At 47.1% G+C, this 72089-nt stretch overlaps 1 protein-coding gene across 2 annotated transcripts; it reads left to right on the top strand.

The window, feature by feature from the left end:
- Positions 1-14967: 14967 nt before the first annotated feature.
- On the top strand, positions 14968-59084 carry LOC146208545 (uncharacterized). Of its 2 annotated transcripts, XM_084594700.1 has the most exons (15): positions 14968-15127; positions 26358-26501; positions 28135-28349; positions 30022-30205; positions 31094-31192; positions 31382-31492; positions 33602-33889; positions 33971-34063; positions 35345-38671; positions 51107-55396; positions 56015-56223; positions 56653-56836; positions 57869-57964; positions 58312-58422; positions 58888-59084. In XM_084594700.1, the coding sequence occupies exons 1-15, from the start codon at positions 15049-15051 to the stop codon at positions 58974-58976; spliced, it is 9519 nt and encodes a 3172-aa protein (XP_084450826.1). In that variant the 5' UTR covers positions 14968-15048; the 3' UTR covers positions 58977-59084. The 2 variants fall into 2 exon arrangements, with proteins under 2 accessions (XP_084450826.1, XP_084450834.1); XM_084594708.1 differs by lacking the exon at positions 33971-34063.
- The last annotated feature ends 13005 nt before the right edge of the window (positions 59085-72089 follow it).

Below are 72089 nucleotides of genomic sequence, written 5' to 3'. Positions count from 1 at the left end.
AGCAAAGAAGGCGACATTCCCCGGCCACCCGCATGCTCTTGATTTTCGAGGCTGTGAGGTTTCAAGCGGGGTGTTTAAGAGTCCTGTTGTGTTGGAATACCGCAGCCGTATATGTGACTGCAGAGCTGGTAAAGACGCTCATCTATGCAAATCTCGTATGGATTCATTTGTGTGTGCTAAATGACCTGAGAATAAAGATGTTAAGAACAAAAACCTTGTACTGAATGTGACTAAGAAAACTCATTATCAAAGAGTTAAGCAACTCTAGTGGAGTTCAGCTAACATATTCATTCACAGGACTAAACCATTTCTGAGCATTAGTACGCATCCATGGGTAAATACCCAGTATTTTCACGGATAAACTGCAAGGGTTATTTTAAGTATCAATCCATGCTCAAGTTCTCATGCATAATAGAAGGACAGTGATAACAGTAACCAGCACCCAAGCTTTTATAAAGGTTACGCGTAACGTGTGCACTAGATACATGGAAGCGTAGAAGATTCAGTTATCCATGCTGCTGTGGTGGACTTGATGAACGCACTCTGCCCATGCAGAGTATCTATATTTAGATTTTACATCTTGTTTTTTTTTTTTAATCGAAACGATGAGCAATACAATGAGAGAGAGAGAGAGAGAGAGAGTAAACTTTAATTGTTTAATGGAATAGCGTGGGTGGTTTCCTCAGTCCAGGATATCATTGGCCTGGGCTGTCTCCCGGGCCCTGGTGAGCAGGTGAAATCTTGGACATCCTTCACATGATATGGAACTGCAAAGAGCAATTAGAGAAATATAAAGTTCGACCGCTCAGCCAAGCAGAGTGGGAGGCAGAGCTGGCCCACAGGGCTCTCTCTGAGCAGCGCAGCAATACAATGAAGCCGCTTTCGCTCGTAGGTATATGCAATCAGCATGTGCAGAGTATATTCTCTACTGTCAATCTTCTGCTCATTAAAATATATTATTAAAATGTTTGATCATTGAAGTTAGTGCGCATGTTTATATTGGAACCTTAGAAGTGGTTGTACGCATATAGTGTCGAACCGTTTGGTCGAACTCTTATAGTATGGTAACGTTCCGAGATATTACCCTCGATATTAACACCAGAATGCGCAGCGTTCGATACCCGAGATGATCTGCTCGCAACTCCTTCGTGGTGTGAGACAACTGCTGCGTGTGGAGTTTCTCTGTCTTCTTCTTCTTCTTCTCTTCCATCTCTCACTGAAGGGAAAAATGGAACAGTTTATCTTCTTCACTAGCCGCTGTGCTAAATTTGGTTGAGAAACCACCAAACTCAACAGTTGCATCGCACCAAAAGCAGTTTCGCGCCAATCGACCCAGCCGTGCATGAGTAATTTCGAGACTTGGAAATCTGAAGTGTAGGACAGGCACTCGGCTCCGAAATCTTCAGCGGCTGACTCTCAAGGAAGACGATGGGGACAACTGCAGACAGGCGGGGATACTGACTGTCTGCGGTTGTCCCCGTCGTCTTCCTTGAGCGTCAGCCGCTGAAGATTCCGGAGCCGAGTGCCTGGCCCGACTACTGCCCGGAGTTCCCGGGTTCGAACCCGACCTCGGCGGCTGCGTTTCGATGGAGGCGAAACGAAGTGGCGTCCGTGTGCTGTGCGATGTCAGCGCACGTTAAAGATCCCCAGGTGGTCGAAATTACTCCGTAGCCCTCCACTACGGCTCCCCTTTCTCTCTTTCCACTTTCACTCCCACCTTCATCCCTTCTCTTACGGCGCGGTTCAGGTGTCCACAGAGTAAGTGTGACAGATACTGTGCCTTTCCCTTTCTGTGAACCAATTATTATTATTTACAACCGCAGAACACTCGCTCTGACGCTCCTGCGTGTGCTGGAAAAAAGCTACGACTGATCGCCGGACGTTCTGCTCATTGTTCGAGGCGTAGCGCCCTCTAGAAAGTCTTTTATTACAGAAAGTGAATTTCTCGAAACACTGGAGGGCGAGTAAAATATCACCAAATGAAATTTCCTAGAGTGTCGATTGCTTCTAAGTCTCCAACATAAACATGCACGCTGTCACTGAATACTCTCTTAATTGATATTGGTTAAGAAACTGGCGGCAGTTGTCCTTTCACTCTGCGCCCACCTGGTCGCGTAAGCGATGTGCTAAAGCAGCTATATGTAGTTCTTATTTTTGTTAATTAAAAAATTACGGAGGTTTATCCCTACCCTTTCCTTTCTCCCTATCACTCACCTCTTTGATTTCCTCTACCTTCTCCTCGCTATCCCTTTATTTCCGCCGCCCCAGTTCAGGTGCTTCAGATATAAGATAGCAGATACCGGGGCTGGCAAACACCTTTTCTTTCCTTTTGTACATACAAAAAATAACCACTACAACAACAACATCCCTGTTAAACCTATAGTTATTCGAGCGTGTGCGCCCGTTGGGCTTGGTTACACGGTCGTACTGGCGTTTCTTCTCAATGCGAGCTTCTGCCTCGAGTGGATCGTTGTCTCGGTCTCTGCCTCGAGCAATCACGCCTTTTCTTCTCAGCTGCTTCTCGCCGAGCTGTATAGGCTAGATGATCAGACTCAGCCTGAAGCCTGCGCTGAAGTGTTCATGCGCTCGAAACCGGCACGTACCTCTTCCATAGCGAGACTGAGCAACCAATAGCTAGCGAAGCAGCTGTTGAACCCCCACCTAGTCACGTGGTATCACAGCACAGAGCCTCCGTATCCACGGTCGGGACGATCGCTCGGTGACCCCGGGTAACGAACGCTATAGACGAGGACGATGAATTGCAAAAGAACTGTGAGTTGAGCTAGTTGATGCATCATTTTTTTTTTTAAATACACAGCGCAACAAACGGCGCAACAGACGGGAACAGCGCTGTTCCCGTCTGCTGAGGAAGATGAAGTACTAGTGGACAGTTTATGGAGTGGGCAGGAGCGCTCGCGCTAGCACCGCTCCGGCGGCTCAAGGTCAAACGTGCAAGTGAATAAACATGGATGTGGAAGTGCGAAGAATGGATCTACGTTCTAAAATCTCGAAAGTTGAACACCAGTATATTTACATCCTTTCGGTAACCGATATTAAAACTGTGGTGAAGCCAGAGCTGTGCTCGTGTTCCCGCCTTTGTTTCCGTGTTCTCGCGCTGTATGCTTTCTCTTTAAGAGTTACTTACTATTGCGAGCAAGTTTCTACACTGTGTCCCATTCTGCTTTCATTCGTGCAGTTGAGATTCACCGTGACATTTTTGTCCTGAATAACTGAAGTCGTATACGCGCCGAAGGGCTTATTTAAACAGAAAGCTGGTTGTGTTCGTCAGTATTTAAGGAAACAGCCATCAAAAGTAGTACCTGAAACGGACATGCAGCTCCGATCTGCGCTTCACTGGCGCATTCCACATGCTCCTCCTCCTTCTTTTTTGTTCGCATAAATCGTACAACTGAAAGCACGCAAGCTCGGAAAATGTCCCACAGCACAAGGGAGAATCCCAGTAATCAAACACTATACTTTATGGCGCAGTTCCAAGATGTGATGAAAGCTGCATGTGAGAGCTAATAGACGTTTGCGCATAAACTGGCAAAATGCACTCAGATCGCGCCTTGCGGTCATTACTCATAAGAAGTGAGAGTTATTTTATCGCACGACCTGATCAGCACACGCTCATACATACCACCCGTATACAGCTAGGCAGCTTCGTCGCGGGGCTGTATTCGTGATGTTCTGCTCTTTATTCGTTTTTTCTTTCTTTTTTTTTATTAGCATGCCGTTTTACGGGGTCGTACATTTCCTTTTTTGTGGTATCGACGCAGCTATCCTTATGAAAAAAAAAAAAAAAAGAGAGAGAAAAACCGTACGACTAAAAAACTCTCTTGGGGTTCTCACCCTTCCATGATGATTGTATAAAAGCGGCCTTCCATTTGAACTGTCGTTTCATCTCACGCGTTTCCGAATTCTTTAGCATAGATGTGCTGTTTGGCTTGGATCTACCGATATAGCCTTTTTTTTTATGTTTTTTGTTTTTTATGTTGTTGTGTTTTATGAAGGTTCAGTTGGCGAGAAGATAGCACATATACTCCCTGGATGTGAACTTGATGCCGAGAGACAACCATTGCGTCGTGTACCGGGAGGTCTTTATCACTTTCTTGTCAACCCTTTTCCTACAATTCCCGCCGCCGCGGCGGCTCAGTTGTAACTGCTCGCGACTATACTCAGTCGGGAGACCCAAGTTAAATTGAAGGCACGGCGGCCACGTTTTTATGAGTGCGTAAAACAAATCTCCGGTGTGCTGTACGATGTCAGTGCACGTAAATGACCCCAGATTGTCGAAATGATCCGGAGCTCTCCACTACGGCATCTCTCATTTCCTAAGTCGCACTAAAATCTTAAGCCCCTTGAAACAACTGCGCTATAGTGATATCACTGTATCAAAGCATATCTCCACGCCGTCAACATTTTTTTTTTTTTCGCCAGGCAGAGATGCTGAGGTATAGTTTCGACAAGCTACGCAGCTCACAATGAAAAAAAAGAACTTAATAGTAAAATTAGGTTACTTAGTAATGTGTTCTTGCAGCACAGCTGTTTTGATACTTCTGTATTATGTTCGTTTGAAAATTTCGTCCATACGTGGCTCCAACCAGAACCTGGTCGCGTCCGCTCTGCGTATCTGCCCGAGAGGTTTTCACGGCAGTATCTTAACGGTGCAATTAGCCGAACAGCCTTAAAGACATCGTGCTCCACAAAACTGGGCGTCGACGTTGTAGCTAAAAATCACGAGATCGCCTCTGGAAGGTGACAGCTGACAGGTGGTACGGGCGGGCACTGATAGGTCGGTGGTTCTTGTGACGTCATGATACCATATGATGTGGCTGAGTTGGCAAGACATGACAACTATAGTGGCTCCTTTGAGATGGAAATCAAATCCAGGACCATTCGATTCCGAGGCAAGCACGCGGTCCTACGACCACGCAGACACGTTCGTGCGGCTTGGTTTTAAGCGGGACTTCATATCTGTATGTCGGTACGGTCTTTCAAACAATGTAGTAGCGCACGCATGGTATTTTAATCAGCATATGCAAGATTATATGCGTCCATATTAAGATATTAGTGATTACACGAGTAACAAACTGCTTGTGCGTGAACAAGAATCCGGGAGAGGAGGCTCGACAGGAGCCCTTAATGTTATGACACTGTCGAATCATACAAATAAACGCGGTCGAGCCCCGGTCAAGCCGGCCGCTTTTCTATAGAAGTCAAAAACAAGGCGCTCGCATGCTATGTGACGTCAATGGACGTTAAAGAGCCCCAGTTGGTCAAAGTTTCCGGAGCCCTCCACTATGGCGTCATTCATAGCTTGAGTTGTTTGCTATAAACCGAACCGAACTATACTATTAAATGCGGAGCTTAAGTGCTTCGGAAGGCAAACGGCTCTGACGGCAACTCAGTAACCGTGTAACCAGTAATTGATGCAACAATGCATAACGAAGCTGGAACGAGTATTCGTTTGGTCTGTGGAGTTTAACGTGCCAAATCGACTCAGGCTATGAGAGACGCCGTAGTGAAGGATTCCGGAAATTTCGACCACCTGGGGTTCTTTAACGTGAACTGACATCGCACAGCACTCGGGCGTCTAGCTTTTCGCCGCCATCGAAAAAAGCGGTCGCCGATGCCTGGATTCGATCCCGCATCCTTGGGAACAGTTAGTCGAGGGCCCTAACCAATGCGCCACCCCGGAAATCAAGGTAAACAATTAAATACCAAGGCAAACAAGCAAAACCAATGCTAACAAAGCCGGAGCAATAAATTCGCGTTTTGTCTAACCAAACTTAATCGGCTATTATTTTATCTAACGTTTCACACTAATCAGCTGCGCTGTAAGCACGCATTTCTGAATACGTCAATAGTATACTCTCAGTCCTTTTCATCCCCTTTCTAACCTGGGCCAAACTAGCAAGCCTTAATCCACTGTTTTGTGCATTTCGCGCGCGGTCGCACATCGTTGTTTTGCATCGATATAATAGATGAAGGCACGCTTAAATACAGAGTCAGGTGCGTTGGAGGGCGAACGCTTTCGCTTTCATCGTCTACTCAATCGATCTCATTGTTCGGAGTCAGGCGCGAGCAGCTTCGCCCTTCTCTCCGGTCACGTGATCGGGTCACGACACCGTCATCGCCTCAGCTCAGTCTACGAACCGGCCAGTAACAAACGATCTGTAAAAACTTACACTTTCTTCGGCGTTAACTGTGCAGTAGACAACTGGGAGTGATGGGCTTATTGTTCTCAAATCGTGCGTCGAGGTAGTAACCATGGAACCTCGCACATTGCATCAAAGCTATCTTGTTCTTCGTGCACCGACCTCACCTAGTTAATATTGATAACCTGTCTTTCTGCCTACCTTGTCGTGTGCGCAGTGTACGTTACACACGAGGGTGCGGTATGCTCAAAAACACATCGTCAATCTTGGTTGCTTTGAGTCAGTGGACAAACGGACACAATGTTTGGGCAATGGGCATACATTTTACTCCGGTGCTAAAAATAATTCAGCCAAACAAAAATTTCAGTGAATAATTTAGGCAATGCCTCCATAGACAATGCCAGACGGGCCTGTAAGGTATTTCAATTAAATAAATAAATTACGTCTTTGTTTATAATTGATTCTTTTGCACTTCTGATATTATACTATATATATACTTTGCCTTGTTTGAGCTCAATAAAGCCATTTCTCACACTAATGAGCAAAATTCTAATGACTAATAATTTTACAATGTCGTTATTTGGGAGGTTGAGGGATGGTTGGTCTTCCTCGTAGCATCCACAGGCTTTTCCTGTCTCCTGCAAGTGAAGAAGAGAATTTCACTTATTTTACACTTCGCCACCTACCGGCTGTAGAAGGCGGCTAATTCTTGTACAAAACAAAATTCACACTTTTTCCTCCTTCCATCTTGGGCAAAGGAGTAAGGACGTGTAGCAGCAGCTCAACTCGGGTGTCACGGGAGCAGGCCCTATAATTGGTAAGCGGGCCAGCATCGTGTGAGCCACCAAATTGCAAGTCCACCAGAATAGACGCTACCGGGACGTTCCCTTTATGGTGCTCGTGACCCAGACCTATTGTAGGAACGAGTTCCGCATAGAAAGACACACGCAGGAAAAATAAACGCCTGCCTACCTATGTTTATATTTCCTGTGTGTCGTTCTGTGCGCAACTTGTTCCTACAACAGTATGCACCAACTCGCCCAACAAGAAGTTGTTCTAAACGACTCAAACCAGATTACATACAACTGGCAGACCATTCACGAGAGCGTGTGTGAGATCCCAGATCACCTCTCATGCCTAATGCTTCGTGAGACCGGAAAACGTCATTCACACCTATCATTCATCTAGCGATTGATAATAATGACATCAATAATTACTAATTATTCATGATCATTACGATTTTATTTATCACAGTCATAGTTAGTACTAGCCCTATTCATGGTTAATTACAGTCATAGTTATAGTCATGGTTACGGTGTATGATGTGATAACAGCTTAATGGATTGATCGAAAACACGTGTATTCCACTTTTTTTGCGCTGAAGGCGCAAAAAAAGATGGCGTCACTGTATGCCTATACATGTCTGAACAGGCCAGGCAGGCGTTGGCGGAACTCCGCATACAACATAACGCGTCAGAAGTGTGAACCTAGGCGCATAACTAACCAAACATGAGAGAAGTTGCTTTCGCATTGTTGCAGGTAATAAGGCTTACGTTCCTACACAATATTTTGCAAATATTTGTTTCCCAATTAATTATTTTGCTGGCTCACGTTGGTCACTTTCGTATGCCGTAAGTATGCCGCGAGGGATTTTTTGTTGCTTGATGGCTACCAACCAACCCTTTGATGTCACTGAGAGCTATTAGCTGAGGCGAAGCTTTCCTTTCCTTTCCTGTGAACCAATTATTATTATTATTATTATTATTATTATTATTATTATTATTATTATTATTATTATTATTATTATTATTATTATTATTATTATTATTATTATTATTATTATTATTATTATTAATTTTGCCAAGAGACGTTTAACGCTTTGCCAAGCTGGCACTCTCGCAATACCGAATTCGCAGTTTGAGAAGGTGGCGTTAAAGGCGCTATCTCGTCTACTCTTAAAGTGAAGCTTGAGCGTCCTACTTTTTTTTCCAGCGTGAGCTGCATCTGTTAATGTTTAAGGGTGCTCTCCTAAGAAAATCAGTGACGCAATGAAGTCCCCTTGAGAATAGCCGGCGTGCAAATTCGTGTTCTGCGCATGCGCGACGAAATTAGTGCATCAAATTTAATTTCTCACCTCCTGGCTCACCTGCAAGTGTGGCTAGAAACGATCACTGAATGAAACCTAAAACAGAGCAACGTAAACAGCTGATTTTATTGTGATCTTTTTCATTTGTACAAATATTTTCGTATTTTCGCACATGCGCTGAATGAAAAGATTTCTCTCCAGCGAATGTGGCATGAACCAGGGAGGATTGCCAGCCACTCTGCTGCCGTCAGTGTCATATCACACACCCCGTAATGAGAGCACAATAAATACCACATAACACAAAAATAGCATGTGGCTGACGAAAACAAAACAAAAATGACTGCGGTTTAGCTCGGCTAAGCCCGTTTATACAAGCGAGAGATTTATTATGCTTGGTTATGCTGTGCTGCTAACCATGTTAGATTCACAAACATGACCCAGTAAGAGCGGAAGCTTGATTAGGCGTGGTCAGACACAGTTTGCTGTGGTTTAACTCCTACATTGAGAGATAGGAAGCGTGCAGAGTGGGTCAGAGAAATAACTCAAGTTACCGACATTCGAGTGGAAATTAAGAAGACGAAATGGGCATGGGCAGGACATGTAGTGCGAAGAGAGGATAACCGATAGTCGCTGAGGGTAACAAACTGGATTCCAAGGGAAGGAAAGCGTAGCAGGGGGCGGCAGAAAGTTAGGTGGGCGGATGAGGTTAAGAAGTTCGCAGGGGTCAAGTGGATGCAGCTAGCACAGAACCGGGTTAATTGGAGAAATATGGGAGAGGCCTTCGCCCTGCAGTGGGTATAGTCAGGCGGATGATGATGATGATGATGATGAACTCTCACATGGCTGTCTGCGAACTTCAAGGACACCCCAGCTGGGTCTCGACAGCATGAAGGCGTCGAGGGCATCTTGAAGGGGGATGGCTCAAGAAGCGAGCCAGATGGGCTGCGGTGCAGGCATTGCGTCGGGCAATGCTGTATGTTTGTGGAGATATGTGCCGGCACGGATAAGGTTTGCCTGCCAGGTGCGTGAGGTGCGCGAAGCAGAAGAGAAACGAAGCAGCAGCAGAAGGAGAAGCGAGCGCCGTCAGCTCCGGCGCCGGCTCCTCGCGCTAAGACTGAGGTCAAATTCCCGGCACTAGTGAACCTGGATCGACGAGGCCCGTAAAGCTCTCGCTTTAAAAGAAGCATGATAGGTGCAGTTTACGTGTTTTTCTCTTTGTCATGCACACCGCTCGACGGCTCGGTGACTGTGTCTTTCGGTTGCTGAAGTAAGGGTCGAGGGTTCGATAGAGACGAAGTAAAAAGCGCTCGCATACCGAGACTCCGTTATTCGTCGGAGAACATTGGTCGATCGAATTTAGTCTACAGTCATTCACTACTACAAGCCCCACAGCGCAGATTGGTGCCTTCACACGCGCACACACACACACACACACACACACACACACACACACACACACACACACACACACACACACACACACACACACACACACACACACACACACACACACACACACACACACACACACACACACACACACACACACACACACACACACACACACACACACACACACACACACACACACACACACACACACACACACACACACACACACACACACACACACACACACACACACACACACACACACGCACACACACACACACACACACACACACACACACACACACACACACACACATCAATGAACGGTTCTGCTCATCAGCTCTGCTGCTGGAAGCTCCTGCTCGAATAGGGCAATGATAACGAGCCACGAGTAAGAAGGCGGGAGAGTGCATGGTATTAGTAGTGGCATCGGGCACCATAACCGGGAATAAAATATGAGATGGGAGAGATCGATTAAAGCCCGAATGTTCTGCCGTCGTAGCTAGGTTTGCAGGAATTGCGTTGCGCTCTGGCTGTGCGTGAGAAGAATTGCAGGAATTTAGTTTTGCCAGCAGTTTGAGCATGGGCGGCATTTAGTTAGTCGTGGCAAGAGAAGTTATGTGCTAGTTGAATGATGAGATGCTTAACCGGAATGCCGTGAAAAAAAAAAATCTATAAATAGTAGAGGCGTAATATCAGAGAGCGAAGATAAAGCCTTTGGCGTGGTTTGTGTCACAGAGTAATTAGACACAAAACTGGCTCAAGTAGTGGTACTAAGGCGACATCCCATATCCGACGACTGTGAGGCCAACAACCTCCAGTAAAAAATCAATGATCAATCAATGTTGATTTCAAAACAAATCATACAGAAAGAATAGTATATTGGTCAACTTAAGCACGCAGTGCTGGTTAGTAGGCAATGTAGGGAGCCAGTGTTATGAGGATATAAAGCCTTAAGAGATCATAATAAAGAGAATTTGAAAACATATCCAAAGAAAGAGCAACCAAGGCTACCACTCAGTAAACAAAACATCATATGAGAACTCGCATATTATAAGACTAAGTTGAGTCCTTACATTTTTCAGCATTTTAACTCGTGATTTTAAACCATGCAGTGCTTCACTGAGGTAATTAAATATATTAAGTATAATTTCTGGCCTTCTTTCTACAGTTTGTAAGGACCTGCGGGCTAGCATATTTCTCAGTTTTCCGTAATGATACACCTTTTTTTTGTTTACCAATACGTTAAGTTAAAAGCTTTTGAATACTAATAACGGTTGAGCACAGAAGACTTAAATAGCCCATGCATTAAAGTATTCCCAGAATGCAGCATTTTTTTCTGTGTCTCTGCTTTTTCCCATTCAGTTCTTGAACATTCTTTTAACTACGCGGTTAATTGTTTCTTATTTTTTTATGGTGAGAACAAGTGCCGTATAATGTTATATGCCGGAATGCGTTATGTATACTTCTTTGTATATTGGCACGACTTTTTTCTCGCAGGCTAGACATCATGGCCACGACAGCTCTCAGCTTTCCGCAATCGTACGTGACATGATTACTCCAGGAAAAATGATGGTCGAACAAGATTTATAAATACTTAACGACTGACTTGAGCTATAATGGTTGGCAAAGGCATACGTTACAATTAAACGTATGCAAATATATGTTCCTATTTAACGAAAGAGCCTTATTAGTTTTCTCGAAGCACGTTGATTTTGTTTGGGGAGGGGGGATTCATATAAACTGAATTGTAAGCGAACCAGTCTGCAATTACAGAAATGTCCTCTTGGAAACTTTGGCATACCGTGTTAAAATTCTAAATTTCAAGCGCAATTGCAGTGTCATGGTCGTAGTCAATTTTTTTCTTTATTTCAGCGGTAGCAGGCTGATATATGAAGCATCTACGTTAAAACTATTATTCCTAGTGTATTTTCTTGGGGCACACCAAACTAACTTCTTTGTTTGAAGTCCACGTCATATATCCCCTAGTTTAATGCACAGTAGTCGGCCAGAGAAATAATTCAGAAAAAAAAAAAGATAAAAGCGTCCATTAAAACTGAATTTTGTTAGCTACTTTGGTAAAATATTATGTTCAACCGTGTGAAATACTTTCTGTAGGTCTAAGAATAGAGCTGAGGCTGCACTAATATTCTGTATTGATGAGCTTATATATTCAGAGAAATTTAGCAAATAAATTGTTTTGATTTTTTTGTGAACCCGTCGGTTAGTTATTCAGCGAATACTTTTCGCAAAATGATTGCGTTACAGAGAATATATACTTTTTTCATTATGTGTGCAACTGTAGGTAATATCACGATCGGCCGGTAATTCGCGCAATTTTTTCTCTTACCAGTTTTTAAACCAGGCTCACAATTAAAGTTTTCAGTTTTTATCATAGCCCGTAAATCCCCTTCGGACATCTCTGAGAGCTATGTAGAGTACATGCATGCGCGTGTTTGTTTTTTAGCGTTTTTGAGTCATGAAATTTAGTGGCTGAATTCGAACGCCTGCTCTTGGTTAGCTATAAATTTATTCCTTCTTACGCAATGCCTTAGATATTTTATTGCATTGTTTGTTTTTGTGCTATTGTTGATATTACTTGCGTCATGATATTGTTCAAGTCGTTCTTTTATTTTCCCTCCTGTTAGGGCCAAAAATGGTCTCAGTACATTTGGAGATAAATAAATAATGCTCCAAGCTTCTCCACTGTGGCGATAACTGTTTCATTTGGATCTTATTACACAACATCTGAGGGATTTCTTTTCGAAAATATTGTTTGACAAAATCTTCGACGCCGGCTCCTTTCGATCTGCCCATAAATTCGTTCGCCGTAGCCCAAGTTTTTTCACTTCGTTTTGCTATATAACTATCTACAGTACAGTATCTATCTACAGGTGTTACAGTACAGTGAAGCAAGAGCAAAGAACCCGGGAACATGCTTATCACAAGAGTAAAATGCGATAGCACTATAAAGTACATTTGTTGCTACTTTGCTGCTTTTGCTTTTTCCTGAATTTTTATGTTGTTTGTCAATTTTTTTTTCTGCTTTTTCTATTCCTTATTTTTGCGACGAAACTGCATTTCTTTCTTTAAAGACACTTTGTAATGCTATTTGGCTGTGGTAGCGAACATGGGGATGACGTCACTACCCGGTAGGATTCTGCCATGTCACGAGCCAGCCGCCACCTACCAACTGGGTTATGAAATTCCCAATTAGTCTAGAGGTAGATGACGTCATGAGGTCATGTACCTTGGCCTAGCCCTGATTGGTAGGAAGGAATACAACGTCAAGACACCCCGTGACATCTGTGAGTCAATCGAGAAATTTCGTGACATGACGGCGGTGATTTTTTTTTTTTTGCAATGTGCACCATATATTATCGCCCTCAAAACAAACAAGAGCATTATGCTTAGTATAACTTAGTGCGCTCATGTAAAAATTTTAAGAATCAAATATTGGAAGCTAGCTAAAATTACCGTAGTAAAAACAGCACCACAGGGAAAGGAACGGTTGACATAATAATATGGTTAAGGAGACTCTGAGGGCTGACAAGCTGGCCTGTATGGAATAGGCTACTACGTTATAATGACAGAGAGATCACTCTTGCCCCCCCCCCCCCCCCCCCCCCCCCCAAAAAAAAAAAAAAGAAAAAAAAGCAGCGTTTATAAGCTGGAGAAGACTAAAAAGTCGAAATACGGATTTCACCGTCGCCTTCTGGTTTCGCGAGTAAAATGTGCCCGCACTGATCTTTCGGAACTTAACCTAAAGGCCACATTAAGCCGCCATTCATTTGAAAGCATTGGCCACTCGTCTTTTCAGGTGAGGACGTCACGATAGCATTTCTTACCGAAAAATGCGCCCTTTCCGGACGGACAAACGTCAATATAGACCTTAAGAGCTAGTGATTCAATTTTCACTTTGAGCTCCTCAGCAGTGCGATTAATCAACCAGAAGCGATTAACCTGTAGCAGCTCATAAATTTTAAGCCGACTGTTAAACAGGGAGAAATTGATAATTAGCAAAGCTTGATGTGGTAATTTTTAAGGATTTTATTTATGCCACGGTGTACATTTTAAACCATCCAAGCGAGCGAAGGAGGTGGAGCGGAAATTACGAAAAAAAAAAAAGAATACACAGACGACCAGTGAGATTCATACGGTATATAAGTGCGAGTGAAAGAGAAATAAGCATCGGCAGGCCAGTGTACTCCCGACTATCAATGCCTCAATGCGTCATCATTTCACCTGCCAGCTACCATGCACCTACCAGAAGCATGTTACCATTTTTATTTATTTTTCTTTAACGCAGGCTGCGCGGCTTAGAACGGTCGACGCCTACGCCTCAGGATTTTTTCTTTTCCGACAGGGGCTACCATTGATCACGCATTAAAGGTAAATTACAAAATATACGTACATCAAACGAGCATAGAGCATAGCGCAACGTCATCAGTGCGTTTCGCTATGACAACGCACAAGATCGTTCCCGGCATGCTATTGTGCGCGGAAAAAAAAAATGAGTGCTTGAATACCTACGTGGCCGTCACAAATAGGCTTTCGGGCTAGTTGGGTAATTGTTGGCTAATTGGATAATGGCGAGTTGACTGCTGATGAGCCTAGAGAGGAAAATGACACAGCGACCAAGCTAACTTCGACATGCGGTTGCTTTGAATTTCGCGTCCATCGAAGTTCGGCTCTGCAGCTAGACTTCGACCTAGAAAAAAAATTGTGTTCAGCAGCAGAATACGTCATATTGCCCTTGCATACCGAGACAACGATAAGGCAGATTTGGAGCAGTCTTTGAAATCAAGTAAAGCACCGGAAAGTGGTATTCTTTTTCTGGTGTTGTTTTGATTACGGATGAAGTCAATCCCGTAATCGATCAAACACAAGAATAAAAAAGAAATCCTTCCTGCTGAGTACCGTTTGTATTCGATGCCATTCTCAAACCTGTCCTATCTGTACTAGCACGGCTACGCCAGAGCTCTTTTCCACTTATTTTATTCTCTCTTGGCTTCTTTAGTCAGTGTGTGCAGCCCCTGATAGTTTCCCCACACTGATGTTCTTGTTTTCCTCTACTTCTCACTAAACTACGTTAAATGTCATTTTTGCCTCCCACGTGCCGCAGGTGTCTCGAGGACGCAGCCTCCTGGTACACACACCTCCTCGAAGAGCTCTCAAGCGGCGAGCTTCTCCGCGTGACGTAACGACGGCCGCCGTCGCGGGGGCCAAGGTCGCTCATCGCCAGAGAGAGAGGAGCTTCTCCTCGGCGCGCTAGTGGTCGTCGCCTATAAAAGCCTAGCGGCCGGCGTCAGAGGCCGCACTGCCGTTGAAGCCGGGGGGTGTTCTCAAGAAGCGGGGCCCCTGCCCAAGAAGGCCCCGAGGAAAAGGATCACGACTCCAGGCGCCGCAATGGCGACCGCCGCAGGGCTCCGGCCCGCGCTCCGGCTCGGACTATTGCTGCTGCTCGTCTGCTGCGCGAAGGCCGAAGGTAGGAACGACTCCTCCTCCTCCGCCGCCACCGCCGCCGCCTCCGCCAACGGGACTGTGGTCCAAGTGCGCTCGGATTATAATGTAGAACAGCGCCGTATGCCCCCAATGAATGACACGCGCCATGGGTCTGCGAAGAGAGTGGCAGTGCATATAGAGAGGCCGGATTACTCTGGACCGCGGCTTATTAGCCACCGTCACCCATGATTGGGGGTTCTCGGACTTTGCCGGTGTCTGTAAGCTTCTGCTGGCTGGAGTCGAGCCCGTGACCTCGTCTCGAGCAGCATACAGCACGCTTCCTATCTATCCAGCGGCTAGCCGAGTACAAGTTAAATCTTACGGCGCGCTAAGACGATGTAGAGGATTGCTTAGTTCCTACAGGGATCGCCTGTAGCCCGTCGGATCCCTAGCGCGTGCTGATATGAGCTAATTGGAGTAGCAGTGAAAGCCGGCGCTTTTGGACTAGAAGATAAGGCCGCGAATAGTGCTTCATCCTGCAGTGTGCGTATAGAAAGCGTATAGCCAGAAGGTTGGAGGGGGTAGTATAGGTAATATATGCGCATCTTTCTTGGTCAGCATTCAGGGTGCAATGTTTCGTGTTTTCAGGTCATCTGAGTCCCCTTTTCTTTCTTTTCCCCAAACGAAAAAGGCTCTCTGGTGTTCATCGCCTGCATGTGAGATGCATAGCTGGCGAAAATCGGAAGCTTTGGATTACTTCTGACAGCAAGTGTGTGATTTTCACTCTGGCGTATATGCAGCGAACAGTTTTGCGCTGCTTTTTTTGCGGCAAGAATGTACCCTGTAGAGTAATCAAACTGGCGACGGCAGCGACTCTGATGTAATTTCGCTATTAATGCCTTTGGAGATTTGATGGCAGGAAAGACGCCGAGCTCTCACAACACTAGTCGCTTTGTGTGCCAATATGTTCGATGAACGTCAGTAAGTTTGTGTGTCTTTCAACGCAAAATGAGGTCAAAGCATGGTTATTACAGAGTTCATCAATTATTTTTGTGCCTTTCAATGCAAAATTAAGGCAAAACATGGTTATTACAAAGTTCATCAATTGTGTTCGGGGGTGTTACATGAAGTATCGCAGAGATTTCATCTTTTGCCACACTGCAAATTTTGTTACTATGCTTAATTGATGATATTGACCTTTGACCTACAAAGAAAAGGCGTTAAAATATGTGCAGACATTGAGTTGAATTAGCCTACAAACTTGTCTATTCCAACCATATTCAGAGTCTTTGTATGATAGCATGCAGTAACAGAAGCGACATGTTCTGCTCAACTGGAAACACCAAGTTACGCTCCGATATATTGACGCCTTTCACGTTAACGTAGATCACTGAGCATATTCCTTTCATTTTTGACTCAATTTCAATGTGACACCGCCCGCATCGATGCTTCCACTATAATGCCACGCCCACGCACGTTCATGTACTCCAGCAGCAATCTTTAGTTGGAAATTTGCGTTCTATAATATGGTGATTGACGTGTGGTTGTTAAGGAAAAGCTGCCTGTCTCCCTATCATTAATGAAGCAATCGGATCTGTAATATATCCATTTCGCTCATTCACAATCAGCATCAACGAGCGCTCGGTTTCGTTTCGAGAAAAATCACGGCGACCCAGGAGGTAAGAGCCGAGTAGAAGTCATCGTCCGCCCCAGCACGAGCAGCGGATAATCACAATTTTCTATCGCTAATCGCGGTAATCGCGCGTAAGAGGTCAATCAAAGAGGCGGGACAACAGCACCATCGTCAGGGAGGGCCCCGTGACAGGGGCAGGATATTTGACGAAGCAGCAGCCAGGCAGGATAGAGTATGAGGAAGAAAACGAAGACCCCAATGTCCTGCCCCGCCCTCCACCGCCCTGCCGAAAGCCGGCCATCGGGCGGGACCATTCATCCTTGCCACAGCGGCAAAAATTGCGCGCGCTCTAATCGCGCGCGTGCGCCGAGTGACCGCGAACGGCGGGAGATGCCCAGCGAGGCGCGCATGGGCCATCGCTTCCGGCGTTCGAGGACAGCCAGTTGCGCGCTTGCTTCTAAGTGCGTCCTCGCGAATGAAGCCACCTCGTGGCCTGTTCTCGGGAGCACAGCCACGAATTCATGAAAAAAATCATGGAGAAAAGGTGGAAGCCAGTTTAAGAGAGACAGGTATCTGTACGAAAAAAAAAGTCACGGTCCCATTTCTTGTCCGACTGAACGCGCGATATATGCGCGTAGAGAGTAGAGGCGGGAGCGTCATCCGGCACTCTTGGCACGTATGACGCCAGGAGACGTTTCGCGGGCGACCGAGATGGGCACCGCTCGGAGGTATCTTCCTTCTGCGCCCAGTTGGCACAGCTGTGAAGCTGAGCAGTATTTTCCTTTCTTGTTATTCATTATTCTTCGCCGAATTTATTTTCGTGGCGCATCACATTGCTGCAAATTCCACCGCCACACTAAGAGGACTCGACATCAGACCTTAGACGGCAAATTCAAAGCTATGGGGCGCAGTCACAGGTTCCTATTTCAGTTGACGCGTTTTCTTTCCGTCGACGGAACTCAGTAATCCCGCTTCTTCGAGAGGCAGTAGAAAAAATGTAGTCGGAGATCCGGCTGTCGATACATTCAGCGGAGGGGAGCTCGCACTTGCTAGCAGATAGGATTGCAAAGTCAGTGCTGCAGCTGCCGTTTGCGATGCTGCCGGGATAAGAAGCTCACTGCATATCGCTATCGCTTGTTCATGCGCTTTGTAAAGAGAGAAAGCAGCGCCGAAGGTACTGAATGTGCATTGTGCAACACTGTTAATCCCTCCTCGTAGGTGGGCTCGAAGAACAAACAGCGCAAGTGGGAACGCCCGCCTAACAGCTTCTGTGGGAGCTAGACTATCTTCTAACGAGCGTGCGACAGGTTGACAAACAGCTTCGATAATACGCTCCCACGTGCGCACGGTGAATTCTACAGAGACGAAATAAGTACTTTGTGGATTCATTTCTGTTTTGTTTTTTTAAGCATTTCATTAGCGTTGCTTTCATGGGGTTCGACTTAGCCGATTGTGTTTAATGCCTTTCGGTAAGCATAGTTTCCATCACAATTTTGTTTTTATCCTCTGCAGCACGGGTAAAGTTCCGTATTGTACGCGGAAAGAGAAAATAAGAATGCTTATTCATTGCCTTTGGACTTGGTGCATTGGAGGCTCTGACACTTAGTGTCGAAGATGCAGGATGCAATATGCAATCGGATACACACAGGTGTCATATATTCTCAGAAAAAAATGTAGTCTGTACGCGATGTCCCTCAATACCCACAAATTTGCGTTTAAAATCATGTAAAACATTACCAGCTTTGACTTGCGTTGTGTTTAAGCAACGTGCACGGTGCAGGTGATTGCAGGAATACATTACAAACAGTATTAACAATTAACCATGCTTATAGCCGTCGCCGGCAAGTGAAACTGTGCTTCAGTTGCTTTTACGTATATTGTCCTCATTGCTGCGAATTTGCGCACTTTTCTACTCACAGCTCTGCTCCAGTATCTATATGTCTCTATGTATTGATACATTGTCTAGAAATAAGATGCCGTACTTCAGTATAGATGAGTCTGACCACAGCTCAAATCAGACTGGACGGGACGACTAAACAAGGAAAAAAAAAAAAACAAACTTATTTTGTGCAGTTAGAGATTCGACGTCCCCGTATCTTTGTTGCGCTGCAGTCAGTCTTAACAATGGAATGGAATCGTGACCAAACTTCGAGCTTACCTCCCTGTCAAGTCTTTTCGGCAGTTCAAAAAGTGACCGCCTGAAAATGGTCCAGCTCTCAGCGAAATGGTGTTCTCGAATTCCAAAGGCCGAGATTTATGCCACAGTTTTGTCCGCCATACGACTATACGCCAGTGGATGAAAATATTCGCTTCGACTTTCTCCGTCTCTGAGAAGAAAAAAACAAAAAAACAAAGGAGCTGAAGAAAAATGAGCGTCAGCAAACACGGCGCCACCATAACCACGCAGTGCAAATAGGACGACGATCAGTCTAATCGTTCCAGAACCTGCGCCGTGTGAGACCTTCCACAACTACCGCTCGTTCCTTTCTTTCTTTCTCCTTTTTCTTTTCTTTTTCATCCTGTGTCCTCCGCGCACGCTAAACAGCTTGCGTACGACTTTTCCGCAGAGGGAGGGAGAGAGTGGGGCACGGGGTCAACAAGGTCAGAGGTGGTCATTGATGGAGCATTTCCGAGCTCGCCGGAGTTCCCACGCGACGACCGTGTAAAACAGGTGTCTGTCTACATGCTTTATCCGAGGCGGAGAACCAGAGGTCTGCGTCTTACGTTTTTGCTTCTTTTCTTGGTAAACGTCTCGGCTGAGCCGTGCGGCGATGATGAAAGCAGAGGCTAATTGCGGATGTCACATTTGCACTTCGTCTTCTCGCCGTACGAGACAAATTTGTTACACGAGAGGAGCCGCTTCCATTCGTTTCGGAAAGTATGATGCGCCAGGAGCGGAAAAATAGACGCGGTGGGCGACGTACAAACGCGTCGGCGAAAAAAAAAAAACAAAAAAAGAAAAGGAGGAGCGTTTTTAAGCTCGATGACGATTGCATACTGTACGAGCACATCGTTAGAGTACCGCAAAAGGCATTGAAGCGGGTCACGTCTTGTTTGCTGGTATCGTGCTTTTTTTTTTTTTTCGGAAGTTTATAAAACATAGTTTTTTTTTTTTGTTTTTTTTTCTTGCGCGGTAAATGTAACCAGTAACTGCTTCTGCAGAAACTAACGCATATATAGCTTAAGGAAATGCTACCGTCAACATGCTTCCGTAAGCAGTCGCAAAGTTGTACAAATTATACCAGCCCAGGCTAATGCCACTGAACCGTGAACGTTTCGACGCTTGCGATTCTGGTGACCCCAAGCGACTCCTGCCTCACCAATTAAAAGAAACAGCTTTTCTCGTCGAAAAGGATGAAAGCTGGGAAAGTTGATGCGTTAAAAATGAAGCTAGTATTACCCGCGAATTTCTATTCTAGGGAGTGTTTTCGTTTTAGTCCCCATTTAGCACGTAGGCTTATCACATATGCAGTTTAGTTCACCGCTTTCTCTCTCTCATTCAAGGTCATAAGCACAGCACATGCGTAAATATTGAGGCGCGTTGATACATGCCTCAATGTCAGACACGCGCACTAAAAAAACAAAAAAAAAAGGTAAGATCGGGAGGGTGGGGTAAAGGAAGTTCTGCTCGCTGCCGAATTGTGGTCGAACCCTTATACATAAACCAAAGTTTCGTGCTCGCCTTCACCCCGTCCCCAAGGTCGAGAAAAATGCTACCTCCGGTCTTGCACCTCTTCTAAACACATTCCAGCTTATCTAGCGGCTGGCATTTCAGTTGCGCTCAACGTCGGTTCGGTTTTCCCACGACTGCCATTAACCGTTGCTTACGGCCTCGAAGTCACTGCACACCTGCACATGAAGAAGCCAGATATCCTTGCGCCCTTTGGTTATAACCGTGGGCAGGAGCAAGAGCAAAGGCACGGCAGGAATGAGATCCGGCGGCTTTATACAGTACGCGGGCATTCCAGCCGAGGGTGGAAGAAGCGGCTAGTTGGTATAGTTCATCTTAGGAAAGCAAAACAGCGCACCCTTGGCACCCTGACACACTCAAAGGACAACACAGCGATGTGTTGTTCTTTCTTTCTTTGGCCGTGTGTCAAGAGTGCGTTGTTCTACATTCCAGCCGAGCTTTACCGCCGCTGGAACCGCTCACTCTCATACATGGCCGGATTGGACCGGCTGTGACACGCCGTCGCCACGTCCAACCAGGCCGTGTTCTCGCGTCCATTCCGTCCGGGCCCTGTGTTTCCGAGGCCTACATCAGGCACATAAGTTGGTGGTAGTGGTGAAAGCTCTTATTGCGTAGTATAGGAGAGAAGAAGCCTCACTAGAAGTTCTACACGATTGGGTGCGTTCGCCCTAAGTCTGGTACCCCATTGGACAGCTGTTGGGCGCAGGATGGAGGGTGCACTGCTGTTCGAACATGGTCAGGCGCTTTCACGCCCCAGTGCATAGTGGCTTCACATGATAACACTAAACGCTGAGCGAAGGCGAATATTGTTTTTATTCTCGGCTCAATCCATGGACTACCGGCCGCGGAAACATCGCGTTGATGAACGAGCAGTATCACGACATAGGTGTTCTACCGATACAATTGTACCAAGTGAGGCCAGTTCCTTGCAGGCTGTGGAAAATTATCCTGCTACCACTCTCATTAAAAGTGCAGAGAACACCCTAACACAGATGTCAATGAGGCTTGTAAAGCTTAACTTAGGTGAAGCAAGAGATTCAATTCGTTGAAGAAAATTTGCACCCCCTTTTTCTGCCCCCCTCCCCAGTCTTGCGCATTATTTTATACTCAAAAAATAGGAAATTCGATTATCGACTATTCGCTAATCCGTGCCATGAACAAATAGCAGTAGTGCATGTACATCTTTTTTTTTTTCCCAGTTTCAGTGCCTTCATAAAAGCCAATAACGGCTTATAATTCCTGACGTGAAAACATAGAAAAACATATGCAGCTCTTATATAATCGATGTCAACTTTAATACACAAGAACGGTGGCAGCTTAAGCCGCAGCGGCACGGAATTTGTTTATTCCAAGAGCGCCTATTTTACGTAAAGAAACAAAACTAATTTCAAATTCACTGATCTTATATTTCACCGAGCGATCCCATATACATCACTGTTCCTGTCAGTAGAGACTACTTTAGCATCGTTTAGTTGCATCTATAGTTCTCGTCATCAGTAAATTTAGTCACATCGCGTGGGTTGGAAAAGCTATCCATATAGCTTGCAAACATCAGTGCTTCAAATGATGACATCCCTATAACCTGCTGTTGCTCTCAACATACTTCTCACTACCACTTTCTCTCCGCTGATTTGTGTTTCGAACTATAATTGGACGCGACAATGTACAAATATAGATAATTTGATTCCCTCGTAAAAGCGCGTATCCTCAGCGACATCCAAGGCCGGCGGCTCGATGCAATTGGCGACGACCCTTCCATGTCAATGAGCGCGACAGCCGGGATGAGCACAGGTTGCGTGCGCTTAGATGCGGATCGTCCGAAGACGTCCTTGGTGGGACGAATTGCAACAGGGCTGATTAAGCTTCCTCGACTATGTTCGAGCTGTATGCAGAACGTGCTCTAAAACTTTGTTTATTTTATTTTTTAAAGAAGCGCAAGGCACCCTAATGCAGCTGGCCTGACGGCGGCCGGCTGCCTCACCTTCATTGGTAGTCCAGTGGAATCGAACACTCTTACAAAATCCTGTCGTCCACCGCTGTCCAGTCGCCTTCGGTGACGAGGCCTGCGAAGGCACGCGAAATAACGGAGGAAAGAAGATGCGAATACGGCTGATCGCAGGAACCGTTACTTACTCCGTGCGTGCTGACTGGTCGGGCCGCTTTTTTCTTTATTTTAGCTCTCTTTTTGTTTGACTCGCATCCTCCTCAAGGCCTTCTTCTTCGTGCTCTGTCGGCTAGTGGTGGCCAGTGGCGACATTGAGTGAGAGAGAGGAGAAGCATATGCTGGCAGTGGGGCCAGTGAGACAGGAGGGCGAGAGCATATGTGGCCAGCCGGAGGGAAAGGGACACAGCGCGTGTTCTTATGAGGAGCCGTAATTCTTGCGAAGCGCATCCCCAAGGATGTGGTCGAGCCGTCCAAAGGTCAGATAAGCCACCGCTAATCCCGCAACCCATCCTGTCCGAAACGAAGCCACGCGTTCGCAGTCCGGAACAGCGAGCAGTGAGCCAAAACGGTTTCTTATTTTTCCATATGTCTCGTTCTTAGCTTTCCTCCCTGCGCTGATTCCAATCTGGAAATATTCGCAGTTCAAGGAGGTCGTTTCGTGGACTGGACTCGCTAGATTTCTTTCTTGACTCCTGCTTCTCTCTCTCTTCTCTCTGTCTTCGAAATGTGATCGCCTTTTGGTGAGGCGCACGCCACGCACGTAGTCACCCAGCTTGTGAACATTGAAAGGCACCTGTGAGCGCTGAAAAGGACACGCACTGAAGCACTACGGACAAAAGAACACAGCGTGAAGTACAAAAGCCTCAGCTCTTAGAGCCTTAGCTCTCGAAGTATAAGAGCCTTACATGACTAATCTCGGGCACCAAATATGAACACCTAAATAAACTATGCTCGTGCAAACGTTTTATAAGTACGACGTGCTCATAGTAACACAACTTACAATAAATAGCATATCAGCATTGATATTGCGGCTGGCGTCGTAATGTTAATTTCAGTTTAGTTTCAATTAACGCAATAGCATATATGTCAAAACCGTTCAGCAACTGTGTATGGTATACAATACGCTTTGTAGACCCTATTATGAGACCATTCGTCTCTACCTTGCATATTTGATTCGCTTTTGAAACGAAGCAGGAACTGAAAAAGTATATAAATAACTGTGCTGACGACACCAGTTTATACGTTTTCAAGGGCTGCTACACGTGGTACGCAATAATTTATAGCCTCGACGTGGTAGTTCAGTAATTAGGCCGCTCAATTATTGAACCCAATGACGTGCACTGAATCCCGGCCGTGGCGGCCACTTTTCGATGCAGTCGAAAAGCAAGATGCCCGAGTACTGCGCGATGTGAGTGCACGTTAATGAAACCCAGGTGGTCGAAATTATTCCGCAGCCCTCCACTGCGGCGTCCTTCATAATCTAGGCCGCTTTGTGACGTTAAAGCCTATAAACCTAACCTAAAACAAGCAGTAATGCATAGCGTGTTGTCCTCGTCGTGTAGCCTAATTAGCAGCTCTCCATGCCGTTAGCTAAGCCGGCATAACAGATGTGATCGAGACAAAATTGTTGAGTCTTATTAAATGTCATGCCTACATCGCCTATAAGGCTTGTTACAGCGACGTCACGGAACGCGTCACTAGTCGCACAGAACGTGGCAATAAATGCGGACGATCTCATTCAAGAAGCTTTCCTACGGTTAAAAAAAAAAAGAAAGAAAGACCACCTAGGCGTGCATGGAAAGCAGTGGACGGTGTCTAGAAATAGTATAATTGTGTTTTCAGAAGTAAACAGACATCCATGAAACTATTATAGGCATCTTGTAAATAGAGCATTGTGGACCTTCGAAAAATGGTATGGTTTGGTTTGTTTTTAGGGGGGTTTAACTTCCCAAAGTGACTCAGCAGTGGGCTGAGGAAATTTTGATCACTTGGGGTTCTTCAACGTGCACTGACATCGCGCAGTACACGAGCGCCTTGCATTTCGCCTCCATCGAAAAGCAGCCATCACGGCAGGGATTCGATTCCGCGTCCTTGGGTACTGCAGTCGAGCGCCCTAACTACAGAGTCACCGCGGCGGGTTCCTTAGAAAGATGATGCAGCACAGCTATGTATAGCGACAAATGAGAATAATGAAATTGAGAAAAAGTTGGCAGTTGTTATGAAAAAAAAATGGCAGAAATTTCGGACACTTTCTGAAAAAAAAAAAAAAAAGTATTTTTATGCAATTTTTATATATTTTGCAACTTCACGATAACAAAACATATTTGCACATAATTTCGTTCGACAGGCTTCTGGTTTTTTAGTAGACCTTCTCAAACACAAACGCCATTGGTTTTCAGAGTACTGTTTTTGTGAGCGCAGGACATATTGAGAAGCAAAGTTTTGGTGTGTATTGTAAACTTAGACCATTTCTAAAAATGTGTTCATAAAATTATCTGACATAAACCCGCATTTGCCCTGCAAATGTCTCTAAAACGCAGCTCATTGGTATTGTTATGGAAGAGCTAAATAGTTTATGTTAGTGCAGAAAAAAAGCTATAAAAGCAAGGCTTAGACCATTCGCAATACCTTGTGGATAATAGTACCTTACAATATCCCGCACTGACATCCCAACCAGATCTCCCAGAATCCTGGAACTGGAAGAGGCAACACTTATTTACAGCGCACACGCGTTTACACAAAAGTGCACGAACAAAAAGAAAGATATGCGTGGATATAAACGTCTATAGTGCACACATGTACTCGAGCTGAAGCACGTGTGGTGGTCACCTGAGATTCATACATTTAATTCTGTCGTATTAGCCGCTCCACTGGCCACGTTCATCGTTTCACATATACTCTTAAACGGAACACGTCAGTGTTACAGCAGATGGAGCAGGCATATGTCCATATCTTCCAGAAGACCATAAGCATTAGGTGGCTTGGCTTTGGTGACAGACTTCAGGGCCCCAAAGCGGCTCAGGCTTTGAGGGACGCCATAAATAGAGAGCCTCTGGGTAATTTCTACCGCATGAGTTATAACACGCGTTGAAGTTGCATGGTACACGGGCTCCTCGCTTTTCGACTACATCGAAACGCTGCCGCCGTGGCCTGGGATCAAGTCAAGGTCCTCAGATTCAGCAGTCGGACGCTATAACTACGCAGCGGCGGCCATAAGCATTGTAGAATAAGCCATATCATACCGCGACAGCAGACTGTTATGCATCACAGCTCTCTTCTAATGATTGCCCTCGAGACATTTATAATACAGTACCTGCTTGCACAATGTGAAGACAGAACTCACGGTGGCTTCTCGCCTTTCAAAGGGATGCAGTTAACGATCTTCTCTTCTTACGAGTCTTGCCTCGCCCTAACTTGGAACAAAAATGCTCTCGACACTCAGGTTATCGGCGCGCCGTCAGCACCCCACTAGTTGCATGATAAATGATGCGACGCGGATCAAGATTTAAGAGCTAAGTGGTCGGGAAATCTTGACATAGTGAGCTTTAAGGCAGCTGTTAGTTCAGCACCATTGCCCTTGAGGAATAAGTCGTACCACTCTGTTCTTTTTTATGGGGGGGGGGGGGGGGGGGGATTCTTTGCAATTTCGTGAAAGCATCTAAAGCATCCGCAGCTACACGACCTTGGCCGGCCAGAAATCAGCACGTCTAGATAGGCGTCAGTTGTTGTTTAGCACTGGCTTCTAGAATGGCTGTAGTGAATGAGTATGGAGTCACTCTCCTCAATTTTATTAGTGTTATCTACATCCGCCACAACAGCGACACTTTGAGTAAATGTTTTGCTATCGGTACTCGCCGCAGACATAAGGTAACCTTAAACTCGGCCTGACTAGATGCTGGTTTTACGTGTAAAAAAGGTTATGTGGTTGGTGATAGCGTCCAGCTGTTAAAAATCTTGCTCAGGTTGACCAACTATTCCCTGCCATGTTTCTTTTCTTTTCTCAGAGCAATCCAGCGATGTCCTGGTTCGCGAGACACGGGCTGTCGGCCAGTTCCGCGGCCTCTACGAATTCCTGCAGCAGCGGGACTCCACCGTCTTCTGCAAATACCTGCGGCGTGCCCAGGTCGAAGACGTCCTCGCATCCCTTCGTGAGTGCCACTTTCTGTGCAGACACTGCCGCATTTTGTTAACAGGAATATTAATGAAAGCGTAAAAGAACGGTGTCCCGTCACTTGCAAAAACGTGAAGATAGACCACGCGCTGTCTAAAGATCGCCTCTGGGCTGTCTCCAGCCGCTAGTACGTCCCACTTGTTCTGTGGACACCTGAACCGCGCCGTAAGAGAAGGGAGAAAGATGAAAGTTAAAGCGGAAAGACAGAAAGGGGTGCCGTAGTGGACGTGACGTCACGCAAATGGAAGTAGAGCCGGAAAAGAGAACTGGAAGGGATTGGCGAGCAATTTTGAAAGTACCAAAGACTAAAATGGGTAAACAAAAAGTGAATTAAGAAATGGAAGCAACCATGCAGAAGCAACCAAAAGCAGCACCCGTGCTTTCCCATTACTCCAATGCAGATTCTGCAGCGCTCTTTAATTTTATTCATATCAGACTATAACGGACCAGCATATCAGACCAGCGAGGTACCTGCTACAGGCACGCGTCGTACCCACGTGTGCAAAGCGGAAGGAAAAACAACGCGCCGATGGCGCATTGTTTTTCCTTCCGCTTTGCATTTAATGCGAACGCGAGTCGTGTTGCTTACTTCGCATGCGCAGCTGGCTAGCCCGGTATATTGCGTGATTACAGTTTTCGCTGCCCTAAAACTCATGTATATTAAATATTTAATGTTTATGCATATAAGTCACCGTTCATGTTTTAATTTAAAGTAAAACCTAAATTGGGCTTGGAAACAGCTGCTAATTCTAGCCATTAAAGGGTAGTGTGAGATTAACATCTGATAAATCACATATGTAGGCTCAACAAACGCAGCAGACTTTATTTCTTCTGACGTGAGGTTTTTAAAAAAAAAAAAAAAAAATGTCACACAGTGAGAGCATGCATACAAAGAAAAAAAAAGAACAAGGCTTATCACCAGGGTCCGTAACGATCTGTATCCTAAAACTAGGAATATATTTTTAATATTTTGCAACCACACCGAAGGTCTTACATCGGTACGGGGACACTCAAATTGATTGTAGACCACGCTTTTGCTCCTCTTCTCTTAATAATAATAATAATAATAATAATAATAATAATAATAATAATAATAATAATAATAATAATAATCTTTCACACTTATGCTGGGGACACCTGAACCTCACCGTAATGGAAGGGAGGAAGGTGGGAGTGAAAGTGGAAAGAGAGAAAGGGGGTAATTTAACGCGTCTCTTCATTGTCCACAGCTACGCCAAGCGAAATGGGAGAAGAAATGTAGATTCAATTACATGTACTGAAAGCATTAAGCTCTTAGCCAGAAATGACTAAAATGTCGCCGGTGTAACTACATCGAAAGCAACCGCTTTGTAGCATATTTTAGGTCTTTAATATACCAACCATGACTCCGAAAGAGACTATAGTCACAGAGGGATCACCACAGCAGATAATCTCCACGTCATGCGTAAGTCGATTGAGAATTAAGTTCTACACCTAATCCCATTTCATCCAGTTTTAACTCTGAAGCTTTCGTGCGTATTCGTAACGACGTGGCACAGCACGTACAGATTTCGAGCGGTTATCTATGCCGGCAGTGCTCTCAAGACTGCCTCGAATCCACGCCCTCGCAGCGTCCCTGACAATCATCGCACCCAATGACCTGGCGTTCGCGGCTCTGCCGCCGAGCGTCATCAAGATGCTGGAGACGGACAGTCGATTCCTGAGGAAATTCGTGCTGCACCACATCGTGGGCGACTCGGTGCCCAGCCGCAGCCTTCGCGGCGACCTCGAGATCACCACGGCGGGTGGCGACAACATCCTCGTCAAGGTCTACGACAACGGCAGGGTGAGCGGACGAGGGGATTGAGTGTCTTCGCTGAAGGTCGAACGTGTTCATTCTAAGCCAGAAGCGAGAAGTAGGAAGAGCGAAGGGGAAGGCAGGAAAATTAACTACAGGAGTGTATGTGTTGTCTGCTATCTGGGAAACGGAAGTGGCGTTATAAAAGCACACAGGTAATAAATGCAGCGATTACATAAGCAGTAAAGCTTCATCGGGGAAACTCCCCCCTTTTCGGGAATTAGGGAGTTCCGGTAAATTATTGCGGAGTTTTAAGCATAATTGTATTAATTTTGTCCAACCAATAGAGCCTTCAAGCTGCTGCATGGAGAAAGAGGTTGAAATGGGGAAACTCGGGTCTGGATAAGGGAATTTTCAGCTGCGGCATGGAACGTCCCTAGAAATAAGAACCAAGGCAACAAGGCCTAAAGACGCTGCAGGCGTCATTTCTTTCAGGACCAATTGCGCTGCCGCAGCCGTTTGCCTATCAACATGCCACCATTACTTCTTTAGGGAATGAACGGCAGGGGACTGAATTCTCCACGGGCTAATATTTCTTGCGAAGACTAAATGACGCAGCGGGTTTCTCTCGGCGCATTTCTGACTTAGAGAGTTCGATACGCGAATACTACGCTATTATATGCACCAAGGTCGCTGGAAAAGGTGGCCATCCTCTGCCACTCATCCGCACACTGTGTTTACCCTTGAGGGCATAAGATGTCGAGTTGAAGTGAGAGCCGCAACACCGGTAGCATTTATTTACACATAAGTTAACTACCTTGGGTGCATGAAATATAAAAGAAGAAAATACTGACAAGTGCACGAATTTTCTCTTTCTTCTCGCTCTGACTGATGTGGAAGCTATAACGTGGCTTCTGTATAACCTTTCACCGATTCAGAGCTGAGAGAAATCCCTAGCATCTGTGCATCTACTTGCTTTGTATCATTGCCGCCGCAATCAACTGCTTTGTTGCAACCCATTCACTGCACAGACAGCACGACGGCTTACAGTTATGCAACATTCTATTATCCTTCTGTTCGAGTAAACTCTGGAATACTATCACGAAAGGAGAACCGTCATGAGGTATGCGTCAGTCCCTGTCGCGAGGCGACAATCAATGAAATGTCTTTACCACTGGCAGCTTGCTTACTGGACGTATATAAGAGCACCCACGCAATTCCTCGGCCTTCGACTGATGACAGGCTCTCTTTCTTTTATGCTGATAAGTGACATGTTTCATAGGAAATCTACCACCCTTACCGATACCCTTTAAGGTCGAGGTGTAGTAACCAAATTCTGCATCGTGTCAACTCGCTTTGTGCCCATTTGCTTACTGCTTCAAGCACTGACAACTCATGTTCGCATTTACCTGCTACACATCTACTACAACGTGCACCAATGCACAAGCATTTGGCTGAAAGAAGAAATATGCTTACAGATCATGTTTCTATGTGAATCATACTTAAACGTGCAGCGTATTGTTCGCACATGAACACAGCTGTTACTCTCAACGGCAGACATCGAACTCCGAGATTCACAAATCTACCCGACTGGCCCACGTGTGCTTATCGTTAGTGCGTGAGCGCATGAAAGGTCAGTGAACTCAACGAATTTCCGCCGAGCCTTCACCTTAGAGTTCGCGCAATCACATGCTGGTATGCTCCTCCATTTGTGGCGCAGACGATCTCCATCGGAGGTGCCAACATCCTGCTGGGTGATGTCTCGTACGAGAATGTCCTCGTCCACATCGTGGATCGCGTGCTGTACCCGATCGCCGAAAGTATGCTCTCGCAGACCATCCAGGCCAAGTTCGGATACTTCTACCGCCTGCTCCAGAACAGTGGCTTCGCTAGCGTCTTGAACAGTGAGCCCTTTTTGCAAAATATCTTTTACCCGTTGTTTTTCACTAAAACGAGATCTCTTTAAAGCACAGATATCGCTGTTGCTGCTGGCCACTGTTTTACGCTTTTGTTTACTTAAATTTACAATCGAAAATGGGCCATATTAGGCTATAAAAAATAGGTTTCTAGGTTAGACTGTCAGAGACTTCAGATTGCTGATTACTTAGGCGTGTTCAGAGTAGATGGAGGCTAGATTGTTTTGACATGGTAAAGAAGGCTGCGTTAGAGGAAAAGCAAGTTATATTTTGAATTCTAAACGTTAATAAACTTGGCGCGGCTGGCCTACTTGGAAAGCGATCGGCTAGCAAGTTTCCAAAAAAGAGCAATAAAAATTTGATAGTGCACAAAGCAAAAAAGTGGACGCATCTAACAAGAGCTATATTCAGTGACATATTCACCGCAGCCATGTCTGTGAACTTGCAACAATTAATTCGTTGTGGTATCGCTCTATTTACGTACACTCTCTGGACCAAGTAATTTTTAAGAATTATGGCAGCTTGTCACATTCTTATAGCATCACTCAACTCTATTTTGTTTTCGTTTCACTGAATAAGTGACAGTCGTGTTATATGTAAAATTAGTCACCACTGTGAATTAAAAAAAAAATTAAGTTGTTAACAGAATGGTTCATCTCTCCTCGCCTTTTTTGCGCATGAACATACTTGACACACAGGCTGCAGCCCCATATTATTTCATGCATACTGCTTTTGCTTGTCATGGTCTCGACTTTGTTAGCGTTATTTGGGAAAAGCAGTGGCGAAAGACAAGGAAGCGAGTGTACAGATGGAACTTACAATCCTATATACATAACCAACATTACGTTAAAATTTCTGCACATTTTTTTTCTCTAGGTGACCTGTACACTGTCTTCATACCAACTCAAGAAGCCATCAACAACCTGCCGACGGAGACCTCCCAGAAGATCCTGTCCGACAAAGAGCTTCTTAAGCGTACGTAGGCTTTGGATGAAATTAGTACACGAGTAGAAAGTTTTAAAGGCACCTGACCACCGTTCAGCCTTTACTTGTATAAATGGCCAGAAACGTTGAGCTTTTTGCAGAGATGGTGAGGCGCTCAGTTCTTTGAAAATGATACCAGTAATACGCCGTAACGCGTTGCGCTGATACTTTTCGTTTCAGGCGTGATTTCGCACCACATTGTTCCTGGCCTGCAGTTCAGCGCTGTCCTCAAGGACGGCGCTACGCTGACCCCTCTCGACGGCGAAGTCCTCCGCATCACGACCCAAGCCGGTGAGATATTACTGTCCCGAACCCTCTCGGCAGTGGCGTATCTACGGTGTAGAACAGGGGCCATTTCCAGTGTATTCTTTAGCCCCATGCTTATATAACAACGGACATCCTACCCAAGCCCTTTTAACCTTATCAGACCCCTTTATAGTCTCATACTTTCAAGTACACATTTCTTTTTGTAGTATCCACTCATTAAAACAAACCATAACTTGTATTGCGCTATTATATACGCTGAAACGTTGCATACCATGAAATGCATTTGTTTGCTATTATATATAAACTGGCCAGCCTTTCATTTGTTGTTATTTTGTCGGAATCCTTAGTTGAAAGGTTTGATGCGTGTGTACAGCCTCCTGGATTCGATTCTTAATACTCTTAATACCGCACAAGCTTCGGTATTATACATGTGGAGCTGCTTCGAAGTGAAGTAGAGCGGAAACCGGGAGTGGGAACTAAAACGTGCATCGATCATACTGCAGGAGACAGGTGAAGGAATAAACGAGTGTATTGTGTCATCTCTTTCGTAGTTCTGCTTAGTGCGAAGCAAGTTTTATCGTCTATTTTTGAGGGTGGTTCCTTTATGTTCTGGATTGGTGATAGCGCGTAATGTTGAAATGAAGATGGTGGGCTCCAGTTACGTTTGAAGGCAATCTCTACAGAGAATTTGTTTTAATTATTTTTCAATTGTTAGCCCCTCATTACCAATCAGCACTGCCTTTTTGAACTCCCGTAAACATCGAAGCGAAACGATTCTATAGCTCATGCTCTTGGTCGGTTCCCTATCGCAGTGCCACCTGACCCGACAGCCTTCTGGGCTAATTTAGCTGATAGAGCGATTGTCCAAGATATAGGCACCGGTTCCGAGATGGAACCACGCATCAGGAACAGTTTTTCTTCCCCTGTGATGTTTCTGTGAACGCCGCAGAGTATTGCTTTGTAGCCGTATGACTGGGCTTGGATGGACGCTAATTAGCAATCACTAATAATTTAATTAATGCACCGATACTGCGGTTTCTCTACAATTTGTTAAAAACTGCACGCGACGTTGTAAGCATGCTAGGCTCTTTATAATTAATTTGGGCTTTATTTTCATCACAATTCGCACTCTGCGCAGTGGATAAAAACAAGTAGTAGGCACAGCCCCTTAGGGCTCCGGTGCATGACAACCCATCGTTGGCAGTGGTTGGTTCTCAATAATTATACCAGCCTTCAAAATCAATTTACCATGAACACGTATCATGGGCATTCTATTGCCCTCCACAATGCTTTTTCTTCTCCTTGAGCTTCCGGCGCAGCAACGCTAATTAGTTGGCACTCGCGCGATATCATTAAAAATTCAAAAGGCTGTACATACAAACGTACGCATTACTCACCGGTATTTTCGATGAATTTGTGATGCATTGAACGGTATGCAATTCATGAAAAACGGCCTAAGGTGGCCCGCTAAGGCTTGATTGTTTATTAATGAGGCTGCATCACCCCTGGTTTGCCTCATGGTGAATTCAACTGGTCAGCTTGAAGAGGGGCTCTGATTTCGCTCCACAGCGGTGGCATGCGCTTTGCGATGGCACAATTTAGTCGTATCTTGAAGGTAGCTAGTGAGGTTCGCCGGGTTTTGTTGTTATGTCCTGTAGCCAGTGCAAACTAAGTTTAAGCATCAGTAAGTTTATTCTGATATTTAACCAATGCAAGTTAACCAACATTACTTATGTGGGCATGCCTTATAGTTTAATAGTTGCTCAATCTGGTACCCTGACACATTGCTCGGGCGCCGAACTGTTTTGGACATTTAATAATACCAATCATCAGTCCGAATTCACTTCCTTTCAACGCGCATAAGCAAGGCAAAATCATCTGCGGGGTTTACATGTATGGTTGTTAATGCGCGTTGTTGAAAAGCTGTGCAGGTGCTGGAATTTGTGTTTTGTTGACTTTGACTTAACTGAAACATTCGTGCCGCGCTTCCCTCAGAACTTAATAAGTTTTTCATACTATTTACTGTACATCGCCCTACTAATTGAGCTATTATCTACGGGTCTCAGTTTAACTCGCTGGTCTGCAGTGCGCAATTTGTCCGAGTGTTTACATGTTTCCTTCTTCACCGCGCAGGTCAACTCTTCATCGACGGAGTTCCTTTCGTGAGCAGGGATGACGGCGCAACCAACGGTGTCATCCACATCGTTAACCGGCTGCTGGTGCCACAGAGCGTGATCGAAGACTGCGGCTGCGTGCCGTCTCATGGCGGTGGAGATAGCCTGCTCACGGGCGGAAAGATCAGCTTCCCTGGAACCACCATCGTGGGCCAGCAGCTTCCCGGACTCGTGCAACATGTCGTGGTGCCAGGCACAGTCACGCAGACCACGCACATCGTATCTCCGCCCAAGACCGTTGTTCTAGGTCAGCAGAAGCTCGGTGTATTGCCTAGGCCAATATTGCCTGTGGGGCTTTCTCCAAAAGTCCCGACACTCGCGTTCCCAGGTTTCCCCGGCGCTCCCGTTTTGCCCGGACTGAGCCCCGGTGAACCCGCTAAGCCAGCCTTCGGCGCTAGGAAGCCGCCCAGTGCACCACAAGGTTCGCTGCGATTCACTCCGCCCGCACAGCTTCCTAAACCTGCGCCTCCCCCTCCCGTCCCAACACTTTCCTTTAGTGTAGGTGCTGTTCCCATAGCCAAACCCACCCCTCAGTCTCTGAAGCCGCTTGCTCCATCCGCTATTCCTTCTTTCTCTTTTAGTCCTGTGAACGTTGGCACAGGGCATAGCGTTACAGTCCCCAAGCGCGGGCCGCCGTTTACTAAAGGACCAGATGACACACCAGGACCTAGTTTTACATTTGAACCAGCGACAAAAACCACTGACGATGATGAAAAGGTGAGGCCCTCATCACTGCCTAAAAATGCACTCGACAGAGCTCCTCCTATTGAGGTTACTCACAGAGTTCCCCCTACACTCCATGTACTGAATCTTCCATCGCTAAACCCTGCACCAGAAAGGTCGCCGAAAGAAGGGTCGGCTCTTTTTGGAACGCCTTTTCAAAGAATTCCGCCACTGAGGCCCACGAAGTCAAAGGTTTCAGACCAGAAACCTGGTTTGGCGCAAAAATCTCCCGCCATTGGATCTGGGGTCAAGAAGTTTCCCGACCGTTTCCTAAAGTTGAAGACTCCCTTGCAAGATCCCCGTGAGGCCCCACCATTATCACCCATATTTAAGACGTTCCCACCATGCGATGACAACTCATTTCTTGAACTGATCAGCCAGGCGCTTCCTCCTACGCATCCCTTGAGAAAGGCTGGCGGACCTAAAGGCACGAATATAGATCGCGAAAGATTAAAGGTGTTATCCACGCCAATTGAGACGCCATCGCTGCCACGAAGTTCTCTTTTTGGTGGACCAGCCTATGACACATCACGACCCAAACCGCAACAAGATCAGTATGCATCACCAAGGACACAAGACCGAACTTCATACACGCCAACAGATGACACACAGAGGCCAACAGACACTCTTTCGCCAAATGCACCAGTACGGGAACCCTTTGGAACAAGACAGACAACAAGTGGAGACTCTAAAGTGCCACCAAGGATCTCACCTAGCACTGGTGGGTTCAAAAGAGGAAAATATTAGAAGTAATTGAAAACCTACAAACTATTATCAGATGTGGCATACAAAATATGGACAATACACAGCCATAACATGAAAATGAATCTGAAATATTCAGACTTTCGCTTACCGGCGGATTTCCAATGTAAAAACAAACCGGTCACGAACCCCAAAACGGGTGCGCATATTGTTCATACATGTGACAAAATACTATGCTTAGCGAGTTTTTGCGCTTTAATCTTTGCCATTTTTACAGGTCCGGGAGCACTGCAACCCCTCCAACCAGGCAAACCACCTCAAATAACATTCCAAGTTGGTACTCCAGGACTTCCTAAAGTTCCTGGCCTTCCATCCCTGTCAACTGGACCAAAGGGTCCAGGAACTCCAAGGGGACCCAGTGGCCCGAGTGGCCCTAGTGGCCCATTCGGACCAGGAGGACCAAGTGGACCATTCGGACCTGGTGGACCAAAGGGACCGAGTGGACCATTTGGCCCTGGTGGACCATCTGGACCAAGGGGACCAAGTGGACCATTCGGCCCTGGTGGACCAGGAGGACCAAAAGGTCCAAGCAGTCCATTCGGACCTAGTGGACCAAGAGGACCAAGCGGACCATTCGGTCCAAGTGGGCCATCTGGACCAGGAGGACCAAGTGGGCCAAGGGGACCAGGCGGACCATCTGCACCAGGAGTACCAAAAGGCCCAAGTGGTCCATTCGGCCCTAGAGGACCCTCTGGACCAAGCAGCCCATTCGGCCCTGGTAGGCCAAGCGGACCATTCGGACCTAGTGGACCATCTGCACCCGGAGGTCCAAAGGGACCAAGCGGACCATTCGGACCTAGTGGACCATCCGGGCCTGGAGGCCCCAGCGGCCCAAGGGGACCAAGTGGACCATTCGGTCCCGGAGGATCAAGCGCACCACGTGGCCCAAGCGGGCCATTCGGACCTAGTGGACCATCTGGACCAGGAGGACCAAAAGGCCCAAGTGGAACATTCGGACCTGGTGGACCATCCGGACCAGGGGGACCAAGTGGACCACTCGGCCCTGGGGGGCCAAGCGGACCACGCGGACCAACCGGTCCATTCGGCCCTAGTGGACCAGGAGGGCCAAAGGGACCAAGCGGACCTAGCGGTCCATTTGGACCTACTGCGCCATCCGGACCAGGAGGACCAAGCGGTCCGAGAGGACCAAGTGGTCCATTTGGTCCTGGTGGACCAAGCGGACCACGTGGCCCGAGCGGTCCTTTCGGCCCTAGCGGGCCATCTGGACCTGGAGGACTAAAGGGACCAAGTGGACCTGGCGGACCATTCGGACCTGGAGGACCAAGCAGCCCTGGTGGACCAAGAGCTCCAACTGCCTCATTTTCATTTGGCCCTAAAGGACCTTCCGCACCATCCGGACCAAAGGGACCATTCCCAAGTGGACCATCCGGTCCAAGTGGACCATTCGGGCCTGGTGGACCAAGCGGACCATCTGGCCCTGGGGGACCGAAAGGGCCATCTGGGCCAGGAGGACCAAGTGGACCACTCGGCCCTGCCGGACCAAGTGGACCATTCCCAAGTGGGCCCAGTGGACCATCTGGGCCGCGAGGACCAAGCGGACCATTTGGCCCCAGTGGACCAAAGGGACCAAGTGGGCCATCCGGTCCAGGAGGACCAAGCGGGCCATCTGGTCCAAGAGGCCCAAGTGGACCATTTGGCCCTGGAGGACCAAGCGGACCAAGGGGACCAAGCGGGCCATTCCCAAGCGGGCCCAGTGGACCATCAGGGCCGGGAGGACCAAGCGGACCATTTGGCCCTGGTGGACCAAGCGGACCAAGCGGGCCATCTGGTCCAAGAGGCCCGAGCGGACCATTTGGCCCTGGAGGACCAAGCGGACCAAGGGGACCAAGCGGGCCATTCCCAAGCGGACCCGGTGGACCATCTGGGCCAGGAGGACCAAGCGGACCATTTGGCCCTGGTGGACCTGGCGGACCAAGAGGACCAAGCGGGCCATCTGGTCCAAGAGGCCCGAGCGGACCATTTGGCCCTGGAGGACCAAGCGGACCAAGGGGACCAAGCGGGCCATTCCCAAGCGGACCCAGTGGACCATCTGGGCCAGGAGGACCAAGCGGACCATTTGGCCCTGGTGGACCGAGCGGACCAAGCGGGCCATCTGGTCCAAGAGGCCCGAGCGGGCCATCTGGTCCAAGAGGCCCGAGCGGACCATTTGGCCCTGGAGGACCAAGCGGACCAAGGGGACCAAGCGGGTCATTCCCAAGCGGACCCAGTGGACCATCTGGGCCTGGAGGACCAAGTGGACCAAGAGGACCAAGCGGGCCATTTGGCCCTGGAGGACCAAGCGGACCAAGGGGACCAAGCGGGCCATTCCCAAGCGGACCTAGTGGACCATCCGGACCAGGAGGACTGAAGGGACCATTTGGCCCTGGTGGACCGAGCGGACCAAGGGGACCAAGCGGGCTATCTGGTCCAAGAGGCCCGAGCGGACCATTTGGCCCTGGAGGACCAAGCGGACCAAGGGGACCAAGTGGGCCATTCCCAAGCGGGCCCAGTGGACCATCTGGGCCAGGAGGACCCAAGGGACCATTTGGCCCTAGTGGACCGAGCGGACCAAGCGGGCCATCTGGTTCAAGAGGACCAACTGGGCCCGGAGGACCAAGCGGGCCATTTGGCCCTGGTGGGCCAAGCGGACCAAGGGGACCAAGCGGACCGTTCCCAAGTGGGCCATCTGGGCCAGGAGGACCTTTAGGACCAGGCGGGCCAAGAGGACCAAATGGGCCATTCCCAAGCGGGCCGTCTGGCCCACGTGGACCATCTGGACCAGGAGGACCATTGGGTCCAGGCGGACCAAGTGGGCCATTGGGCCCTGGTGGACCAAGCGGGCCAAGAGGACCAAGCGGGCCTACTGGACCAAAGGGACCTAGTGGGCCATTGGGTCCAGGTGGGCCATCTGGACCAGGAGGGCCAAGTGGACCAAGAGGACCAAGCGGACCATTTGGACCATCTGCACCAGGAGGACCAAGTGGACCAGGAGGCCCAGGAGGAACGAAGGGACCAACTGCCACGTTCACCTTCGGATCGAGGTTGCCGACAGGACCTTCAGGTCCCAGTGGCCCAAGAGGACCTGGAGGGCCAAGTGGACCGAAAGGGCCAAGCGGACCATTCGCACCAAGTGGACCAGGTGGTCCACGTGGCCCAAGTGGCCCTGGAGGACCAAGCGGTCCCGCTGGGCCAGGAGGATTTTTGTTTGGCGGCCCATCTGCCACGCCAACCCCCAAGGCTCCAAGTCTCTCACTGCCAGGTGGACCATCTGGACCAAGTGGGCCAAGGGGTCCTAGTGGATCGAGAACACCAACAAGGAGGCCACCTAGCTACCTGCCACTACCTGGAGAAGTTCCATCTGCTCCTAGTCTATCCCGAGGGCCAACACTGCCAGGCGCTACTGGTGTGACTGGTGCACCAAGGTTGCCAGTTGGAGGAGCACCTAAAGGCCCAGCTGCCCTTGGCTTCCCGCAGGCTCCAGGCGGCCCAGCCGGTGTGGGCAAATTTACTTTCATCAGTGGACTTCCTATTCCAAAGGCACCAGGTATGCATGCTCATTAAAAGCACGTTTTAATCGCAAATGTCCCTAGTCCTCCCATTTCAGGACCGGCACAGCAGTAATTAAATAATAAACTTGTAGTTAAAGAAATACTTTTTGTGGTAGTATGTAATAAGCAATAAGTTTTCCCTGCTATATAATTCAATGTGAATGTCATAATTTTGCGGCCGAAATAACTGACATTTGAAATTACTTAAATACATCATGGAACTTTTGGTCGAAAAAGTTTTTATGTTGTACGTCAGAGCACCTGGAAGTCCGGAACGACGAATGAGAATAACTCCGCGCAAGTTAAAAGGTCGGCAAGGGCTAAAGAACTACGAGTGCGTCCAAGACATAATGTCATCTCTTGTCGATGTGCCACCTATGCATATACTAGATGCAGGGAAGGGTACAAATGTCGCGAGCATCCCCCAAAACTAATATTTAAAATTATGCTTGTGGTGCAGAAAGGCCAGACGGGGCACGTCAGAGATAAAACAAGCAAAGATCAAGTGCAGAGCTTTTTTTTTGGTTACGTCTACTGTGGACATAACGAGGTCCGGTTGTGCCGCGACGCCATGGAGCGCAGGCAAACTTGTGGTAACTAGCATGGCAGGAACATCTCTGAACGCAGATTTCCGGGTCGATTTCTTGAATCTGCGAAAAAAATACATAACCTTCTCCGCAAGCTTCAATGCTGTAATCAGCCTCGAGTAACAATGTACTGCTTCGCCATGCTCCTGTTTATTGTTCGAGCTGTCGTATTTTTGCAAAGGGCCGCGGTTCATAAAAACGAGGAGAGGAGGAAAAGCTGGCTGAGGCAGAATGTCAGAATTTAAAACAGAAAATGTGTTTCATTAATTGGGTAGACATAATAGGTTTATTAGTCAATTTTTGATTTGGAATTATGGTAAGGACATTATTAAGCATGAATCACCACATAGAATTCGCTTATACACAGTAAATCATTTGTAACTGACTTCTTTTTGCCACAGTGTTTTACTTCCAGGTTGCTGAACTATGGTTGCGATGTCACAGCTGAGTATGAAATTATATGAGATCCACAAGAGCTTGAATATAGTAGTTATTTGTCCAGTCGCTTTCATTTAATCGTCAGGAGGAGCTTAGCATAATAATTTCCACAAATCCAAAATACAGAGCAACGAATATACTGAAGCTTTTGTATGTGTCGCATATTTTTGTACTCGCTTGTGAGGCCGTAATCTTCGTTTGGCAACCGGAAACCCCAAAACTGAAACTGGAAAGACAAAGTGAGCTGTTCTACACAGTCGAACATGGATATCGAGCATTAGCTCGGGATACTTTACAGCTGATTTCACGACCTGTTGGTTTGTATTGCTAAATCATTTTATGCCAACTGATTTCGCGTTCTTGAGTCCCTGCTATTGAGCTGGTTCTCCCCGTGGTCTCGGGCTCTTGCTGACTTTTAGTCTCAGCTGCCGTCCTGTCCCTGCGCGTTAAAAGTATACTGCGCAAATATTTTGACCTTATGTGAAATCGCTGAAAATGCGTTCAGGAAGTAGGATTATGGCTGCCGCATTTCTTTCCCGCGTTTTCGCGCGGATTACGTTATTTGTGCGCGCGCCCTAAACGCCGGCCGGCGCAGGCGAGAGCCGTGCGTGATGTCACACTTTTCACAAGCGACATACCCCCGCTGTACCGAGGTTGCTTCGCTTCAGCTGTCGGTCCTGGGAGTAAAATGAGCTGGGAGAATCATACACTTCGGCCAAGAATGCGCACCCAGCAAAGTATATTTGTGCATATTATAATGTGCACTGAAATGCATCAGAAAACTTCTTTATGAAATTGAGAACGCCAAGGAACCGCAGTGTTTATTTATTTATGGTGCTGAGTTTGCCACACGACGTAAAAGGTGGTGGTAGAGTCACAGGAATGTGTGGAGTGCAGCCATGTGCAAGAAGTCATATAAACTGCGTGCATAAATGTAGTTTGTTATCCATAAGTGGAAATGAGAGTCATTAGTCGGTGAAAGTCCCGCTTTTTGTAAAATGATCTTGCGTATATGCGAAGTTCCTGGGCATGTCCATATTAGATGCCGGACAGTGGTGTCGCAAGCGGGTTCCTCGCAGTGTGGGCATTTGTCGGGAACTGGAATAGTAGTACTTTGCCACTGGTGTCGAACGGCGGGCGTAAGGGCCACTCCTACTCTCGGCCGTCTCAGAGATACCTCCTCCACCCTTGTTAGATTGGGGGGAAGGGGGTACGTACACGGGGAAATTAGAGCACGTGTACGCTGCCTGAGGGATGCTGATGATGTCAAATGGGTCAGGAGTGGATCCGGTGGCAAGGAATCATGAATAGGTTGCGACAAATCTGCTGCATGAGGAAGCACGTCTGCTGCTATGGTATTCAGATTTGTGTGGTCTTGAGCCCAGTGAATGATTATAGTCTCTGGGAACACTTGACAAGCAGCATGTATAGTCTGTGTGACCTTAAGAGTGCCATGGACTTTCTTTAAAAGAATTAGGACTTCTTTAGAGTGAGTCATTATGTGTACTTGTTTAACCGTAGGGTCGGCAGGTAACGCTTCTATGGCGTTTAAGATAGCTTGCAGTTCAAAGGCAAGAGTTGATTTGGCGTCGGTAAGGTAAGTTCGATTGGTGTTCAGGTGAGGGTGGGTTGAGCACCTGTTAGGGTTACGGCTGCATCTGTGTAAATAATACAGTCATCGTGTGTTGCGAAAGACGTTATTGGGAATGATGATGAGAGCTGCGACTTCTTGGTGAGTAGAGGCTTATTAGAAGTAAGGTGGTAGTAGTCCCATGGAGGTGGCTGGTTCTCTAATTCAGGACGAAGGGAAGCTTTTCTTGCTCTGTTTGTCTGTCTTTTGGCAGTTAATTCTGCCAACGTGTTAAGGTGGGCGTACTCCTTGAGTAGACGGATAGGAGTTGATCGAGACAGTCCCGTAATGACTCGCATGGTCTCGTGGTTGAGTGCCTCGAGTGTGGACCATTGCCGTTTTGTCAGTTTCTGAAACTGTGCCTGGTATTGAAGCCGCGGTTGAAAGACAGCACGAACAAGTCGGCGAGCGGTATCTGATCGGGCACCACCAGAACGATTTGCTATTCTTCGAATTAGTCCCAGCGTGTTCTGATAGCCAAACTGTGCCTTTTCCTGAAGAATGTACATGGAGGCTCAACACCTTGGTATATTTCACTTCAAGGAGGGGTGTATTGTCAATTGTCAACGCGAATGAATTAGCTTTGAAACTTCTGCGGCCGGCCTTATTGCCCACATGGACATGGCATGTTTTGGTGAGGTTGAGGGATAGGCCTGTGCTGTTGAGAAATTTTTGAAGGAGATTTATGGCATTTTGCAGGGAGTCTTGCTGCACCTGCACTGAGCGGTTTGTAGACCACATAGTAATGTCATCTGCGTAGGTTAGCCCTTTAATATTAGGAATTGAGGCAAGTTCATGTATGAGAGGAATAAATGCAATATTAAACAAAGTTGGGGCTAAAACTGAGCCCTGAGGTACTCCACGATTAGAAATAAAATGTCCTGTTGGTTTTCCATTTACACGGATAGCAAACGTTCGGTGGGAGAGGAACAGGTGAATTGCATGACAAAGCTGTAAGGGCATTCCAAGCGATGACATAGTATTGAGGATCGCTGTGTGGAGGATGTCGTCGTAGGCTTTCGTGATAACTGTTGCCACGACTGTGCGGACGAGACGACTGTGAGATGAACAATATATTACTTCATTGACAAAAAGTTGAAGACCATCTTCAGATCCGTAGCCAGGCCGAAAGCCAACCTGTGAAGACGAATATTTGTGATGATGGCCAAGCCACCAGGATATTCGAGTGGCAAGTAGCTTTTCGTACAGTTTACAGATAGTTGGGGTAAGACGCCCGAGCACCAAGGGTTGTGGGTGGTTTTCCGGGCTTTGGTATGGGAACTACTACAGAATGTTTTCAATCTGGTGGCATTTCACTGATAATCCAGATTTCATTGAAAATTCTCAGGATATTCGAGTGGCAAGTAGCTTTTTGTACAGTTTACAGATAGTTGGGGTAAGACGCCCGAGCACCAAGGGTTGTGGGTGGTTTTCCGGGCTTTGGTATGGGAACTACTACAGAATGTTTCCAATCTGGTGGCATTTCACTGATAATCCAGATTTCATTGAAAATTCTCAGAAGTGAGGTCAATGATTCACCTTCTAGATTGCGGAATAGTGTACAAGGCACACCATCATGACCGGGCGTGGTGTTTGGGCGGATGTCTTCAATCGCAGCGATCAGCTCAGCCATTGTGAAAGGGCTCGTGATCTTATCTTCTGGGTGATGGTTGGCGAGACTGAGTGGAACCGGTGCAGGTTGGCAGTCATAATTGGGGAAGAACTGAAGAGCTGCTTGCTTGACAAATTCTTGCGGTGAAAGACGCAGGGCTGTTCGAATACTCTCGGCGTAGTCTTTAACTAAGGGTTTTCGTTCCATTGAATGAAACACACGCCATAGGTGGCGGTTTCCGATTGGAGTACTTATGTGAAAACACCAGTCTGTCCAACGTTTGTGTAGAAGGTGCTTAGAATACCGACGGGCTTTAGCGGCTAGTTTAGGAAGTTCTGCTATGGCAATATTATTGGACGGATGCTGAGTGACGTATACGTCCATTTGCTTGCGCCGTGCCCAGATGTTAAGGAGGTGAAGATCAGGGTTTGGTTGGTCTTCATTGATGGTTGAAGACACAGTGTGCTGATTTAGAACTTGCATGAAAGTAGAAAGTGCCGAATCAGGAGTTATTGAGATGAGGCGAGCATCTGTACGTAGAGTATTCCGAGAAGTAACGTGAATTTTGCGGCGAATTTTACGTAGTGTGCTTGAGGTAAAATCGATTAGAATGGGGGAGTGGTCACTGCCCCAGGTGTCTGGTTCGCAATTCCAGCGAGGATTCCCAGGGCCCAGCCGCCACGTAAAGTCTGGAGTCGACGCCGGTGCACGCGGGCGGGTGCATTTTGACAAACTGTTGGGAAGCGTAAACGACTGGTCAAAAAATGTGTCGTAAACCTGACGTCCACGCTTAGAGTCTTGTATATATCCTTAGGCTGTGTGACGTTCATTGAAATCTCCTCCAACAAGTATGGGTACATCTGGGTATGAGGTGCGCAGATGTGTGAGCCATCCAAAGTTGAGCACAGTAGATAGCGGTCGTGCGTAAAATGATACTAATATAACTGGAGTACGTTGGGGCTTAGTAATAATGGCCGTCACTTCTTGACGGGTATTGCACCAACGGGATAGGTCTATTGGAGAATGAGGAGTCGATGAACATATATTGCCGCTTTACCGAGAGCAAGACCACTGCGGCGGTCGGGTATCGAGGGGCAGTGATATATGCAGTAACCAGATAGAGGTGGAATAGCGTTATGCTCTTGTAAAAGGAAAGCCCAGGCCTTAAGTTTTCCTTCTTGAATACGGAGCTTCAATTCAGGGAGTTTGTTAGTGAGACCCCTACAGTTTCATTGCATTACAAAGGATTTATGGTTAGTGGCCATTAGTTTGCAGAACAGATGCTATCATTTCAGGCAGTTGCTGCAGCAGTGCAATCAGTGATGCCATTGAAGTTGTAGCTGCAGATTTTTGAGGTTGGGCATATTTTGACTCAAAGTGACTGTATTCATTAGAGCAATGATGAACTTGACATGTAGGCTCAACAAGCGATTGATGCAAACGTTGCAGTAAGATTAACCGACGTTTGCAAAGATGATCAAGCTGTTAGCAAACTTTGGCAATCTATTCATCTATGACAGAAATATCGTTAGGCATAAGGGAACTAATTGGTGGAAATTCATCTTCTGTTTGACGAAGAGTACGGGAACTATGCTTCGAAATAAATGCATAAGATGGGCGGATTTGAGAGGGCGGAGGTAAATATGTGGGCGTCAAGTCGGTACCATCCTCCTCTGTGTGGTTTGATAGAGCAGCAAAACGGTTTGAAATCTTGACTGCATCATAAGTAGGCTTATGTACTACACGACGTTTCTTGCGAGGGCACTTGGGATACGTAATGTCGTGATCGTTTGTTTTACAAAACGGACATTTGAAGGAGGGGAGGCCGTCCGCATATTTGTGCATATTATAACGTGCACTGAAATGCATCAGAAAACTTCTTTATGAAATTGAAAACGCCAAGGAACCACAGTAATTCATAGCTTCACCCGCCGAAAATCACCCGCTTAATTTAGAGTCGGGCGTCGCTGAAATAGGGACTTTGACATGACGTCAGCAGCGCTAGCAGCGGAGTGATTGCTTGAAACTTAAAAGCATGCAGCTCATTAGTATTAGAAAGCAATATGCAATAATTTTGTCTGGGGCATCGTTAGGACCCTGTCAGACTAACATGCGTTATTTCCACTAATCGCATCTGTAGCACTTCACCTAGACGCATAGGCCTTGATAAAAATATGTCATCGTTACTATGCAAATAGCGCCCCCGGTGTTACATTTTGATCATCTAGGCCTCTGCTTAGTTTCTGCTGTATATATGCGCGTGCTGGGGGGGGGGGGGGGGACGGCAATTGAATCTACTACCTCTCATAAGCGTTGACATAGCGTCAACGCTTATGAGAGGCAGTGGATTCAATTGCCGCCGCCAGGCGCGCCAGTTGAAGGAAACATTTTGTGCAAGAAACGATGAGATTTTAGTCGCAATAGTAACGCCAGATTATATTGCAGGACAAAAGTAGATCACCTAAAATTTGATGCAGTATTCCTTTAAACAACGTTCTGTGCTCTCTGTCTCATTCATGGAAGACTTACTGCGATTCCTACAGCCTCACTGAATGTTTAAGACCATCTCCTTATGCAGGTTGTAATTAATGTTCCATTTTTTTTAGCAGGAGCTTTCGGTACCAGCAAAACTCTTTGCAGCAAATGTACCGCGCCTGCCACCTTTACCACGCTACTTCCACACTTAAGCCATGCTTAAGCCAACACGCGTCAAGCAACAGGCAACGTTGCCATCCTTCCGCACCGGTTCCCGCTCGCTTATGCATGTTTAGCATTTTAACGCGGCATCGTTAAAGACTCCGTCCACGAGCGAAATCCGGCGTCGGCGTTATGAGCTCAAAATCACGGGCATGGATTTGCAGGAAGTAGTTGTTGGCTGGCATGACCGGGCACTGACTATGCGCGAGTTTTTAACGCGATAGCGTTAAAGGCCCTGTTCACTGAAAATCCAGCGCCGGCGGTGGCGCCAGCGTTGGACGAGAATGACACTGACAGCTGGTATAGCTGGCAAATGGCATAGCCGAGCATTAACTTGAAGTAGGGTTGCCTGACGTTACGTTTGGCAGGAACTGCCAACACAGGCCTCTCCTTTCATATGGATGGGCGATATCAGAATCAGCCTGCCAAGACCCTTGCATTCACGTTACCCTTACGCCACGCAGGCACGCAAGCGAGGCTCTATTATGTGGTGCGGTAACGTATACGTGTGTCTCATGCTATTTTTACAACAGGCGACCACATGAGTGACCGACTAAGCAGGAGCTGCCATTTCGGGGCCCTAATTTTAGATTCGGGGTTGACGGTAGCTAGGAGCCAGTTGAGATCAGAATACACCCTACCAGCACCCTTGGATTCTGGAGTTAGATGCGCTACCCCTGGGCTACGCAGGTAGGTTAATTCGGCTTGGTTAAGCAGGGCTTTATATGTATGTCAGGTGGTCATTCACATAAAGCTGTATGTCACTGTCAAAGAGCATGTGTCAGATATCACAAAAATAAATTAAGCGATTAGCATTTGGGGGAGTATTGAACTTCAGGTACGCGAAATTCGCGATGAGAGTGGTTGAACGGCAACCATTAGAGCTGTAGCGTCATACCATTAAGTGCCTCCCCCCCCCCCCGCCCCCTCGCCCAATAAAAAAATTCTAGGACATTTTGGCGACTAAAGTGATGAAAAGTGAAAGCCTTAGTGCTGCATTCTGCTACGCGACTGTTGCGCATGTAGCTATGAATGCGGCCACGAGTAAAGCGAGCGACTACTCTTTCACATTCGGTGAGTGCATTTATGCTCCTAATTGTATCTTCGCAGTCGTTCTACGTTTACTTTTGTGCAGTTGACTTTACTGGGTGCGCGGCAATAATTAGTAATTAATTAATTTCACGATTGTCACTAATTCGCAATTATCATTTATTTATCCATTAATCGTTCATTATTTAATTAGTCATCATTAAATATTTAATTACCCTTTATTTATTCATTGTTTAATTAGTAATTAATCATTTCTTGGCATATGGCCATATAAGGCACGCATTCGCGCATACTGTGGTGGTGCTCTGTGATTTGTCGAGACCACCATGACGTCATCCTGTCCCGACCAATCAGAGCCGCCGCAAAAGCGTGACACTTGCTGACAACAACGATGAGGCAATAAAGGCTTTCGCTCTAAAATAAAGTTTTATCCTTTCCCTGCAAATTCTCTGGCCGCCCTGCGCGTTGCCTTCTTAGGGAGCCCAGTATAAATCTGTCGACAAGCGGCATAGTACTATCGAATTCAATTACAACTCTGGCGCCTCTACACTCGATGTAACTACAGCACGAAGTGTTCACGCCGACAACCTGACTATAAATGATCACCTAGTTTTCGAAATTTTTCAGCGCATGACTGCATGCATGGTCAATGGACTATATTTGCACCACACACAAAAAGAAGCAATCTGGACAGTAGATTGTGGGCAGCTATTTCACCAAACGTTTTTTTTTTCTTTCAAGGAGTAGTACTTCTATTCTTTGCAGTAATTTCGAACAAATATTTTTGGCAAGTAGTGCCCCGTTGTACGCGTATGTATTTACGCTGACTGGGGGTTTCAGTGTCCATTGGCTCCACCTGACTTGGCAGGAGAGAATAGTGCTTAGTGTTAGCCTGCGATGTATAGATGCCTTCATCATCATTTACTAAAATTTAAATGCCATTGTTCGGGTACTGCATAGGGTAAAACAATTCATATCGATTTTTATCATTATTCATTTATTGATACTCTCAGCCGTAAGGCCGTTACACGGTGAATATAAATGCATGTAATTAAAGAACACACAGCCTCTAGTACAACCTTATAAATTTCTAGAAAAATCAATTCGAAAAAGACAAAACTGCTCTGCTCTGCAGATACAGGACTTAGGCGCAACACTAGCGGACAAAATATTCCCTAAATAATTCGGCTTACAGGCCACCAAATTCACAATAAGCGAACATATTGAAAAACAGAAAGTGAAAAGGAATATTTAAAACAGTTAATACGGGCCCGTCATGAGTGTAACCCGATAGCTGTGAGAGCTTTAATTGTACAGGACGACGGGAATGCAGTTGCAAATAGGGGCTTGTGTTGAAATTGAAGTGATTATTGCACAACAGATAATGAAATTTTGGCCTGGCGATCTTGCTTTGTTTCGATAGTGGAGGAAGTTGTAATACATGTAGCATGTCTATCACGGAATATGTATATCTATATTTTGACAGAATGAACCAAGCCGCCCTTCTTTGAGAAATTTACAATCTTATCAATTTGTTTTGACTGATAGGGATCCCATTTGACGCTCGCGTATTCCAGTGTCAGACATAGCAGCGCACAATAGGCAGTTAGTCTTGCTTTTGTGAAACCAAGCTTCAGTTTTCGTTTAACAAACCATAACTTATTTTCGACTTTTGAGCATATGTTATCTATGTGTGTATTCCAACTTAGGTTAGAGGATACAGTAACATCTAAACATTTAAAAGAGCTTACGCGTGTTAATATAGGAAGTTTTGTATAATTAATTTTCATTTGGGAAGTTGTGCATACTTAATTATTCAAGTTCAATGCCGAATTTACTGCCAGCTGGTCTAATGGCTTTCAAATGATTGAGTAAATTAAACAATCATACGCAAATAGCCGCACTATAATATAGGGAGGAAGTAGTTTGTTATGGTAGATGGAAGTTCAGGGTTTGTAGGTTACTGGTACTTTGGGGATGTATCATTTACGATAATAAAGCCTAAACAGAGTAAGAAGAGCGTGTGTCGTTCGTCTTGCGCACAGTGCACGCCAGCCTTCCCGTTGCCTCACGGCGGTATTTGCAAGCACAGCTTCCTTGGTGTTTCATAAACAATTCTGCCAAAAAAAGTTGTGATTCAAATTGTTTCACTATAGTGACAGCTTACTTCAAAGCATAGCTTAAACACTTGATTCGATTTAGGTATTTAGAAATCTGGAAATTAGTTACAGGCATGGGAAGAATAGCAGCAAGTGAGAAGAGCGGGCGCCTAGCACATGTGCACGTGTACTCGGTACTTTATACGTTTCTGACAGCATACATGGATAGAAGTTTCACAAGGTAGATTCCCCTTCTGAGAATTCTCGTTCCACAGTGGTGAAGCTGCTTCTAACATGGCTCTATTCTGGTCAAATGCTGTTGGCATTACGAAAGTTCACTGCTCTCCGCACGGGTTTATTTATCCGGTACACTGCTCATCGTCGGTGCACAGCCATTAGTCCTTAAAGATACACAACACTGGCAAAAATATGTCCTGAGATTATGGTGGAGATGAAAAGATCTTGCCTCATATAGTTCAGATCCAGCACTACTATATCAAAAAAAGAGGCTTTACAATTTTAATTTGCCATTAAAAATCCTATAAAAACAACTGAGGCGCTATCTAGCGGAGAAACGATGTAGTACCCCACGTGACTACATGTCAGTGTAGTACCCCACGTGACTACATGTCAGCAAATTATCGCTGATTTTCGTAACTGCACACTGTTCTTTTTTCTTCTAGGAGTGGTTGTCATAACTTATACTTCGCGCTCTCTCTAGCACGTCCTAAAATAAAAGCCACCTCTCCTTTCGCACCGCGAGAGGCATGCTTTCAGGTTTTGCTGCTAGATGGCACCACTGTGTTTGGAATTCCGTGAATGTAAAGCCCCTCAATGACTGTTTCCGCCGACCACGCCAGCGAACAATGAAGGGGTTTTACGTGAATGAAGCGATAATAGTGCCCACTGAAAATTTCGTCGACGAGGTGTGCGTTATTTCGCCGCAACAGCATGGAGTGTGAAACTGAAAAGGACGTTAATCTACGCAAAAAATGTCTGATTAGCTGTCTGGCAAGTGAAATTTATATTTCTTTTCGGTATATCCTTTCGTCGACCACCAGTCGTCATCGCGATTGCTGCTCAGTTTCCAGCATCGGACTACAAAAAATGGGCGCATGCACTGATCGAAAGATTCTGGGTAAAAATTTTTAGTGTTTAAAACCATTATGGAATCAAACATTTTAGACATCAGTCTTTCCATTGCGCTGAAAAAATTTGAGACCTAAATTCCAGTGTTCTGTCCCTTTAAACAAGGTGCCGTAATCAATCCTGTTGCTATTTGCAGTCGACTGTCAGAACAACGGTGTTGATGCGTTGGCGGGCACTGGTTATGTTCGATTCTGGCCTTATAGCATGCCGCCCTTACTTTGTATTTCACTTGCGCATGCAAAATATCTTACTATTTTATGCAAAGTCTATTTACAGTGTTCTGTATTCTTGCCATATATGAGCAGTGCTTCAGAAACTCGAAAAAGTAACCACATAAACAGGCGGCAACGAAGTTTCCTTATCCACGTTATCCTCCCATGTGACTTGCCACCAGCAAGTAGTGAAGAACCCTACCTTGAACTCTACTGGAAGAGAGTACGCAAGCTTATTCTATAGGCACACAAGCTGGAGCACAGCAAATGACAGTACAATACATGTCGAGCACAAAAGTGACACAAAAGAAACCTGCGATTCCCAGTGTGGTCAGGGCGAGCGAAGGATCGCGGTGCCGGGCATCGCGATTTCAGCCATTTAATACATTCCATTTGATACAATTTTCGCCCATTTGGTAGCAAGAACATATCGACAGAACTTGGGATGTTTACAAGAGACTAAAAGACTACTCACCCCACCATCATATACTGGTTTTAGTAGAGTCCAATAGTTCTTTTTTATCCATTTCGACTGAGAGTTGAAGAGCTCACCAGGGGATAACAATTCAATCTTTTAGCATGCGCAATCTTCTCCATAATATTAGAACACTGTGATTAATGAATTGAAGTTGATGGTGTTGTCTAGCTTCAAAGATACACTAAATGAAATGTGCTTAGCATTATACCAGGCTTTCATAGTGACTATAGCAGTTCCTTAACATTTATAGCTTATTTTCGCCCTGTTTTCAGGCAAATAAGCTTTAGCGCTAGAACGAAGTAACAAATTCAGGGAGCCAGTGTCAACTGGTTCTTATTTCGCCTTTAAATAAAACATACTTTTATATTTTATTGAAGACCACTGCAACAAAAAGGAATGCAACAAAACAAGGCATTTGAAAACTGTCCTTGCTTTAATCGCTCGAAGCATTGCAACTGAAAAAGCTTTTTTGGTTTCAGGAGGACCTACAATCACTATCTTCCCCGGTGCACCGACTGTCACAGGATTTATGCTTGGAGGCCCTATCGGACCAACAACACCCGGTGGATTTTCATTTGCATTCCCTGGCTTGCCAAAAGCTCCAGGCCTTCCAAAAGCACCAGGTGGACTTAGTGGTCCAAAGGCTCCATCTGCCACCTTTTCATTCGGTCCAAGTGGTCCTTCTGGGCCTGTTGGACCAAGCGGACCTCGTAGCCCAAGTGGTCTTTCTGGACCTAAGGGACCTGGTGGACCATTTGGACCAAGCGGACCAGGAGGACCTTCTGGCCCCAGCGGACCAAGAGGGCCAAGCGGACCATTCCCGAGTGGACCATCTGGACCAAGAGGACCAAGCGGTTCAGGACCATTCGGACCTAGTGGACCAAGCGGCCCAGCTGGACCTTCTGGCCCCAGTGGACCGAGAGGACCGAGTGGGCCATTCCCAAGTGGCCCATCAGGACCACGAGGACCCAGTGGCCCAGGCGGACCAAGAGGACCTGGTGGCCCCATAGGACCAGCCGGGCCAAGTGGACCAAGAGGACCCAGTGGGCCATATCCAAGTGGGTCACCAGGACCAAGCGGACCATTCCCAAGTGGCCCATCAGGACCTGCTGGCCCGCGTGGACCCAGCGGTCCACGAGGACCAAGTGGGCCTTATGGACCAAGCGGGCCTAAAGCTCCAAGTGCCACATTCACCTTCGGCCCGAGCGGTCCAGGCGGACCCAAAGGCCCAAGTGGACCTAGCGGCCCAGGTACACCAAGAGGACCAGGTGGACCATATCCTAGTGGACCAGCAGGACCAAGCGGACCTTTCCCAAGTGGTCCATCCGGACCAAGAGGACCAAGTGGCCCGTCCGGACCCAGAGGACCGAGCGGGCCTGGTGGACCACTCGGACCAGGCGGACCAAGTGGCCCATCTGGACCAAGAGGACCAAGCGGACCTGGTGGACCGAGCGGACCATATTCTAGTGGACCAGCAGGACCAAGCGGACCTTTCCCAAGTGGTCCATCCGGACCAAGAGGACCAAGTGGCCCATCCGGACCCAGAGGACCAAGCGGGCCTGGTGGACCACTCGGACCAGGCGGACCAAGTGGCCCTTCTGGACCAAGAGGACCAAGCGGACCTGGTGGACCGAGAGGACCGAGCGGACCATATCCTAGTGGACCAGCAGGACCAAGCGGACCATTCCCAAGTGGTCCATCCGGACCAAGAGGACCAAGTGGCCCATCCGGACCCAGAGGACCAAGCGGGCCTGGTGGACCACTCGGACCAGGCGGACCAAGTGGCCCATCTGGACCAAGAGGACCAATCGGACCTGGTGGACCGAGAGGACCAAGCGGACCATATCCTAGTGGACCAGCAGGACCAAGCGGACCTTTCCCAAGTGGTCCATCCGGACCAAGAGGACCAAGTGGCCCATCCGGACCCAGAGGACCAAGCGGGCCTGGTGGACCACTCGGATCAGGCGGACCAAGTGGCCCATCTGGACCAAGAGGACCAAGCGGACCTGGTGGACCGAGAGGACCGAGCGGACCATATCCTAGTGGACCAGCAGGACCAAGCGGACCTTTCCCAAGTGGTCCATCCGGACCAAGAGGACCAAGTGGTCCATCCGGACCCAGAGGACCAAGCGGGCCTAGTGGACCACTCGGACCAGGCGCACCAAGTGGCCCATCTGGACCAAGAGGACCAAGCGGACCTGGTGGACCGAGAGGACCGAGCGGACCATATCCTAGTGGACCAGCCGGACCAAGCGGACCTTTCCCAAGTGGTCCATCCGGACCAAAAGGACCCAGCGGGCCTAGTGGACCATTTGGACCAAGCGGGCCATCTGGACCAAGAGGACCAAGCGGTCCTCGCGGACCGTTTGGACCAAGTGGGCCAGGAGGTCCATTTGGACCCAGTGGACCAAAAGCCCCAAGTGCAACATTCACTCTAGGCCCCAGTGGACCATTCCCAAGTGGCCCTTCAGGACCAAGTGGACCTAGAGGACCAAGCGGACCTCTAGGACCTGGCGGACCAAGTGGCCCATCCGGACCAAGGGCACCAAGTGCTTCATATCCTAGTGGACCAGCTGGACCAAGCGGACCCTTCCCAAGTGGACCATCAGGACCCAGCGGACCAAGCGGTCCATCAGGACCAAAAGGACCAAGTGGACCACTCGGACCAAGTGGGCCATCTGGACCGAGAGGACCATTTGGACCCAGTGGACCATCTGGGCCAGGAGGTCCAAGCGGGCCAAGAGGTCCATATCCCAGCGGCCTGGCAGGACCGAGCGGTCCATTCCCAACTGGACCATCCGGACCACGAGGACCAAGCGGGCCCTCAGGGCCAAGGGGACCCAGCGGACCTGGCGGACCATTCGGCCCAGGCGGACCAAGTGGGCCAGCTGGACCAAGAGGACCAAGCGGACCTAGCAGACCGAGGGGACCAAGTGGTCAATATCCTAGTGGGCCAGCAGGACCAAGCGGACCATTCCCAAGTGGGCCATCTGGACCAAGAGGACCAAGTGGACCATCTGGACCTAGAGGACCAAGCTCACCCGGCGGGCCATTCGGACCAAGCGGACCAAGTGGGCCAGCTGGACCAAGAGGACCGAGCGGACCTAGTGGACCAAGTGGTCCATATCCTAGCGGACCAGCAGGACCAAGCGGATCATTCCCAAGTGGGCCATCTGGACCAAGAGGACCAAGCGGGCCTAGTGGTCCATTCGGACCAAGCGGGCCATCTGGACCGAAAGGACCAAGTGGGCCTAGTGGACCATTCGGACCAAGTGGAACATCTGGACCTAGAGGACCAAGCTCACCCGGCGGGCCATTCGGACCAAGCGGACCAAGTGGGCCAGCTGGACCAAGAGGACCGAGCGGACCTAGTGGACCGAGAGGACCAAGTGGTCCATATCCTAGCGGACCAGCAGGACCAAGCGGACCATTCCCAAGTGGGCCATCTGGACCAAGAGGACCAAGTGGGCCTAGTGGTCCATTCGGACCAAGCGGGCCATCTGGACCAAAAGGACCAAGTGGGCCTAGTGGGCCATTCGGACCAAGTGGACCATCTGGACCTAGAGGACCAAGCGCTCCCGGCGGGCCATTCGGACCAAGCGGGCCATCTGGACCAAAAGGACCAAGTGGACCTGGTGGACCATTTGGACCAAGCGGGCCAAGCGGACCAAAAGCTCCAAGTGCCACATTCACTTTGGGCCCTAGTCGACCAAGTGGCCCAAGCGGACCGAGAGCACCTGGTGGACAAGCTGGACCATCCGGACCAAGTGGCCCATCTGGACCAAGTGGGCCCCGAGGACCATACCCCAGTGGACCTTCAGGACCTAGTGGATCATTCCCAAGTGGCCCATCGGGACCAAGAGGACCTAGCGGGCCTGCAGGACCATTTGGACCAAGTGGGCCATCAGGGCCTAAGGGACCAAGTGGGCCAGCAGGACCATTTGGCCCCAGTGGACCAAGAGGACCTAGTGGACCATTCCCAAGTGGTCCATCTGGACCTAAAGGACCAAGTGGACCAAGTGGTCCCTTCGGCACTCGCGGGCCAAGCGGGCCGTCTGGACCAAGAGGACCTGGCGGCCCGTCAGGACCAAGCGGGCCATTCCCAAGTGGCCCATCAGGACCAAGTGGACCATTAGGCCCTGGAGGACTGAGTGGGCCTAGTGGACCAGGTGGACCAAGTGGACCAAGTGGACCAAGCGGACCAAAGGCTCCAGGTGCAACATTTATTTTCGGCCCTAGCGGACCAGGAGGACCTTCTGGACCTGCTGGTCCGGGTGGACCAAGAGGACCTTCAAGCCCTAGTGGTGCAAGGAGACCGAGTGGGCCCCAGGGACCAAGTGGTCCATCTGGTCTAAAAGGACCATCTGCTCCTGGCTTGTCTTTGACTACAGGCGGTGTTGTGCCAGGTGCTCCTGGCATCACAAGCATCCCGTACGGCGGAAGACTTGTTGGAGTTTCTAAGGTCTCTGTTGGTTTGCCGCAGACATCTGTTTTGCTTCAACCTGGTAGACAAGTTACATATGGAAAGACTGAGCTTCACATCCAACCTCCAACTACATACGTCATTCCAGGTCAAGTCCTTACACATACATTTGGAACAACTGTGAAGACTAGTGGTGTGCCATCTGCTGTGTATGGTGTTTCTGGTCCAAGCATTCAGCTTCAGGGCAAGCCACTAGACTTTACGCTTGTGCTGAAAGAGCTGAAGGCCACGCGCTACCTTTCCTGGCTGCAGAAAACTGGTGTTCTTCAGCTCATCAATGATGGAGGTACGCTTTACCACTTGTGACTGGCATAATATTTGTCAGTGGCTGACGAAGTTCATTTCTTTGCCTTGGGCCAAGCGGCTGTCTTTTGATGTTGTTTCTCATGATAGAAAAAAAATAATACAGCATGCCCTCTTGGCTCTATAGAGGTGCATGCTGTATGCCCTTTTCTTTCAGCAAAGTATGAAGGCCTCCTAGAATCAGTCAGGCAGATATTGCGTTTTATACATGTGTTCATGGGAGCCATTGTTCTGAGTCTGTTAGGTTAGTTATGAAAGTCACAAATAGATTAACCGAGGCTGCTCCGAGTTCAGCAGCACATATGATCACATGTTTCTTCTTGCACCCCGGCAGATCATGTGAAATGTAATATGGCTATGTAACAATACCTTAAGAAATTTCGAAATGACCCCATCTCAAGACTGTAATATCAATGACTAGAGATTATTTCAATATTTCCTTCGTACGCACTTGAACTAGGCATAATGATTTTAAAACATCACAAAGGTAAAAAACAATCGTTGCTCTTTTGCTTCAAAAATGGTACACAAAGCTGGGTACTCGACTGCTCGTTGTTTTTGTGGATACGTCTAATCACATCTTTTTTTATTGTTGTTACAGCTGCCTACACCATCTTCGTTCCTAGTGATGACGCCATCGCCCAGATTCGAGGCCAGCTGCTTTCAAAGCTAGAAGGAGATACTCAGCTTCTTAAGCAGCTCGTCCTGTATCATATTGTTCCTGGCCAGGTTACCATCGACAACGACCGCACTTTCCCCACGCTTGATGAAGGCAACTTGCTTCGGTTCAACAAGTACTTTAACGGAAGGGTAAGCGTTGTTTCATTTAAACCAAACCTTATTCTGGGATGCTTAAATTCGATATACGGCAACATATTGGGCAGAAATGATTTCCAACTGCGTGCTAGGCACCTCATAGAGGACTGACAGGCGTTCAAGTTTTCTCAGAGCAGTTTTGAAGCCCCTTGCACAGCGCAGATTACGAACTGACATCAGGTTTTAACAATAATCGGAGAAAGAAAAGCCATGCAACACGACCAGTTAAGAACATTTCTCTCAACTTGAGTGCATGGCGCAGGACATGAGTTGCAGTAATGTACAGTAAGCGTGACACTGTATAGGTTTCTTCCTGGAACTGAAAGCGACTTGCCCTCTACAAGGCCAGTGCATGAAAGCAGACACGAGAAGACAGCAATTCCTCGCCATTCATAGCGTATTACAAGTATTCTGTTTCTGCAGGTTGTAACAGCGTCCGGCGGAGTGGTCGGTTCCAAGAAACAGCAAGGCAACTTCGTGTTCTACACCATTGACCGTGTTCTTCACCGACCAGGAGGCAGCATTTTGGATGTCATTCACCAGTCCATCCTTCTGCCGAAGCTGGATGAGGCCATCAAGTTTGCTGGGCTTGAAGAATATCTTTCCGGTAAGTTTTCGCCATCGTGTTGTCGCATGACGGAGGTTATTCCCACAAGAATCCAAATTATTGTAACCCTTCACTTAGAAAAGTACTTTGCCGTAGTTTATAGCTGATCCATCGATAGAATAATGGGTAACACGAAGCATAGCAGCAAACCCTTTACAGGAGTATATAGCCCCTTTACACATGCATGATAATCACGACCACTATACATGTGACTTCCATGACACCCCACGGTGAAACTTCAATCACATCACGTAGGCATCTTACGGTTCGTTTCATTTTTTGGCGTAAAAGCACGTATCCGGATGTTCAGAACCTAGTAAAATCGCCTAATGCTTGCGTGGCCGCTTGTAGCGATTCCACACTAAAAATGGAAACACTAGAGAGTAGTGGATTCAAACCCAGAAATATCTCTTGGTAATCGAGTACGGAACGTCACGTCACAGCTGTAGCTGCTTTTTCGCCTTCAGTGTCTTTATTTCATGAGAAAACAATGGCCGAATTATCGTAACTGAGCCAGTTTACAGGCAACACATCTCATTATACACTTTCCACAAAGGCTTCTCTTTCAACCCCCATAGAGTTCGGTTTCTATCTGTAGACAATGATGGCGGAGTTCCGTATGATATGATAATGCTATTAGGTTTGCAGCGTGGAAACTCCGAATGACTGTTCAACATGCCGATCTTCATGCCAGAGCTCACTGAGAGTATTTTGAGGATCATGTCCGACAGATAATTGATTGTTTGAGAACTCACTCATGAGTACCTGAGTTTATCAGTGCAATGTAAAAATTGGCAAGCCAGCCTTTTATAATGGCAGTAGATCCACTAGCTATCGCCGCAACCAATCACCCCGTGTTATGATTTGTTCACTGCCGCCCTTCATTTTATAATTTTTCCTGTCATCAACACGGACCATTCAAACGCTGCGACGGTTTCTGTGTCGCCATATACTGCGAATTTGTGCCGACAAGTTCGTGTCATAAATAGGAGAAAATGTCTCAAAATGCTTCATATCCCCCATGTTTCGTAGGCGTCGGACCATACACCATCTTTGCGCCAAGTGACCAGGCCTTCAAGAACTCCGTCGGCATGGAGAACGTGCTGCGTGACAGGGAAGCCCTGAAAGGTATGTACATCCAGGAAACTGCACAAAATGTCATTTGCTCGATATCAATACACGTGAGAGCATATCAGGCTCATGCCGGTTATGTCAAGCGTATACGCGTGCTTAAACAGGTAAAAAAAGCTTTCATATTGCCTATCAGCGTTTTTTAATTACTTCTTGGTCGTTAGTAAGCATCGAGGAAGATAGACCAGATACTACAAGACCAATTTCTCCAGCAACTAAATAACCAAGCAAGTGCCAACAACAATTACTGTAGGCTAATAGACGTCGCGAAGCACTTTTGACCGCAACTGTGTCGCTCGCCAGTATATGTTTTCTAATTGATGCGTGTTCACTCCATCCAACAGCCCTGCTGCTCCGCCACATCGTGCTGGGCACTGTGTACAGTGCTGGAGTCCAGGAGAACCAGGTCCTCAAGACTGTGGGAGGCCTCGAGCTCAGGATGAGCATCATCCCAGGTAAGCTCATTCTTTCTGCGTTGTTTCTTATTTGTTTTCCTTAAATGTTTAACGCCACCTTCCATTTTTTTTATTCACTTTGTCCCCCTCAACCATTCAATCCTGCATCTTCCTTTTCTCCTTTATTTTTATTAAGTGTAAAATTGAAATTCAAATATTTGATGAGATAGACTGACAGCAGCCAACGCAGGCCATCACTAACTGTAGGCTGCTGGTAACCAAACTATTCGAATTGTTGGCAGAACTAGCTCGCGCCGGTCTGCTTTTCCTGTACACGCTGATCAGCTTCGGAATGTTCAGCACAAGCAATTATCATGATATGTATTTCCTGAACTGAATGTTTTGATCGTCATCCATTGCATCATTTATGAATATTATGACGAAAGCCTGGTCACCGTGAAACAGTGTAGTCGCAGATTTGTTATCAGCACTAACAAGACTTCCACTATTTTTTGCCCTCTGCAGAGTGCATAACAGTAAACGGAGTGAACATCAACAACCCGGACAACGTCGCGTCCAACGGCGTCATCCACGTGATCGACCATTTCCTCTAGGCACATCACTTCACCTTAGGGCGACACATGTTTCTTTGTAAAGCTTCTTCTCTCGCCTCTGTTGTTATAATGTTAAGTAAATAAAGTTTTGTTGCATGTGTCAACCATTCTCCGCAGTTTGTTTGCTTCCATATATATACATATATATAAAGAGAGAGAGAGAGAGAGGGGGGGGGGGGGTTCTGTGGCCGGCTTCTTCAGAAACGCCAGACAGACTATAATTACTCACGTTCGGGCGGAAATAATGCGTCCCAAACGCTACTCGCGGTTCGCACGACACAGGTACGCATCACAAATTAATCTCGCGGCATTGCACAGTAGAAAGAAAAGGAAAATGCATCGAAGCCGACACTACTTGCTGCCGAGAACACAGCCATTGGATATACGCCTATGCATAATTAATGCAGCTTTAATGGAAAGTTGGAGGTTGCAATAGTAGTTTTGGTGTGGGCAGGTTGATTTACAAAGAAAAGGTGGTGCGATGCTCTCAATATTGGCGGACAACTTACCACGCCTTGAAAAAAAAAATGAACGACGGATTGTAAGGGGGCAACAAGGAGAGCCCCGTAGAAATGGCTAGAACTAGGCCGTAAAACGGAAATTGTAGTTCACAAGACAAGAGTGGCTAAAGCACGTCACCAGAGAGAATTTTCGGCAGTAAGACGCCTACCTGCAGTCAGAACAGTCCATCCTTATATTTATTCAACTTGCAACTGCTTACTTCAACAAAAAAGAACTTAACTGCGCCATGTGCTGAGGAAAGACATTAAGGTCTTGCCGAGTACGTACACATTATATATGGAAACTGAAACTCGCAAAAGGGGTTTTAGCCGGATGGAAATACAAAACGGCAAGAACCAAGAAACAGTGAGTATGCCGAATATGTAACTGCATCAGTACAAGCTGAGTCAATAGTTCGAAATTAGCCAACATACAGTCTAGGCTTAAGACGGATGAAAAGGGTTTATTTAAATATAACATATATTTAAGCGCGGCTCGTAGAAAGCCAACACAAAGACGTTTTTTTTTTACTTTCTCACTAGTCACGATATTATTGAATTGAAAAATTGAACTGAATTGAAAAAAAAAAACTTTATTTCCAGTAATATACAAGAACTTTAAGTTATCGCCCTAAAAATAAAGAATAGGCACTTAAAGTAACTGCTGCATCACAGAATGTCGTTAATACTTGATGACGTAGCTTTCTAAATGCAAATAAAGATGAAAATAAAATTTTATCGGTCATGATTCAGACACAATAAGAATTAAAAGTCACGGGCTGGTAACGAGTATTATGTCCATTCTGATGCCCTACATGAGGAGTGGGGGAGCAGCAATAAGAGGACAAATGAAAGAGGAAGCAAAATACAATGGTGCCCCAAAGGGATCGGGATACACTGCTGTGCGTTAATCTATCAGGAACTAAATTTAATTCCTGATTTTCTGTTCCACCATGTCTTCAAGCTAAATGAAGTCATTTGTTTGTTAGGCTTGGTTTTTCATCCTGCTGGTCTCATTTATGCATAGTTAAACTGTCAAATGAAATTTACTGGTACTAAGTCACTGTTTCAGTTTCACAACGCAAGGTGTACCTACTAAACCTTATTTTGACACATGTTGCTAACGTGTTAATACAACCCTTCATTCAGCATTCAGTGTGTGTTTTGTTATCATTTGTTTGAGGTTTATCGTCATCTCAGGAACGACCAACCCTGAATGCGCAACACATTCATACATCGTGCTTGCACCGAATACATCAGTGTAGTAGTAGACAAAAAAAAATACAAAAAAAAAGTTGTATTGGCACATTTCTTTCTCTTTTTTTTCAGAATTGACGTTAGCGAAATGAGACCCATGCTATAGGTGCTTTCTAAAGTGCAACAGATGCGGACTAAATGAATGACTAAAGTTGTTAATCACTGTCGCCACCATTCTCATGGAGACATCAGGTCGTTAGGTGCCGATGCAACCTTCATTACGCAGCTGATACAAACATAAATGAATTCGAGAGCGTAGCACTCATTGTGGGTAGGGTGCGGTGGATGCGGGGCAGGAGGAGGAGGGGGCAAGCGCACTTTTTTTTTCTGTACATGAACGTCCGCAGCTATACGCACAAGGAAAAGTCAATTTCGAAAGTGATTATTTATTTCTCACTACATCCGCGACAAATCCGTCACTAATCCGAGCGCCGAGCATCGCGCTACGGTGTGACAAGTTTCCCCCAAATCCTAAACGACCAGCCAGGGACCCAGCAGATCGTGAACAGGGTGAGGAGGGCACAAAGTCGGGCGGCTACGGCGCCGGTACAGAACACGCCCCGATGTGGGGTCGGGGTCAGGACCCCGTGATTTATACGACGAGTGCTCTGCTCACTTGACCACCGCCAGGTGGCGCTAGCCAGGAACGCCGGAGAGGGGTCGTGGTCGTCGGGCTGTGCGCGCCGGTGAGGAGCGGGCCGCCATCTATTGCCACATCGGGTGCTCGTGCACCGAATAGGAATAGCAGAACGCAAAGTCCAAGAGAACAGAAAACGATAAATCCACTGGTGCAGGGAATATTCGTTTAACGGAAGATAAGTGTATTTTATTGCGTTTTCGTATTGTTGTTTTTTTAGACAATTTTTTAGTTACCTTTTAACTCATGAGGTCGCAACAGTCCTCTGACCGAATATATTGAAGTATTTGGAAAAGTGCTATGTGAACTGTTCAGTGCAGCTTGTAGAAAACAATCGCTTTTTTCATAAGATTTCTGTTGTTTCGTTACACTCTTTTACATAACACCGACCGATCTTAGATAACGCAATTCACTTTATGAAACATCGTGATTTAGCCCATATTACGTTAAGACCGGTACATATTGGCTGTGACCGATTTCGTTACGTTAGGACAATTTAGGCTTTATCACGGGAAGTTGGACAGCATAAGGTAAATATGAGTTAGTTAAGATGGGTAATTTAAACCTGTTTTACCTAAACCCCGCTATTTAAAGGCAAATTACCGACAGTCAAGTGAACGAAAAACGCATGTTATACCATGTGTTTACGTAATACATCCGCTCCAGGTCTGCATATATGCCGAACCATCGGCGCTGTCCTCGTTGCAGCTTGGGCGGGGCCCAAGTTGCCATTTGTCTCCAACAGAGGGCACGACGGATGCGTAGAAGGCACGAGTCGCCGTCGGGGAAGCAATAGCCCAAACAAGCGGCCAATTCCGCGTCCAATTTTTGGGGCAAAGGGCAGAATAAAAGGGCCATTCTACGGCTTCCATATGCGCCTTAGCAAGGCTCAGTGAGGACCCGTCGCGGTCCATAAAGCAAGTCGCACAGCTTCCTCGATCGACTGCCATCGGGAGGCGGGACTTTTGAACGCCACCACTCGTCGTTAGTGGGCGTTGCGCCGCATTGGCTGCTGAGAGAGAACATAGATTTACAACTGCTCGAGCGGCTCGTTGAGGGCGATTACGGAAACATTACAGCTGGCGTTCCCCACAGTCCCGAAAGAATCAAATATTCGTTCCGCAGCACAGCAGGCAAGGGCACTTGCTTATTAATTAAATCAATCACCTTTTCGTTACCGTCCAAATCTATCAAACCTGAAAGCGATTCGCTCTTACCATATCCAACAATTAAATTACGTTTTCGTTTTAACTGCTCGAGATGTCAATAGGCCAATGCTTTCTTTTGGAAATCGAGTCCGGCCTCACCACGCACTTTGCAGAAGCATTGATTGATCAAGAAACCAGAGTTTCGACTACGCAAAAAAGAGAACCACAGATGCATTAGGCCCGAGGAAGTTTTCCAACTGGTTTTCTATCCTGTTTTATTTTGCCTTCTTGTTTGTTATTGTTATGCCGTTCTCGTTGTGGTTGAGGCGGCTTTCCCACACAACTGTGGCTTTGCCGCACAACCTACTCTAAGGAGGCAAAGCCCACCATTTCTAGCCATCACGAAAGGAAGAAGGAACTTAAAAAAATTGGCAGAGATCTGTTTTCCAAACCGGATTGAGACGCTAGTTTGGTACAGAAATGTACAATATATGGCGGTACACATCCAAACAATTTAGAATGTCCCTTGACAGGCAATCTACCCTTCCTTTCATTTCTTTCAATGCTTCTTTACTTCGCCCCGAGACAGCTGGCTGTTACTGTTAACTCGTACATAAGCGCGCGTCTGCTAATACTAGCACGTTTTACGTAAGCGTACTTTCAGCGGAATAGATATAATTTCGGAACCGGATAAAATGCCTAGCGCACTCATTCTGTTTAGTGCATCATTCCTGTCGCATCCTGCGTTGACTCCAATAGCGAGGGAGCCACGCCGGTCGCGTGGCCGTGTAGGCGACGTTACTGGGTTCATGCAACCCTCCAATCACGGTACACCTTTATGTCTGGCTCTTTACAAATTTTGCTTTTTTTTTTTTTTCAAACTTTCATCAGTTCAGATTTTTCAGGGGCGCAGGTTAGGACCGCAAATCTTTGCATGTTTTGAGACGACGTACAGCCGTCAGAAAAAGTGGTATACAACACTTAGCCGATGGCGGAGCTTAAAAAAACTAAAGTCCCAAGGGGCTTTAAAAAAAAAGGTGCCTTGCAACGCCATCTATCATTGGCTACCTGGGATCGAAACAATCATGGCGATGCCTCATTTTATCGCCATGCATATGTCGATGTCGCTGGCGCTAGATTTTGATTAGATGCAGTTTTGTTTTGCTGAGCTCCACCACCGGCTAAGTGTTGTATATCACTTTTGCTCACGGCTGTACGCCACTCTCCAGATGATGACGAACAACCTTTATTTTCGAAGTCGGTCCTGAATTTCCCCCTCGCTGCCTTCATTGCACTAAAAATGAATATATCGTCTCCTTACAATGCATGCGTTATACCTTTAACGTCTTTCAATTTGAAGGCGAGTTACCTCATGGTCAAGCTGAGAAGCAGAACAAAATCCCAATTATGAGACAGATCCCGATACTCAGTACTACTTAAGCTACCGATGGTTACAATCAAACTATGTTATAGAAGCTAGTAATGTCATAGGAACAGGTCGCTCGAATGCTTAAGATGATCATCTTCAAGCACCACGGGAGAAGGGAGAGAGGCGCTTTTACGATGATATAGGCGTTCATAATCGCCCTCATCACTTATAGTCTTCCGTCATGACCACACTGTGTACAATCACGGCAATGTGAAGGACTATCTCATATACCTCCAGTTTACCTGTCCCGCCCAAGTGCACCGAAGCAATCCCAGCAAGCTTCCTACGATCTCATCCGCTCCCCTAACTTCCAGCCGCCCTCTCCTCAGCTTACCTTCCTTTAGAAAATAGCCTGTCACCCGTAGCGACCGAAGGCTTTCTCGTCTTTGCATTACATTCTCTGCCCAAGGCCATTTCTTCCTCTTAATTTTAGACTAGAAAGTCAGTAATTCCCGTTTGCTTGCTCCTCAACTTTACACGCTTCCTGTCTCTTAACGTTACACCTAGCGTTTTCAACTCCATATCTCACTGCGTAAACCCTAATTTACCTTGAACCCTTTCCGTTAACCTCCACGCTTCTGCCGCCTCATAAGTGAGTACCAGTAAAATACAGCTGTTATATGCTTTTCTCTTGATGGATACCGTCAAGCTGCCATTCATGATCTGAGAAACACTCGAAAAACACATTGCATCACAATCTGATTCTTCTAGTTAATTCACTTCCTTGGTCTGGATCTGCAGTCCCCACTTGTCTTAAATAGGCGTACTCCATCGCCACTCCCTGCGCCTTGCTACCTATAGTGTAAGCTACTGTTCCTTTCCTAAGCTATTGAGCTTTACGTTAGCCTTCTGCGTAGTATTTTAGGCCTACCGTTCTCCTTTGCATGTCTAGGTCATTAATCATTCTTTGCAATTCGTCCTCTGAGTTAAATAACCAGGCAATGTCATAAGCTACTAATTGATTATAACCAGCTAGGCAATGTCATAACGCAATCATTGATTACTGAGGTATTCTCCATTAACCCTTGCTGATACCATTCCAGGTATACGAATACTTCCTATAAGGAAGCTATAAATAGCATGAAGAGATCGTGTCTCCTTGCTTAGTATCTTTCATCATGAAGATTGTTGTGAGGGACTATGGTTGCTGCGCAGACACTATAGATGTCTTCCAGTAGTTTCACATATATGGCTCATCTACAACCTGATTCCGGAATGACTGCATGACTGAGGTTGTTTCGAATTAGCGCTTTAAAACGAAGAAATCGAACGACTATTATAAGCTGAAGAAAGCCTACAAGACAGAACTTGACCATTTCCGTGTGCCCGTCCACGGAACACTTCCTTGGATTTCGATTAATGAGCTCCGTCGCAGAACTGAAGAAGCCTAGCGAGCAACCCAACTATAGCCCAACTCTTGCAGAATAAACCAGGAAAACGTATTCTCTTCTCGAGACCAGATCACTCTTCTGTACGCCACAAACAACAGACAAGACGTCAGTAAGGAGCTGGTAAATAGCGTAACCGTTACATTAGGCAAAAAGAAGAGGGAGAGCAAGGGTTCTCTCAGAAAGATGGGATAGGAAGGTAGACGCTCCTTACGTATAGACGCCGCAGGCCTGGTTAACAATGCCATGCCGCTAGATTGTTTCTAACACCAAACTGCAGGTCTTAGGCCAGGACAAAGAACTGCTTCATAGCGGAGGCCGCTTTTGCCTTAGATATCAAAACTAACCCAGACAGAACAATGTTATCTGACTCACAAGGAACGTGAGGAAATGTCAAAGGGTGGATCGCAGAACTCTTCGTTAAGATCATGAAAAGAAACCTCCACATAACATGGTGTATATTCTGGGACATAGATCCTGGGACAGTACACTTCACTTTCTATGACACTTCTCTTTGATCTATATTTTTCTTATCGAGTTTCCAATAATGAAAAATTAAATAGTATTTGCCTTACCTTGTAACCAACATATTTTTAATGCGAAAGCATTACTTCGCTATGTTCACAAATTTCTTTCCGCAGACCGCGTTAGCAAAATCGTGTTCGCAGCAGTTGAGAGTAATTGAGAAGAGGTAAAGGTTAATGAGTGGTGTCAAGCAATAGAAGGTGACGTAATGTTGTGTCCGAAAAAAATCATTAGGCCAATAAGTTAATTAGGTAATTTATTAGAGGCAAAAAATAGTAAAAGTAAAGGCAATCGTCTCATTAGCCATAGGCTCGGCGCCGCATTTGAATGTATCAAATACTAAAGTAATTAATTAAAGCAGTCAATTAAGGTGACGTCAAGGATCTGACATCACGCAACCTGAAGTCGAGCTAAAAAAGGCCATAGGAAGAGATTAGCGCACAATTTGAAAGTACAAAGGACTAAAATGGGTAAAAAAGAAGCGAATTAAGCAACCAGAAGCAACCAACAGCACCATCCGTGCTTTCGCATTACTCCAATGCAGATTCTGCAACGCTCTTTACTTTTTTCTCTGATTTTCGTTTTTTGCCTCATTTAGCTTGCATTAACTTGTTAACTTACTTGTACTTAGTTTTCTTTTTTTCGTCTGCTTTATTTTTTTCTTGATTTGTGCAACTTGTATGCTCTTTTATCATGTCGGTTGTACATCGCTCTGTGACCTGCAAACAGGGTACGGCCCCCTGCACACCTATTGTTTTCCGCCCCCTCAGCATCACACCTGCCCAGTGGACGTCGATGGTGAAAAAAATAATTTGACTTTGCCTTTGAATCCGTTGTGAGTAATGATGCTGCCGATAGCCAGGCTCGAGAACTTCTGCCCCGAGCACCTCCGCAGTGGAACTACCTGCTATGTTCTCTCTCTTATTATATGCGACGCAATCCTTAGCCACTACGGAGCATACAAATCGTAACGCGGTAGCTTTAAAGGCCCTGTTGCCCACAAAGTCTGGCATCGTCAGCATCGAAAAATCACAAGCATGCCTCTGGCAGGTGACATTTGACAGGTGGCACGGCCGGGTACTGATTGGTCGCCGGGTTGTATGACGTCACGCAGGTGGCACTTGGCACGGCCGGCACTGATTGCTCGGTGGGTTGTTATATGACGCCACGCAGGTGGCGCTTGGCACGTGGCACGGCCGGGCCCTAATTGATCGGCGGCTTGTATGACGTCACGAGAGCACGTGACAGCGAGCTCAGGTTTTTCCTTTGAAGTGATATGGGAATCGAACCAACCGAGACCCTTGAATCCAAAGCAAGGCACGCTGCTCCTACGTTACACAGAGAGGCATTTCCACAGGGCTGATTTAAAGCGGGGTTTTATATCTACGACGAGTATACACTTGCACATAATGTGGTATGTTACAAGTGTAAGCTAATGAGTATGTATGAAATAATATAGTGACATAGATTAAGGGATTCAGGGTTAAGCTAGTAGAAAAATGAATATGCGTGAACGAGGATCCGAAAGAGGAGCCACTGGCGGGAGCTGTTGACGCCATTGCGTCGTACCCTAAGTGGCCCGCATTTTTCTTCCCCTGCTACCAGAAATTTTTGCACGATTCATTTTTTTCTATGCGAAAAGTAAAAGAAGCAGAATTTGTGGTAGGGATTGTTCAGCTTGGGATTAAAGATGTGCCGACATAGATTCCAGCGACCTCATTTCTCAATGATCACGTCACAAACCTATCACAAGCCTGCCACAAGCCGGCCAATTAGCCCCGTTCCTATAGGTCGATTCTGATCGGCGTGAACATATCCACCAAAATGGAGCGGCTCTAATTGACAGATTTGTGGCAGTTTTTGGGATGTGATGATGATGTGATTGTTGCGTAATTCAGTCTCAGCTGCAGATCAGTTACTGCTATAATTATTGCTGAACTATACTTACCGTCATAGCCCAATATACATCCATATCGACAACCGTTCCGCGTGAATTACTGCAGTAGCCGGAAAACCCTGTCAGCAGACCTTGTTTGTCCCACTTCTTCAGGATAAAACACACCAAGGTGATCCCGCGCAGAAATAAAGAAGGAAAAAGAACGTCTGATGCAGTTCAAGGACTGTCGCACTCTTGCTCAAGGTGAAATCGACCATATGTGTCCGACGCAGCATGAATAAAACGCGAAGTCGGCTGAGCATGAGCTCGCTGTCCAACAGCACCTTCTCTAACCTGTGTCTGGGGCCAATTTGGTACGCGCTACGCGTCTTTTTCCCCTTTAATCCGGCTCGAGGAGGAGGAGGAGGTTGGCGAGAGGAGTATATCTCCCATCCAGCACACGCGCGTTATCGAGCCGCTTCTCGACAAGGGCGTGGGAAAACGGGGACGTTTCGCCATTGGCGTCGTACACGATTTTCGTACACGTTGGTGCGAAGCGCTTGCCGCTTTACGCCGCTAAACGGCCGCTTTAGGTTCACGCTTCCTCCAAGTGCATGATCACGCGCGACGTGTGACGAACGCTGTGTTCGCAGAAAACCTGCGGTTGAGTATACGGGCTTGCTTTATCAGCAAAAGCCCATGCAACGCTCTGGGCTTTAAAATGTTTCGTCAACAGCAATCGTTAACAGCAGCTCTCAATCAAAGCGGGACGAGGATAGTAGAAGGTGCCCTTTTTACAGTAATAACCAACCGTGGTAGCTCATCGGTGACTTCAGCTTTCGGCTATTGAGCTGACTTGTAGCAAACTGAAGAGCGGATTCCTTTCTAAGAAGGCATTGCATGAGCAAAGTACAGCACTGAAAGAGAAATAGCAGCCCTGTAGTGTGCAATGAAAAATGATGATCAGTGTCTGCAGTATACCGCCCTCTAGGGCATTCCTCTGGGCTTTGAAGTGGCGTTTTTAAGGGCGCAGCGGCTCAGGCTATGAAAAAGCCTGCTTGCCGAATCTAGTCCAAAGAAGGAAGTAATTATGTTACACGCAATGTATACCAGGGGCACAGGTGTAAAGGGCGGAGAGGGGGAGGGGGGTTGCACCCCTCCCCCCTCCCTCATCATCCTTTCGGTCTCTTTTTTTTTTTCTCCATTTATTTTCGACCAGTGGCGTACGCTCCAACCCCCCCCCCCCCCCCCCCCCCCCCCCCCCACTCATGAGTATTTCCCGCTACTCCACTGATGCACACACTGTTGTGACAGAACCTTCTTGTAGTCCCTCCTCGTTGTGCCCTTGGGTACCCGATTCTCAAGGTGTATAGTGTGATAGAGAGGAGGAGGAAAGGCAGGGATGTTAATCAGAAAGATTTCCTGTTGGCTACCTTGTACTGAAGAAGAGACTGAAGAGAGGACTGAGGGGATTAAAAGGACGAATAGAGAAATGACGAGCAACAAAGCCGAGGAACACAGTCACAATTTGTCACTCAAGCAAGTCGCTCTCAGGTAACAAAACAGACCTGTAGGTTTTGAGGGCAGTCGACCACAGCGACCACGGACTGAGGACCTTATCCGTTTTTAGGGGGAGAAGATCTAGAGCAAAGTCTGCAACGCTCAGCACCTTCTTCACCAGCCAAGGGAGAGAAATAAGGGTACTTGTTTCTCCTCTTATCATACCGATAAACTGGTTTTGCTTTGCGCATCTCGCCTTGTGATTCATAAATAAATAAATAAATACGTCAGCGAACTGTATTTACTATCAGGGGCGAAAGTCCACAACACAAACTGCAATCATAACTTTCGTATCATCCACTAGTCTTGGGCTCTACCTATCTATATCGAAGTTCGGCTTTAGTTATTGCATGTTTGCTGGAGAAATAAGGTGATAACTTGTCTACCCCGTGGTTCTAGTGCAAAATCGCCTGGCGTGTGGACTTTTGTCTTTGCCTGCACATACTGTACATATACAGGCAAGACGTGAAAATGGCAGCGACCATGAGGGACGTTGCGGCATTGCCGATGGGAGCGATGCACGCGAGCGCAAACAATGCGCCGCTTTATTGGTGGTAAACAAAAGGCGTACCCGACGTGCGTACACGGGTGGCACGAAGAGAGATGGGAGAGTGTCGGGCGGGAAAACCGGATTTGCGACGCCACGCTTTCACGATTCGCCCCTTTGATTTTACGCACCAGTCTGAGGACATATCTCATTTCGAGTTTTTAAGAGCGAGGCGGGAGTGAATTGAGTCAGAAAAAAAAATTAGAACAGCGCGCTCGATTGCGACTATGGGCGCAGCATGAAGGGTTGTGTGTGGGTGCTAGTGAAAGGCACACAGCACTCGCTTTTCCATCTTTAAAAACGCTCGCCTCCACGAATAATTGTTTTCGCGGTCGGGCTTTTTTTTTTTTTCTTTGGAAGGGGGGGGGGGCGGTGCTTACCTCCAGGGATCTCTCCCTTTCCGCCCTCCCCCGTCGCGTGTCCTCGTGTTCCTCACCGTAGTTAAAAGTGGGCTTGAGTTTTGATTTAGCCAGACCGGCGCGCAGAGGTTAGCGGTCTTTGTTACTCGGTCCTCGCCCGCTATTCCTCGGCCCGGCGCGGACATTAATAACCGGTGACGCCACGAAGCGGTCATAGCGGAAGTGCCGGCCCATGCATCATCACACTCCGGAGCAGCGCGCGATGGCGAGCAGCAGCAACTTCCCTTTCTCTACTGGGAGAACGGGCCGCGCTCTACGGCGCCTTCCCCTTTCCCACTCTCAAGTTTTCTCTTTGTCCGCGCTCCCCTTCTTTTCTTTCTCCCTCTCCTCTTTCTTTTATAGCCTCCGTGAAGCGCGTGTCGCCGTGCCGACCATCATAAACATATCGGGAACCGCGTTTGCGGTGGGGGCTTGGCTCAGACTATTGCGTAACTCTCGTAACCGTTTGCGGTGAAACGCTGGGGGTGTGTAGGGATTTTTTTTCTTACACGAGCCGGGGCAAAAATGGAACGCTCAACTCAGCGGTTAAAGGTAGTTCGCATAGGGAGAGGGCTGGGAAAGAAGGGAGGACGTCGGAGAGGCGAGTTCCTTTTTCCCCTGAATGGCTCGTAAATTGGGCTTCCTCGTGACCACAATGGCGGCCACGTGACGTCGGCGCGTGATGTCTCCATCGCGCGATGATTGAGGATCGCTGACTCCAGGTTCAAGAACGGGCCGGACAGATGGGTGCTAGTAGCGGTTGCTTTATTTGGGCGTCGAAGCCAGGTCCGTTGGCTCTCCCGTTTTGGGGACTGAAGGGTTGAGCCCTGTTTGTGGGCGTGACCATTTGTGCGGGGACCGAAAATGGCTCGGTCGTCAGTCTATGTGCTTTACCCTGCTGCTTGTTTTCCCCTCCCGCCTTTTCCCATTGAATTAGCTGGGAGCGCGTGCGCGTCGTAAATAAAAGTGCGTTGGTTTTCGAGGGAGGTGACAAACATTGCCGAAGAGGCAGGTGCTCAATGAGGTTAGGAGTTATTTCGCGGTATTTCTTTATGGTGTTGCTTCTTTTTTTCTTGACTACGCATGAACACAAATATGCGTAAAACAGAAATATGACTCCACCGAACTAACGGCAAGGCGAGTGAAGAATATATAATACTGAGTTGAGAGAGCGACTGAGTACGTTGGCTAACGAGTGAGTGGGTGGGAGTGAGCATGTTGAAGAGTTGATGAGTGAAAGGCGATGTTCTCCATCCACCCTCAAGGGAACGTAACTGCGCAACCTGATGCCTTCGCACCTCAGGGTGAATACTCAACAGAGCTTGTTCATTGTGTCGCCAAGCCTTTTGAGTACCTGCACTGGAGCAATGAAGCTGTTTGGCGCATCCAGCTTCGTATCGGCGCAGAAAATATGTGATGCTATAGCACGGCTACTTACGTCTATGTGAAGGAAACCAGAAATGTCGAACGCACCGATCAACTGGAGCATTAAGCAGTGTCGGAAAACGAAAACAGCGTCAGTACAAACAGAACCTCAGCCTCGATTTCTGTATCGTTTGGTTCAAGTAGCGGCATGACACTTCGGTTGACTAGGCCCCCGGTCTTTTCTTTCCGTATGGTTTATAGCTGCGGCTACCGCGAGAGGAAAGGAGAGTGCGCTGGCTTGTTATGGGCACGCTTGCGCGATTTCCACAGCTGATACAGAAATTGGATTTGACAAGCCACTGACAAACTTGCCGAAAACGGCATCTCATTCTGGTCTCTTATGACATGTTCGTTAATTGCCGGCATGTGCTGCGTTGAATGGTCGACCTAGCAACCAAGCCAGAGGTACGACTGACATGTTCT

Source organism: Amblyomma maculatum, chromosome 1 (assembly GCF_055883805.1).
Source record: "Amblyomma maculatum isolate TAMU_Amacu chromosome 1, ASM5588380v1, whole genome shotgun sequence".
Lineage (NCBI taxonomy): Eukaryota > Metazoa > Arthropoda > Arachnida > Ixodida > Ixodidae > Amblyomma > Amblyomma maculatum.
The sequence above is the reverse complement of the archived record's forward strand: the minus strand, read 5'-3'. Positions and strand labels throughout refer to the sequence as shown.

Excerpts from the sequence above, each read along its gene's own strand:
- LOC146208545 (XM_084594700.1), top strand. The coding sequence starts at position 15,049 with ATGGCGACCGCCGCAGGGCTCCGGCCCGCGCTCCGGCTCGGACTATTG. Across the intron at positions 26,502-28,134 it reads AGACGTCCTCGCATCCCTTC|CGTCCCTGACAATCATCGCA; the intron begins GTGAGTGCCACT and ends ACGCCCTCGCAG. Across the intron at positions 33,890-33,970 it reads GCCCAAGACCGTTGTTCTAG|GTTTCCCCGGCGCTCCCGTT; the intron begins GTCAGCAGAAGC and ends TCGCGTTCCCAG.